The sequence below is a fragment of the Conger conger genome, chromosome 1 (assembly GCF_963514075.1).
Source record: "Conger conger chromosome 1, fConCon1.1, whole genome shotgun sequence".
NCBI classification, from domain to species: Eukaryota; Metazoa; Chordata; class Actinopteri; order Anguilliformes; family Congridae; genus Conger; species Conger conger.
The window spans coordinates 70,763,029-70,835,117 of record NC_083760.1 but is presented as its reverse complement, the minus strand read 5'-3'; the positions used below and the strand labels follow the sequence as shown (position 1 = coordinate 70,835,117).

Here is a 72,089-nt window from a genome sequence, read left to right as displayed (position 1 = left end):
AGATGACATGAGTGGAACATTTCTTTTATATGATATTTTATATTTCAAGTTGGAAGCAGTGAAGCAGAACTGAATCTTCACAGTGCATTCAGTGTCAACATTGCAAAAGTATTGCTTTTGTATGGCCATGTTTATTTAGCTTGTGAAGCTTTATAACCTCACATGCTAGATAGGTAGATAGCCTTCTTAGCTACCTTCATAGCAAGAAAAAGCTAGCTACACGGCTACTAACGTATCTGTAACTTGTACGTACACGCAAAACAGTGTGCCGACATACAGTCATGTGATACGGCCAGATCATTGATAAAGTTGCACACCTTTACAGAAGGTTATTGTTAAAATGTTACAGTATATGGGATCCTTTCTGAATCTAAGATTGTATCTTCAATCTGCCATGTTTGGTTTAGTTTAAAACATCTGTTTGAACCATGTGCAAATATGCATTTTGTTTGAGCAATGTTACGTAATATATTACGTCCACGGTCAGGTCATTTTTTCTTTCGTCTCGCCACCACCTTGACATGTAAGCTAAAATGTTCATTTTGGTTTGGTGGACCATAGACTGTAGAAAGAATGTGGACCAAAGACAGTAGGTGACATCCCAGGAACATCCATGGGTGAAAAGTGTTTTTGAAACCGCAGAAGTCAAGTTTATGGACGCGGCCATGTTGTACATGTACTTGTACTTACTGAGTACAAAACCAAGCAGGTTTGGTAGAAAAAGAAGAATGCATATAAGGAAAAGCATCTCATACCTACTGTTAAATATGGAGGAGGGACATTAATGTTTTTGGATATGTTTTGCTACCAGTGGTCAAGGGGGCACGATACTATTCATCAATGGCACAATTAATTCAACAAAGTACCAGGACATTTTGGCAGAAAATCTGGTTGTCATTGCTAGGAAGCTGAGACTTGGTCATAGGTAAAATTGTCCAGCAGGACAATGTCTCCAAACACATAACAAAATCCAATAATTTATTAATAATCACATTCTATGCATCTACAGCATGTGAATGTGAGAGGTAGTGACCAGAGCCAGGTTGGTGAGCAAAAAATACATGAAAATAGATGGTGTGCAGAAAATGTCACAAACTGTCATTTCCTTATTGAGTCAAATGTTTTTAATTTTAAAAATGCTGTTGTTGTAAGCCCATACAAGAAAAGTTGTGGAAGGAGGAGTGCATTGCATTCACAGTGTTAATTTACTTTTTTAGTACAAATTTAAAAAAGTACAAATGCCAGATAGCATCAGCTCTGGCCTTTCTAGTGTTATTTTACAAAACCAGCACTTAAAGGTTTTTTTAATTACAAAATCTACACATTGTAGATCTTTGGCATGAATATGTGTGGGTGCATAGAACAAGGAGTAGGCTGCCTGCAATTTTAAATAATATCAACAAAATGTGAACAATACTGTGATGCAACTTCTGCGACAAATGAGGAGAATTGGTAATATTTGTTACTGAGTATTGTGAATTAATCATTGTAGGGTTGTTAAAATGTCTTTTTCATAAAGAAAAACATATTTAACCAGCAGGGTGCATATTTGTATGGCTATTGGTATACAATATCAGTCTGTAGACTGACAGAATTCGTCTTCATAAAAATAAAAAAACACACCATGCCGGACAGTCTCAAAATGTTTTATCTCTTCAAGACATTACCTAATCTTACGAGTGTTTACCGAAACATGTCGCAACTCAAGTAGTAATGTAAATAAATGAATGTGTTCCGAACACCTAGTCAGCTCACTATATTCCGAACAGTGCAACTTTCATGACAAATAAATAAAAAATGACTTCCAGACAAGCTTTTGCTTTTGTGTGTTTGTAAAGTCTAATTCCGTTCATTTTCATAAATACTTGGTACAAGTCACATACGCAATCCATTTCAGGATACAGTGACATGGTAATGGTGATCCACTGTGATATTGTGGTGGGGAAGCCGTTGCTAACGAGAGATATCGAACTGGGCAGGCTTATACAGCTCAGCCTGCATAGCATCGTGAGCTAACACGGTCTTCCAAATACAAGGCGTGGTGCAGCCATTTTCTCTATAGCTATTGGTCCAATTGACATCAATCAAAGTGTTTTAGTGTCTGGGATAGTCAATAAGCAACCGTCATCGTAATCATAAAAAACCGCATTCCTCAGGAGAAAACCTACCATTGAACGGACGCTAACTTCTGGTGGCGTTTATGTTACGTGAACGAGTTATTTTAGAAATTGCCTTGACATTGTGCCCGAAGTATGTTGTGCATTTTTAAGATACGTCACTATTACGAAACTCACCCCAGCTCAGCTCTATTTGAAACACTTCCAATCAACATGACAATATTAGGCTACATTACAGAATAATCATCGTAAACCAGGGGTGTCCAATCATATTCGAAAAGGGCCAGTGTGAGCGCTCATTTTTGTTTTAGACCAACGCTGACACCAGACACCTGATTCTCATTATAAAGGTCTTGATTGAAGAGCGTGATTAGTTAATAAGTTGAATCAGCTGGTTTGGCCCTTTTCAGCTAAGATTGGACGCTCCAAGAGTAAACCCAGCAAAATTAAGTGTGACAAAAACAAAAAATATTACAGCACATATTAAATGCACAGACACATGCAATGCACAGACAAAGACTGGCACTTGCTGGGGAATGATATTCAATGACTGCCAGCAACACGTAACACATGTAGATAGGGCTCCTTACAAAGAACATAGATTTAGTTGTCACAGAACCACTTCTGTGTGGATTTTGAGGGGTTGTTTTGGTCATTTCTTGCTGGAAAGTCTACCTACAACCTAGTCCCTGCCTTGTGGTAGAGGCAACTGACTGTCAGCCAAAATTGCCTGATACTTGGTGGAATCCATTATACCATTCATCTTGAATTAAAACAGCCCCGGAACAGCCCTCACTGACCCACCACAAACATATTGTATCTGCAAAACAATAAAGGTTCTAGTCAGCTAAAGATATAGCCCACAGCTTATCTTGTGACCCATGCCTGATCTCATGGCAAATACTTGTGGCCCCATATTTAAGATGTTGATTGATTTAAGTTCAACTCTATGGTATTCTAATGTGAGAAAATAATTGGTTTGAATACCATCTATTATTGTTTATTGTTTTAAAATGCAGCAAGTACCCCAGATGAATGTTTGTAAGTGGACATACTGTATGTGACACAATCTCTCTGTGTTACCATCTGTTTTTTTGTGTAATATTTATCTGTACAATCTTGGTATATGAAGCAGAAAGCAGAAGCCCAGTGAAGCAACTTTGTCTTCATTATCACATGCAAATTAGCTGCCTGATAAATTGCAGAAGTATTTCAGGTGATTTTTATTTTTTGTTCTGTTTGTTATGGAGCAGATGTAAATGTAGTCCCAGTTCCACTATAAAAAAGTTAATTGGGTATCACTTCTGCCAAGCGAATGCACAAATACAGAATTTATATTTAGAAACTGCTGATGTTTAATGATACTGATTCTTCTTTAGAATAGCTTTTGATCTAGCTAATATCATATATGTTAGCCCAATGAATTACTGCTGTTAAGAAGCAGCATATTATTACAGAACGTTCTGTTTTCCATACACTTAATTCCCCCCATTATTGTCATCTCACCAATTTAATTGGTGTGGATATTTCTTAAAAAAACATCATCTCTCCAATATTTGAAAAGAGCTTGGATGACCTTTCCAGCTTGGTCTATTATGACAGAATCATTTTCCTTTTTAAGACTCGGAGAATTAATTCCCCTCCAATGTAACATCCCTCGATTTTGATCTCAGGATCTTGACACTTAAACGTTAATTTCAGCACAAAGACAAACTCATTAGGATTTTAGGCCTTTGACACAATTGTATCTCCATCTTCAATCAAGGCTATCAAATTAATTATTGGAATATTTAATGCAAATTTGAAGAAGAAAATATGAATAAAAAATACGTACAATATTTTTTCTGTCACAAAATAGTTTCTTGATTTCAGCATGTTTTCCAAGAGATTATACTTCTCTGTGTAAGTAAAATACTTTTATTAATAAATGCAAGGATTTAATTCCACACCTATAACATTGTGAGGTCATCATCGTTAGCCTATTATAGCCCATTGATATTTTTCTGTGGACACAAAACTGTAAAGCAGTTATGTTATTCAGACAGATTGTGAAGTAGAAGTTGAAGTGATTGGCATTTTTATTTTGTTCTGTTGAAAAAAATCTATAATTTATACTATACTAATTTTGCTTCACTCAAATTCACTTCACTTTGAAGCCTGTCACTTTTCTTGATAGTACCACACTCCAGAGTCTATAAGAAAGGGTTTGATTTCAATATCCTTGGTAGCTTTCAAATTTACAATCATATGAAATGGTAAATATTTAACAAGGCCTCAAATGCACTCACTGAGCACTTTATTATGTATTTATTTCTTCTTTTTTAGACTTATTAGAGACTTCTGCTGCTGTGTGTTCAGAGATACTCTTCTGCATATCACTGTTGTAATGTGTGGTTATTTGCATTGCTGTCACCTTCCTGTCAGCTTTGACCAGTCTAGCTCTTCTTCTCTGACCTCTCTCATTACCAAGGCATTTTTGCCTGCAGAACTGCCGCTTACTGGATGTTTGGTTGTTTTTCGCACCATTCTAAATCAACTCTAGAGACTATTGTGCATGAAAATCCCAATAATCATTCCATGGTCAAAATCACTTAGATAACATTTTTCCCCATTCTGATGGTTGACGTGAACATTAACTGAAGCTCCTGACCCATAGCTGCATGACTGTATGCATTGCACTGCTGCCACACGATTGGCTGATTAGATAATCACATGAATAAGTAGGTGTACAGGTGTTCCTAATAAAGTGCTCAGTGAGTGTGTATGTGACTGTCTCACCATTACTGCTCTATATTTTGTTTAATCCAAGCAGGCAGTGCTTTATGAGGTGTTCTTGTAGCTGGAGTTTACTCTTTAACACAAGTCGTTGAGAAAGAGGGCTTCAAAGCTTCATCTTCCAAGGCATGCACCTTTGGAGATGTACCTTTACTTGTTTTGTTTGTTGTGCATCATTAACAAGTGTGTTTCTTCAAATTAGGCTCCCCCATTAGCAGCTGATTCTGTGTTACCCAATTGCATCTAATTTGGGAGGTCTGGCTTTGCAACCCAGACAGAATCAGTTTAGCTGAAGCCAGAGATGATTTTCAGCAAAACAAACTCTGATCTCTTTGTTATAATCAACATGATTGTGGGACCTATTTTATAACAGTAGCACAAATGTGTCTGAGTGCTAATGGAATTGTAAATTGTATCCCGCAAAGTTTCTGGTTTGCAATAAACCCACTTCAACAGTACAAATATTGCTGTTGCTGTAAACATGTCTGTAAAATATTTTAGCCATTTTGACAATTCATACATATGAACTGACGAGAAATCAAATAAGGCTGTTTGATGGCTGTTGAAAGAGAGACTCTCTGTACATGTGTCAAAGATATACAAGTTTTAATCAAATCAAAGGTACTGTATATACCTCAAAAATATAAAAGCATAGGCACTTATTTTAATCATTTAAATAATTGTATCATTATTACTACCATTGCTTTTACTAATAAATAGGCAAATCTTATTATGTAGCTATTGACCTGAATTGTACTAACCATCAAACCAGCTATAACGCATGTTCAGAAAACAAATATTGCTTTGACAGCACCTGCCTTCTGAACATAACTTATATCTGTTTTCAAGCAATGCACTTCTTTTGTTAAATATGCAAATGGTTTGTCTTAAATTATTCTTAATCTACACTGTAGGATAACAGGCAACAGTGATGTGTTCATATGCGATCAATAGAAAAAAACAAAAGATACCTCAAAACAATTTTGGCAATGTTTGACTGTTACTGTTTGTTGGGCAAATTGTAGCTCATTGACATGCACTGCACAAATACGTGAATTTCACTGATTATTTGAACATCACTAAGTTAACTGCATATCTTTCTGACATCTTAGTACTTATTAGAACATATTATACAGAATTGTAATGTCAGTAAGTAACAAATGTGTTCTCTCTGTGGAATTGTACTGACTGACATATGATCAATGAAGCTGGAAATGAGCTGTTATTATTTGCTTATGTCTTGCTGCTGTTCATTTAAATACTTAAGACAATGAAAAATAATTGCTGAGGCAAGTCAATACATTTCAATGTTTGTTTTGCGTAAAGGTGTAATTGCTCATTTTGTTAGTAGACATGCTTATTCAGAGTAATGAACAAAGCTCATATTTTCATGACCTATTTGAACAACTCTGTGTTCTAAAGAAATTTAGGGTTAAAGTGACCAAGGATGAAATTGCAATGCCCACTGGGAATTGAAGCATTTAGGAGCAACCCCAGCCCCTTGACCTAAATATCATACCACTGCCATCTGCATATACTGATGTAGCTGTGGTTTCTCCAGTATTTTTGTCGTGCTTCTCATACTGGTGCTAACAGAATGATGGATATGTGGTATCATCCACGTTTTCATTTCAGGATATAGGAAAATAATCAATATGAAACTGAAAGGTTTGACTTTTCACAAAGTTTATATCTAAGGTGATATCTTAAGTGATGCTTTAAATATAAAGTAATGAAATAAAGCTGAATAAAAGGGACAAAAATGATATAAAAACTTCATTTGATATGTTGCTTTGGTGAGGAAATGTATCATGCAGTGTCTGTCTAAAGCAACAGCAGCCATTTTGCCATGGAGCCCATTTTCTGAATTGTGAACAAAGCTGAAAATCAATGTAACTAAGCAACATAGGACTCTCTCTAGTCGAGTTATATATTGCAACGCTTTGCTGATACTGGGTGTCATTCTCTCGTGTTATCTTAGGGGTGGGGGGGATGCCCTTGCCTCAAAGCCAAGAGGCACTTACTTTGTGAAAAGATGCTATCACACTTGGTTCAGGCTGAATTGCCAATTCTGATGTTTATGCATTCCGCATTCATGACGCTTACAACAAAAGAAAAATATAATGATTCCCAATACAGATTAAAACCCTGTTTGTTCTGTTCTCTCTTTCCCTCCATTTCTCAATTTTTTTGTTTCACTCTACGTGGGTAGAATTTCAATCCCTATGGCAACGCTTAAACTTTAAACATTAAAAGCCCAGGCGGAATGAGGCGTTAATATATTTCTGTGATGATGTCGCGGCTCTCAGCCCGACTGTGGCGCAGTCTACCCAGCGTGAGCCATCCTGTGGAGAAAAAAAAGCACTGCCTCGGAAGGATTACTAAAAGAGAGAAGCCTGGGTTAGAGCAACCAAGCGGACAATCTTCCTGAGCTGCCAAGCCCAGATCAAGGACAACCCTGACACATTTTCACAGTGGTAGGAAAGTTCCTGAGGGCAAAAAGGGCACTCGCTCAACAGACCAGCAGCTCCAGGAGACGGAATCAGTAGCAGATATCAACTTGCATCCTGCAGTAACATAGACACTTACCCGCTTGGCTTGAGGGCAGCCATTCTGGCTCTGAGAAGTTCACTATAATTGAAATGTGATGCATTCTTCCCAGTAAAGAAGTAACGAGAGAGAAACTGCCCAATCAGAAGGAATTCTACTTGTTGAGAGACTCAGAGAACCAGTTTTGCTGAACTTAGTTTACTGTTCAAAATGGAAGTCAGAGGATATTGGATACTGTATTTTGAATTACATTTTGTTCCATGAGCTAAATGTTAAATGTCCATGTTTTAACAATACTGTACTGTATGTTTCACAGATACGGATTTAGATGAACCTTTATTTATAGCAACCACACAATGTTGAAAATCTTGCACCTTATTTTTCTCGTTTATTGCAGTGTGCATATAAATTGTGATGAGTGAGTGATCATAAATAATATGATCATTTTGACATGACCGCGTCCCTTGCTTTGTTAATATTAATGTGCCACATTGTTTTATAGACTGATATCTTCGCTCCCTGCAAGGACGGCAGAATTTTTCACAACTATTACTGCCTCCTTGCGTCAGTCTTTTCATGAATGCCCCTTATTAAATCACCGAACATTTTACCGCTCCCCACGACCTGCCAAGGATAAAGAATTTGTTTACTGTAAATTGCACCCCACTCTCCCTCAAACACCATCTGCCATCCTGAACTGTGCTGTGCTTGCCTTCACTAAAAATAGACCACCTGATTGGCTCCCGCAGAGATTTGGGTTCCAGATTTTGAACACCCAGCCATTGACTGTAAGTGCTTTGGCATTGGCCATTTACACTGCCAAATTTTCCATTCATTTGAGTGAATGTTGCGAAATACATTTATTTGGCAGCGTGCAAAACAGCACAATACAATACAAAGCAATATCAGCATAACTTGATTGTGCTTGTATTTTTCACTATTAAAATGTACCAGTAGGCTATGGCATTACATGCTAGCCAAGACAATAGATTTCTTTCTTGGATTGCAAGCGACACAGTTTGATTCCAGTGAGTTGTTGATGTGCTTTGAAATAAAAATGTATAATTAGCACAAATTACAGATTTGGGCAAGCTTTGAATAAAGACAATAGCTTATATTAGCGGGATCTAGGTGGGCCTGGAGACTCAGATATTTAGCTTGGATGGTTTGCTAGGTAAATTATAATTTCCAAATAAAAGCTTCTGCTCCAAGAGTGGGGAAAATTAGCGAGCTAGCTAGAAATATAAATTCTAGTCTAGTTGTAAATTATTTCATGTTGCAATATTACCGAATAAACCTTGACAAAACCCACTCATTTTCATCAGTTTCTTTAAAAAGTAATCCAGACTTTTTCCAGGCTTCTTCAAATCTTTTTCAAAAGCTTTTCTGACAGCAACTTGGATCTCAACTGAACAAAACTTGTTATGATAATTTTTTGTTTGCTATGGTAAACACTGCCACCATTAATCAACAGCAATAATTATAACTAGGACTGTAACACTTTACTAGCCCTGTTGAATTAAGAAGAATGCAGTAGGCATGCTTTAATGACTAGCTTGATCATTTTCAAAATGAGAAATATGTAATGAAAATAAGTTCCTAAGCTCAATTCTAAAATGTTGTACAGTAATAGCTGACTTGGAGCTTGGAGGCTTTGAGTAGAATTCTGGAGATGTCAAAGTTGCACAGAGCCAGTTGTGGCACCTTAAATTATTGGCCAGTTATTGTACACTGTCATCAATCCTATAATCTTTATTTGGTTGTATCATGTTTGTTTTTATTTAATCATTGTCATGATTGCCGTTCTTCTAAATGACTGTAGCCATACAAATGTGGTCAATCTTTCAATAGACAACACCTTTGACCTCAACCAAGGCAGACCCAAACCTTCTGGAGTTTTGTAAGTGCCTCTGCAGTACTTTTCTCAGGAGTTATGACTGGAGATGAAGTGCAGCTTTGATTTAAGAGAAAACCCTGAAGAATGGTCCGAGATCGTCGAAAAGCATATATTTAAAGGTTGTCTGCGATTTTACAAGTGAAGGTAATTGCATTCCAACGTTTCCCCGAATTGGCCTATCTGTCACTGAGGGCTTGTTTATGAGCGGTTTATTCCCCCAGCCGGAGTGGAGTGCTCCTTCCATCGGCCATAAAACCCAGAATTGCTCCGATTCATCACCCAATTAGTGGGCGCGTGACAGCCCTCCCTGTGGGCCTGAGCAGCTGCGGCTCTGGCACCGGCCGAGGTGCCGCCGTCTGAACCCGTGGCAGGTCAGAACCCGTCCAGGTACTGCCTCCGTGGCCCACTCAGCTGGGCATGGTGGAACAACCAAGTGAAAGGAAACCGCTTTGCAAGAAACATTATCAGCCGTCACAAAACTGTACATAAAACCTTCTCGTGCTGTGGAGGAGACTGTGCTTTCATGTTCTTAAAATGCCGCTGTGACATTGGAGAAACGGTCTCTCAGAGGAATAGAAGGGACTGGTCCCGCTGAAGTGACTGAAGTCCCCCCCCCCCTCCTTCAGAGAGGAACGTGAGTGAGGAAAAATCCATAAGGGTCACAGGAATCCAGTGGTGGACGAAAACATGGAGCTGGTTAAATAGAGCCTTCTGAGCACATTAACTGCTCCAACAAGCATTTCATCATCCCTTGAACGGAGCCCCCTCCTTAGCTGGAGGAGAGTTTGCTCTTTATCCTCCCTTGCATCGTTTGGATGGCAGAAGGTTCTGACTCACTGTGTTCATTAAAGATCCCATGGCTCTCTTTGCAAAGTGGATTCATCCTGCTGTCCTGTTAAAATGACAAAACCTGGCTCACTCTGTCTGCCCTCTTAATCATCCCCTACTGTTCACTGGCAATCAAATAGCTAGCATCTCTCCTTGGTCCTCCGTGTAAATTACATATTGGTCCTCTGTTGACCTTCCTGATTCACTCATGATTAAACAAGTAAATATGTAAGTTTGTTTAAAATATCCCACAGCCTAGGGATGCTGGTGTTTTTGCAGATCCAATCTGGGCAAGTAACTGATTTAGTAAAAATAGTGGCGGGCAGCTACCTTATCAGGTCAAAGTTCAATGTGGGATTTCCAATTTACCTAATTTCAGTTGTAGTTAATGATGCCATAGCTGAGCATCATGAAATGAAATACATAATTCATAAAATGGAGAGGATGGCGAAGACCATTAACGGAAGCACATGGGCTACAATAAATAGATTTTCCAGGGATTTGTCCAAGCAAAGCTTGCATGACTGAATAGAGCAGTCAACCTCTAATGAATGAAGTGAGGAGCCAAGATCAACCGTCTGAGCATGCAAATCTCTCTGAATGATGTTTGCCTAATACATGCCAATCAGTGGATGTGCTGACACCATTGGCTGAGCTAAGCTGATGACTGGAACATATAGGACATAGAGGAGTATTTCTGTACAAAGTGAAGTAACTCAAGCAGATACCAAAAAAGTTTCCACTCTGTCATTATATTTATCATTATTTCTTTTTTTATTATACATATTTTTATAGTTTATATACAGTGGTGTGAAAAAGTGTTTGCCCCCTTCCTGATTTCTTATTTTTTTGCATTGTCACACTTAAATGTTTCAGATCATCAAACAAATTTAAATATTAGTCAAAGACAACACAAGTAAACACAAAATGCAGTTTTTAAATGAAGGTTTTTATTATTAAGGGAGAAAAAAAATCCAAACCTACATGGCCCTGTGTGAAAAAGTGATTGCCCCCCCCCCCCCGTTAAAACATAACTTAACTGTGGTTTATCAAACCTGAGTTCAATTTCTCTAGCCACACCCAGGCCTGATTACTGCCACACCTGTTCTCAATCAAGAAATCACTTAAATAGGACCTGCCTGACAAAGTGACGTAGACCAAATTATCCTCAAAAGCTAGACATCATGCTGAGATCTAAAGAAATTCAGGAACAAATGAGAAAGAAAGTAATTGAGATCTATCAGTCTGGAAAAGGTTATAAAGCCATTTCTAAAGCTTTGGGACTCCAGCGAACCACAGTGAGAGCCATTATCCACAAATGGCGAAAACATGGAACAGTGGTGAACCTTCCCAGGAGTGGCCGGCCGACCAAAATTACCCCAAGAGCGCAGCGACGACTTATTCAAGAGGTCACAAAAGACCCCACAACAACATCCAAAGAACTGCAAGCCTCACTTGCCTCAGTTAAGGTCAGTGTTCATGACTCCACCATAAGAAAGAGACTGGGCAAAAATGGCCTGCATGGCAGAGTTCCAAGACGAAAACCACTGCTGAGCAAAAAGAACATGAAGGCTCTTCTCAATTTTGCCAGAAAACATCTTGATGTTCCCCAAGACTTATGGGAATGGGAAAATACTCTGTGGTCTGACGAGACAAAAGTTGAACTTTTTGGAAGGTGTGTGTCCCTTTACATCTGGCGTAAAAGTAACACTGCATTTCAGAAAAAGAACATCATACCAACAGTAAAATATGGTGGTGGTAGTGTGATGGTCTGGGGCTGTTTTGCTGCTTCAGGACCTGGAAGACTTGCTGTGATAAATGGAACCATGAATTCTGCTGTCTACCAAAAAATCCTGAAGGAGAATGTCCGGCCATCTGTTCGTGACCTCAAGCTGAAACGAACTTGGGTTCTGCAGCATTACAATGATCCAAAACACACCAGCAAGTCCACCTCTGAATGGCTGAAGAAAAACAAAATGAAGACTAGTCAAAGTCCTGACCTGAATCCTATTGAGATGCCGACCTTAAAAAGGCGGTTCATGCTTGAAAACCCTCCAATGTGGCTGAATTACAACAATTCTGCAAAGATGAGTGGACCAAAATTCCTCCACAGCGCTGTAAGAGACTCATTGCAAGTTATCGCAAACGCTTGATTGCAGTTGTTGCTGCTAAGGGTGGCCTAACCAGTTATTAGGTTTAGGGGGCAATCACTTTTTCACACAGGGCCATGTAGGTTTGGATACATGCACACACCATTCACTCACACACTCACACACTCATACCTACGGGCAATTTAGACTCTCCAATCAGCCTAACATGCATGTCTTTGGACTGTGGGAGGAAACCGGAGTACCTGGAGGAAACCCACGCAAACATGGGGAGAATATGCAAGCTCCACACAGAGAGGCCCCGGCCGACGGGGATTTGAACCCAGGACCTCCTTGCTGTGAGGCGGCAGCGCTACCCACTGCACCATCCGTGCCACCCTGTCTCAATACTGAGTAGGCTTTTTCAAAACTCTTTACCAACACATTACCAACACACAGCATGGCACAACAGTTAATCTTGCACACGAAATGCACTAAGATTACCAAAACACAATTAATTCTACCATGACATTGGCTAAAGGTATCACCCAAGAAAATCACTGTGTCACTCATTACAGAATGACCTAAAAAGAGGTGGCCTTTCAAGATGCAGAATTTGATCACTCCCTACTCCTCCTTGATCACTCCCTACTCCTCCTTGATCACTCCCTACTCCCCAGCTAGACCACTCCGGTCTGCCAGCTCTGGTCGCCTTATGGTTCCTTCTCTACGTGCACCTGGCGGTCGAGCTGCACGTTCACGCCTGTTTTCCGTTCTGGTTCCTCAGTGGTGGAATGACTTGCCTACCACTGTCAGAACAGCAGAATCCCTCCCCCTATTTCGACGCAGACTCAAAACCCACCTTTTCAAACTCTACCTTAGTCCTCCCTCCTGATTTCCCCTGCCCCTCCTTTCTGATATCCCTATCCTTGTCTAACCCCCCCCCCAAAAAATAAAAAAATAAAATAAATTGCACTTATGATGACAACTGTTTAGAACAGCATTTCATGTGTATTTTGCTAGTTCTGGATGTGATGCTTTGACTTATGGTAGAACCTATGCACTTGTAAATCGCTTTGGATTAAAAGCGTCTGCCAAATGATAAAAATGTAATATAATGTAAATGTAAATTTTTCTTTCAAGCATCTTTTGTTCATAAACCCAAGATTCCAATACAAATTAAGAATGGTACTTTGAATGCAATGTAATACAGTATATTTTAAAGGAATGAATCAATAATCCAGCAATATTACTCAAAATGCTGTATTCTTTGCATATGCAGTAGCACTCTAATTCCAAAATGCCAACACAAAAGGGAAACACAAAATTCACTAATTAAAAAAGCAATTCCACTACTGTATTATGAAAGAAAACACACACATGCTGTATATATATATAGAATATTTACTCATTTATAAATATGTACGTCAATGCTAGTCAACCAGGTCGCCTGTATTGGGGCACAAGTCATCTATAGCGCACCTTGCGTCCTGGCTTGAAAAAACCTTTTTGAATGCCTGATCCATCCCTGGCAATCTTCCTCAGATATGTCCTGGCATGCAGCATTCATTGCATTCAGGAGTGGCATCTGATCATGTGGATGGTGATCATACTATATGTGCCTTCCACCTCCATGAAGAAAATAGTTCCTCTATGGGGTTAAGGAATGGTGTAAGCTGAGAGGAAAAGTGACATCCTTGGACGGGCTTCAAACCACTCTGTGAGGGCACGGGCGTGGTGAAATTGTCCCAAATGATTATGAATGTTCACTCATTTCACCTCATATGCCCCTTTCCTTGGACAAGCCTCCCATAGAAGTCATCCAGAAATGAAATGAGGTGCTTCGTATTGTATGGGCCAATTACTGGTATGTGTAACAGCAGTCCATCAAAGGATATTGCTGCACACATTGTTACAATATGTTGGTTCCCCTCTGACCAAGAACATTTACTGTTGCTCTTTTTCCAATGAGAAGATGTATCGACATCTTTGCGTGGGTTTCCTCCGGGTACTCCAGTTTCCTCCCACAGTCCAAAGGCATGCAGGTTAGGCTGATTGGAGAGTCTAAATTGCCCGTAGGTATGAGTCTGTGAGTGAATGGTGTGTGTGCCCTGTGATGGATTGGCGACCTGTCCAGGGTGTATTCCTGCCTTTCACCCAATGTATGCTGGGATAGGCTCCAGCCCCCCTGCGACCCTGTTCAGGATAAGCGGGTTAAGATAATGGATGGATGTTTTACTTTAAAAGACTGTGAAATGCAGTCATTTCACCTACCTTGAGCAGATTTACTGCAAGCTGCTCCGAGATTTTCTGATTGACAGCGGTTAAATTGTATTTGTTATTGTATGTTTGGACAATGGCTAACATAAAACTTTTATATTAATTTAAATGCATTCAAATTGTGGTTTGCTGGGAATGGGATGTACTGTATAGATTATTACCCAGAACAGGGTTGCAGGTTCAGATTCTGTGCAGGACACTACTCTGACATGACCTTGTTGCTTACCTGAATCACCTGGGTAAATTGAATGTGTGTGTGTGTCTGTGTGTGTGTGTGTTTGTGAGTGTGTGTGTGTGCATGCGTGCATGTGTATGGGTGTTTGTATATGATATTTGGGATGTGGCTCTTAAAGGTACCATAGGTCATTTCGGACTTCTAACGGCCAACAGAGGAATAGCAGCAACACCTTCAAACCAAGACACTGATTATCCCTCCCTCTTCTCTGTAAACGCACTGACATTGACACGCCATTGACTGTGGCAATTAGAACCAATTCAACCAATGAGCTTGAATTATTGTACAGTTATACAATATTTTGGTACAGAGTGTTGGGCCGTCAACTATATATCTTGAAACGCGAATTTACTATAAACACAGGCAGAGGGTGAGTCAACATGTCAGTGAGCCTCTTTCAATGATATGAAGGCATTTACAATGGTCTTGTAACAATATTTAAACACACAAATCTACCTATTGTACCTTTAAGAAAAGTAAATAATGCTCTTATTGTAACATTTAATTGGCATGAAAGCCAAATAGGAATCAAGGAACCTACTGCTTGGATGGAGCATTCTGGTTATAGAGAAAACCCTTGACAGAAAAAGCAGTGATAAATTGGTGTTATTTATGAAATTTTCCACTCATTATCTAGTTATATTGTTTCACTGCAGGCTCTCTGCAAGTGTACATGTTTCACCTGCTTGCTTTCTGAAATATCATGAAAAGTTATTTCGTACCTTGTGCTTGTACAGAACGCTATATCTCTCACCTCCAGGTCTGGCTTTCTGATGATAGTGCTAAGTTGTATAATAATTTCCCAGCATTTTCCCCCCTCATCTTTATCTTTTTCTCATTTCCTTTATCCGGGCAAAATATGTCCAGTATATACTCTACAGTGTAATCTCTGGCTGAACCGTTTCATTTAAATGGGGCCATTTTCAAGTTCAGCACCCCTTCCATATTCACACTTCAACTCAAGGTCAGGCCTGGCGGCTTGTGCTGCTTCCATCCTAACTTTTCAGTTTCAATTGATTAAACACGCACTTCAGATGACAGGAATCCAACCTGCAGCTTCTAAAGTAGCTTTGAAGTGCACCTCCTTAAGAGTTCAAATGCACCTTGGAATAGATCTAGCTGTGCACTACAGTATATGACATGTATTCCGGGGAAATGCAACAGGAAACTCATTTTAATGTTATTGACAGGTCCAGAAATCCAGGTGATCATTCTCATTAAAAGTATGCCACACATAATGATCCAACATAACGCAAAGTTTATAGTCTCTACATGATTCATGTGCAATATTTTAGGACAGCTGATATTTTGGCTGTCTACAGACAAAACCAGCAGTATTAAGCAGGTTTATTGCGTCTTTAGTGTACATAGCTGATATGTCTTCCATTAGTAGTTCTGTGTGTACATGTACATGGAAGGGTATAAGCCACAAAAATGGATGATCTACTTGTGGCCATGTTCCTGTATGAAGTCCTATTGCTTGCAGCCTCTGATGTTGCTCCAGATTGTTCTGGGTTTAAAATATATGACACGCTTGACATTGATGTTCTCCCCATCAATATGCCACCCCAGGCAGTGCTGATTTTTGGTTTCTGGATTCAAAACATTCCCTCGGACATAACCATGGCAACGTGCAAGTACAGCATAAATGTAAGGACTTTCATCAGTGATCATGTGACGAAGGGCACAGGTCAGCATGTTCAGAGACCTAGCGTGGCTCACATGCATAGTTATATTGTGGCAAATGGGTGAGTGAACCAGGACATGGATGATACCTTGGATTGAAGGGTTGCCACAGTATTTTCAGATTCTTTGAAAATTCACTATGAAGTAGAACTTGTTAACTCTTTGTGAAATTCCATCGGACATCTGCAGTCCCTTGTAAGGCTGAAAAGCAGCAGATTAGTGAGCAGGTTGGCTCGGCACGGTTAGACCTCTTCCAGTCCGTATATAATGAAGTCTCTCCTTGGCAGTCCTCTTGACAGCGTAGTGCAGAACTGACCTTTACTGCTTATTACGCGATCGGGGTTTGTGTTGAAGAGTACAAACAGCTCAGTGCTCTGGTTTTAAATACCTCTGAGGTACTACAGGTGCCACCCCACAGAAAAACGCTGAGGAGATATAATGTCACAGCTATGTCTGGATCACATGCGATAAGGCTAAATTACCATAAAGCAATTATCAGAGATGAAAAGATGGTAAAACAAATGGCAATTTATTATTTTGTTTGATGATTGTCTTTCACAATGCACTTGATTCATGGTGTGGCAGAGGGGGGAATTATATATCACCCACAGGAGAAGGTGGTGGAGGGTTCTGTGTACAAGACGCCTGGTCTTCACAAAAGCTTTGTGAGACATTGAGACACAGGAAGCTAGATATGTCTGTCCCATTTCGTTTTTTTGAAACAGCAGCCTAAAGCTGCCTTTGTGTTTCAGTCAAATACTTGGCATGCTTTTCTGAATGTAGCCTACTGGTTTTCCACAGCACGAGGCAGTACGGATATGAGCCAGCCAGAGGCTTGTTGGAAGCGGTAGAGAACAAGCTGAAGTCTTTTTTTTTATGAAAATCAGAGGCTTCAGGTATGCCTCAAGAAATAAACAGGCTGCGTTGCGCACGGTGAAATTAATCCAATGCTGGAAATAATACTGTTGAACTGAATATTGAGCATGACATTAACTGAGCAGATTTCTTTAACAGATGTAGTCTATCATTTAATTACAATGTTGTCATTTAATTGTAATTTGGTATGATGGAGCCCTCCCAAAAACTACATTTTTGCCATTAAATGACTAAATACACAATTATTTTAGTTTTAATTCTAATATAGTTTTATATATTATCATGAGTTTGATACATTGCAGAGAAAACCAAGGACAAAATGCTAAAATGTAATTTTCCTCCTGGAATCAAACATTGAGGTGGAGAATGCTTATACAACATAAAACACTGAATTTGAAAGATTTTAGAAAGCTTGTCATTGCATAATGTGATTCCAACAATAATTAATCTTACTTATGTTACAGCTGGCATGCTTCTGCTCAGGAATGAGTGAGAATAAGATTAGGAAAAGAATGGATTTTGGCACAAATCCTTTTCAGCCTTGAGTTGAAATGCAGCCAAATTACAAGCAGGCTATTGGTGTTTCCTTTATTTCTTCTCACCTCAGTAAAGTCCATGCTAAAAATCTAATATTTTACTGTTTTGCTAAGTCTTACACTGCCCTCTGGTGGTAAAAAGTCATCTTCACTTCCTATGAGTTTTAATAATTCAGAGGTGAGTTCATTAAAGTTTACATTCCGGTGTCACAAAATATCTTCTAGAAGTTTTTATTATTATTATTATTATTATTATTATTATTATTATTATTATTATTATTATGAGTGTTTTTCATTTTACATTGTGTCATTGGTAAATGTTCATATCATGACATGCACTTTGTTGTACGTCGTTGTACGTCGCTCTGGATAAGAGCATCTGCTAAATGCTTTGTAATATAATATAATGTAATGTAATGCAAAGAAAGACACAATTATATATTAGAACAAATAATATGCTGAAAAAAGCTAGATTCTTTTTCTGAAAAACACAAATTATTGGCACCCTAAACAATTATTGTAGATTTTGTGAATCTCAGTTTAAATGAACTCTATTGTGTCATTTCATCACTACCTGGATAAAAATCAGGTAACAAGCACGCAAAATCTATTCAAACCATCAGCATGGGAAAAGCCAAATACAGTCAATTCAGAAGACACAGATGGTAATTAACTATCACAAGTTGGATAATGGGTACAAAAAATACATAAACGGTTGCACATACCACTTAGCACGGTAATAAAAAGCCGTAAAACATATGGAACGTCTGCAGGATGCAAGTGCTAATTATCCCCATGGATTGTAAGGAGGATGGTGAGGCGGGCCATAAGTAACCCAGTTTAAGAATTGCAGAGAATTGACTAAGTCTAAAAAAAACATAAACAAATGGCTGAAGCTAAGCAGGTGTGGGCTTGGTCAATACTTGGATGGGAGACCTAGGAAAACTAAGTTGCTACTGGAAGTGGTGTTCATGGGCCAGTAGGTGGCCATCATCTCTCTGGTCAAATAAATCCCTTTGCCCCAGTGCTGTGGTGGGGATACTGTGCTGTAGGAGTTGCCATCCTTTGGCTTAGACGTTATACCAAGGTCCTGACTAGTTATGGTCATTAATGATCCCATAACACTCTTTGCAAAGAGTAGGGGGTTCCCCAGTGACCTGGCTCACTCAGTGTGCCACCAAATCAACCCCTGATTTAATTGGCCAAAAAACAATGTTCTCTCCCTCATTCTAGTGCAAAATGGCTGCCGTTGCATCACCCAGGTGGATGCAACACATTGGCGGTGGTTGAGACAAATGTCCCCCTCATCACTGTAAAGTGCTTTGTGCCGCCAGCTAACGAGAAAAATGCTATATAAATGCTAAATAATTACTCTGGTTGATTCCATTGAATCATTAATAAAGCACATGTTGTAAAATAAAGCTTATGTCAATAATTGTATTCTTTTTTTAGTTTACAGCGCCTTTTCTGTATATTTATAAAGGGTGCCAATAATTCTGGAGCTCACTGTAATATGCAGTATGAATGTAATACCACCTAAATATAAGTTATGAGACATAGGTAATTAGCAAAGCAATACATAATACTGTAATAGTATGTACACAACTTACTAACTATACTAATAGTGTAAATATAATGTACAATATCCCAAATCTCATGCAGAAGTAAAATTGCATTCCTATAACATTTGGAAGTGGTCAGAATTAGTTTTTTTATGCACACCTTGTGTAAGTTTTCATAATAGATTTGCAGCCTAATCCATCACATACCTACTTACTGTACAATGGGTTTTACCTGTGTTATTAGGAGAAATGATTAGGATATAAAAATGATAGTATACCATAAGAGATTGAACCTAACAAATCTCATTGATATTTAATACATGGTAAACAAAATTTTGCCTGAACTTAGCATTGTTTGTCATTTATTTTCCTCTTATATCTAACACTGTGGTCATAAGCTCCCCCAGCCCCATGCCTAGAATTGGTGTGGAATAAGAACATGTAAATCACTCTTCCTTCCAAGTAGTAGATACCATGTATGCAAGCGTGTGTGTGTGTGTGTGTGTGTGTGTGTGTGATCTGCAGAAAACAGCAGACACATCCAATGCGAAATCCTGTGCTTTATAAGATAGTGTTCCTAAAAGTGAATATAGTTGGGAAGAACCCCACTCCTCAATAAACCAAAAACGTATGTATAAAACTTTCATTTACGTTAACAGTGACAGTTCATTATCTTCTTATCTACGTTTTCAAAATCGTTCATATAAACATGTGGATTCTATTTCTTGAATGTGGATTCATAATGTTGATTCATATTCAACATTATGATTCTATCTCTTACATTATATCTTGAGATAGTGTGCACAGTCATTTCCATGTTTCACTTGTCTCCAGCGTCCAGAGTTCATTTCAAAGTCTGTCTGATATGGCTATGAGATGTTGACAAAACACTTTATGAGAGTTGCATTATTTTGCCAAATCAGAAAGCCAACTTACCTCTCCAGCAAAATAAAAATTTATGACACTAAGCTTCAACAGTAATGGAAGTTCTAGTTCTATATTTAAAACATAAGCCTCGTTAAGCTTATAGGAGCCTCTTGTTAAGAATACAAATAGTAAGCAGAAATAATGCTTACAAGTCATAAAAACCTCTCCTCACACTGTCCCCTCCCACAAACCTGTGTCACCCCAAACTAAGTTGTTGTTGTTGTTGTTGTTCTAAATACTATATTCTAAGCAATTTACCGGTCTGTCAGAACTTTGTTTTCCCATCTCTGACGCTCACCCTGCTGCCTCGGTAAGAGCTGCAGAAAGAGAGCTGCTCAGTGTAGAACAAGGGAGGCAGCTGAGGGGGATGAGCCAATAGCACAGAAACCAAGCATGTTCCCACAAACAAACTACTGTTTATGGCATGGCTGACTCTTGTGATGCATAACTCTATTACCTCACTAATGTCTTCCAGTCATGGCCCACCATACAAGCCAAACCTTTTCCTACATTCATTCCTGTAGTAATTTGGCCCCATATTTCTTCATTTTTGCATCTCAAAACAATGTGGTCTTCATGTAAGTGATCAATATGAGCAATCTTCTCAAGTGTCAGTAGAGAGTCCCTGTGATAAAGGTCAGATTGAGGGCTTGTAGCAATGTACTGTACAGATATTGCAGTTCAGAACTTGGAAGAATGCATTCATGTGTTGCAGTATCCTACTTCTATCTTACTGAATAATTGTATGGATGTAATGTCAAGAATCAAATAATCATGGTTTATCGAGTGTGTTTTTCAAAGCACACTTAGACTTCTGTGAAAAATATTGGGGGAATTTGGGCTGTGGCGTGTCAAGGTTTCATTGCCAATAATTTAGTATATATGGTATATATTTGGTATTTTTTCTTTTTTATATTCTTTTTTTACATACTCATTTGTACAATTGTATAGTGTATGGTTTGTGTATCCAAGTAACTTGGCTCACATGTTACATGTATTGCAGAGGGTGTCAGAACCACATTGTGAGGGGTGGCCTGTAGCGTAGTGGTTAAGGTAAATGACTGGGACACACAAGGTTGGTGGTTCAAATCCCGGTGTAGCCACAATAAGATCCGCGAAGCCGTTGGGCCCTTGAGCAAGGCCCTTAACCCTGCATTGCTCCAGGGGAGGATTGTCACCTGCTTAGTCTAATCAACTGCACGTCACTCTGGATAAGAGAACCTGCCTAATGCCAATAATGTAATGTGAGGGACTGCCTGGCACCTTAACAATATGCCCATCCCAAGAAAAGGATGGGAAATGATCCCTTATCGTATAATGGGGCCTGATTGTTATGATTGTAAGTAATATTTGTTTTAGTGATCTTGCCAACCGTGCAGAAATAGGTTATTGTGGACCATCAAAAATGTTTTTACACATTATTCATGGCTGTAATCCAATTAAATAATCAAGTGGGTGAATTCATGCTTTCCCACAACATTTCTCAAATAAGATTTACAAGACAGTAGAGGGGACTACATGCTTCTATATACTGTACCTCAATGTATGTTAATTGCCCTCAATTAAAAGCATCAGTCAAAGGTTAGGACACACCCTGCCTCTTTCTGCTTTTTCCTATTAATGTTTTATTTCCTCTGGAAATATGATATCCAGACTCTGGTGATGTTGATAGGTCACAGACATCAGAAAGTCATGGTATGCAATGGATATACAACAAAATACAAAACATGACGATTTTATTTGACATTATGTTAAATTGTCTCAAACATTGAAATGGGGGGGGGGAATCTGCACTTTGACCACATATGAATTGCTTGATTACAAACATTGGAAATAAAACATTAATCAAAAAAGCTAGACAAATTGGAAGGTGTAAAATTTACTGGTACTGTGTACTGAATTGATGAAAATATACTGTATTATATTTTTATTATATTTTTTTATATTATGTAAATCAAATATACTGTGCTTTCTAAATATAAAAATTTAAAGAAGGTAGCACATTTGTAAATCAAGTCATAAATATAATAGTGTTCTATCAACAATTTACTTTGTTGATGCTCATCGACTGGAAATCTACATTAGGAAGGTATGCTCCTAAAAAGTTGCAGTATTTGCTCGGTGCAGCGCTCACACCCAGGCTGCTGCGTTACTCATACATGACGTCAGCACTCATTCAGCGCAGGGACATTATAGTAATGGAGCTGCTGAAATCAGGTTTAAGTGCAATGATGTAGGACCTAACATAGCATATACAGACGTGCCCAGCGACGGAAACGTCACAAAGTAAGTAGCATACATTTTGTTCATAAAAACAGCAATTGTTTTCATGTTTTAGGAGTGTGCATTGAGCATATGTGTTCTGTCCACAATGTAGGCTAATTCGATGCTGGTGATAGTTCGCCCTGTAACCAGGAAAATAGGCTCTGTTTATTTTGGTGCGGTTTGACAAAGAAAAGAAACGTCACGCTGTGGGACAAACACTGTCAATGTATTGCGATCATTTTTAATAGTCTGTTCACCGTATTACTTGTGAATCGTGATAAAGCAAGGTTGGCAGAATAAACGTTTGCACAAGGCATCTATTTCTGGAAGATGCTACAGTACGATGGCATCTTCTGAATGGCAGAAGGCCTGACGCAAGATAGCATGTATCCGCCAGCACAAATGGGTAACAGCCTGACATTTCACCTGTGAGAATTGCTTTTTTGGGCGTGAGTACTGTGCATTTGTAATGGTGACATTACAATTTTTGTGCACTAGGCGAATATGAGTAGCTATTGTAAGCTTTCGATAACAATTTGGCTAAACGAAGCAGACCGTTTGCAGCAATGCAGATCAGCGATGTTCTACAGTGAATAACGCGGAGCAGACTCATGATTGTCTCATTGCGTAGGCTATTCTCTGTAGTCTATTATGTTTTTATTCTGGGAACTTAAGCTTGCTAAATTATTATCTTGCACGGAGTCAAATAGGCTTGTGTAGCCTGCATTCTATCTAGAAATCAAGACTTATACGTATGCAGACTTGAACTGTATAATTCAGAAGCATTTAAAATACATTTAAAGATCCTCCTAGTGACCTCACAGCGTATTGTGTTTTACGATGTTTGAGTGCCTGGGTGCGGTAACACAGATTGGTTACATAATTATTTCAAGTTCAGGGATAACAGCACACCTGTCTCCTGCCCAGTCATGTGCTATAGTAGCTCCGTTAAGGTAGATACGACTCAGCCTGGTATTAGTAAAGTTTGTTTTATTCGTGATGAAATGGCAGACTTGCATTTTACCTGATGCAGCCGAAACTGAATGTTTTAGCTACTGTAAAATATTAAGTGCCAGACATTTTGCACAATGCACATTGTTTATATCATCACGTTGTTATTTCAAGTTGTGTAGGTGATCCAGTACTACCAGTGTGCTAAAGCTGATATGATAATACTGTAGTCCTGTCTGTTGATGATGAGTAGACTAGTGATTGGGATGTTCCTTAAGTAGTAATTTCACATATATACTCAATAATATCAATTGTAATAATAATACTCAGTAATAATACTCAGTGCAGGTAATAATACTCAACTGTTATAGTATAGTAGTTAGAATCTGAGTACTTAGGTCAATTAAATTTGCTTATGGTCAAATAGATTGGGGGTATGGTGAATAGACTTTTATTCCTCAAAGAGCAAACCCTTGTCATCACATTGTGTCAATAGGTATTCATAATTTATTTCAGTCTATACTACACTTGTTTTCCAGGTTTAACAAAAATGGAGGGCAGAAATTTGTAAGTATATTTGCGTTATTCCAGAAATTGACTGGTGATTGATAGCATTGATATTTTATTAAATGTATTATCTAATGACTTGTGACCGCAACTTTTCATTTCTGTATCTCTTCAGTGGGTACTCTCGAGAATATTACGACCGCTTTGTCCAAAGTCAAGATTCATCTGTTGTAAACAAATTCCAGCAGAAGTACTGGAAAACCAAACAGACTCTTATTAAAGTCACGGGAAAGAAAGAAGACGAACATGTCGTGGCCTCTGATGCTGACCTTGACGCCAAACTTGAGGCGAGTCTTTCAGAAGTCTTTCAATAATCGGCCACATGTTGCTTTTTCTTATATTATTCATATATAGCCTATGGAATCATTTTGCAATGGGCTTAATTAGTAAACTAGCAGTCAATATCTGTCACATTACTCTGAAATGCCTCATTTCTATCACAGCTGTCCTAAACCACTTTACCCTAACATTCATTTTTACTGTTACAAGACTAATTTCGGAAAATAAATTTTGCATGATTTAACTTCTTACCATTCTTATAATTAGTTTTTGTGAGTACTCTATAGCTTATTTTGTATATATTTACTAGGTTTTTATTAGACTCATATTTTAGATGTATTAAGTCTTCTGCTGCTGTAGCCTTCTACCAAGTTTTAGCTAATTTTATGTTTTCTTTCCATGTTTATTATTCTTGAAATCCCATTTAATGGAAAAACCACTTTAAATTAACATACTCCAGTTCCCATATTCCAAAACATTATAACAATCACTGCAGGGGCTATCTACATATGCTTAAAATGATTGTAAATAGGAGGCTTCACTGGTTGTTGTTATGATAAAGAAGATTCCAGTGGAGCTGGAACGTATCAGACTAATGTGCACCATCAGTAAGAATACAGAACTTATATAATATTCTGTATGATATGTGCTGTTCTGTGGTACCTCAGGTGTTTCACTCAGTCCAGAGAACATGCATGGAGCTACTGAAGGTCATTGAGCAGTACCAGAGAAGAATCTGCTGTGAGTATACTATTCTCACAAAAAGCCAAGCATGGTCGTAGCATGTGTGCTCCTTTCTATAGCTGTCTACTCAACAGAACCAGCTGTTGAGGTGGGTATGTGGAGCTACTGTGTATTGTGTCACAGCTCATCATTTGCATGTAAATTACTTGGAAGTATTTTGATGTGCTAAGTGAGAGCAGCACAAGCTGATATTGATATTCTTGACCAATCCTGTAACCTTGTCCAGCAGTGAAGCACACCGCACACCATCTGTTACTATGCACTATTCAGCCTGTTTGTGTTATATTTTATTGATTGTTTGATATTTATTGACAGATAGTTACACAACCTTATATATTAGGCCTGATTCAGTTGAAAACTCTTTTACAATTACATTTAGGATTGTAGCAGATGCTCATATGCAGAGTGACGTATGCTGGTTATGTATGCTAGATATTTATGCTCGACACAATGCATTGAACCCAGTGGGAAGTTGAGTGTTTTAACCCTAGTGTTTACCCTACTGCCACCCATTGTTTTCCACTGGCTTCCTCTTCTGAGAGAAAGAGGGTGGTGATAGACACAGAAAGGCAGGGAGTGATATTGTGTACAGAAAGCTGATTGGGTAAATAGAAAAGAAGGTACAAGACAAACCAGTATGTTACATAGAGTTAGGTTATAAATGTTAAAGAAAAATACAATTCAGGAAGTGGATATCAGTGAGAAATTAGGAGTATTATGTTTCTTAAATGTACTTACAGGAATGCAAATGAATTCATTGTGTAGTGCAGCACTATGTTTAATACTGTCTCGTCCCTCTCCCAGTGCTGTCACAAGAGGAGAATGAGCTGGGCCGTTTCCTAAGGTCACAGGGTTCCCAGGACAAGACCAGAGCCGGAAAGATCATGCAGGCCACTGGGAAGGCCCTGTGCTTCTCCTCACAGCAAAGGTCAGTCCTAGGCCAGTGGACAGAATGTAGCACACCTCTGTACTGTACCTGCACTGTGAGCACAGAGTGTAGCGCTCACACCTCTGTACCTGCACTGTGAGCACAGAGTGTAGCGCTCACACCTCTGTACTGTACCTGCACTGTGAGCACAGAGTGTAGCGCTCACACCTCTGTACTGTACCTGCACTGTGAGCACAGAGTGTAGCGATCACACCTCTGTACTGTACCTGCACTGTGAGCACAGAGTGTAGCGCTCACACCTCTGTACCTGCACTGTGAGCACAGAGTGTAGCGCTCACACCTCTGTACCTGTACTGTGAGCACAGAGTGTAGCGCTCACACCTCTGTACCTGCACTGTGAGCACAGAGTGTAGTGCTCACACCTCTGTACTGTACCTGCACTATGAGCACAGAGTGTAGCGCTCACACCTCTGTACTGTACCTGCACTGTGAGCACAGAGTGTAGCGCTCACACCTCTGTACTGTACCTGCACTGTGAGCACAGAGTGTAGCGATCACACCTCTGTACTGTACCTGCACTGTGAGCACAGTGTAGCGCTCACACCTCTGTACTGTACCTGCACTGTGAGCACAGAGTGTAGCGCTCACACCTCTGTACTGTACCTGCACTGTGAGCACAGAGTGTAGCGCTCACACCTCTGTACCTGCACTGTGAGCACAGAGTGTAGCGCTCACACCTCTGTACCTGCACTGTGAGCACAGAGTGTAGCGCTCACACCTCTGTACTGTACCTGCACTGTGAGCACAGAGTGTAGCGCTCACACCTCTGTACCTGCACTGTGAGCACAGAGTGTAGCGCTCACACCTCTGTACCTGCACTGTGAGCACAGAGTGTAGCGCTCACACCTCTGTACTGTACCTGCACTGTGAGCACAGAGTGTAGCGCTCACACCTCTGTACCTGCACTGTGAGCACAGAGTGTAGCGCTCACACCTCTGTACCTGCACTGTGAGCACAGAGTGTAGCGCTCACACCTCTGTACTGTACCTGCACTGTGAGCACAGAGTGTAGCGCTCACACCTCTGTACCTGCACTGTGAGCACAGAGTGTAGCGCTCACACCTCTGTACCTGCACTGTGAGCACAGAGTGTAGCGCTCACACCTCTGTACTGTACCTGCACTGTGAGCACAGAGTGTAGCGATCACACCTCTGTACTGTACCTGCACTGTGAGCACAGATTAATTGTACCCCTGTAGTTATACCCTCCCTTTGCTTTCAGCAGAGAGCATGCACTCAAGGTTATCCACTGACTGTGCAGTGATACAGTTTGTGCAGTCAGGGGCATTGTTCAGTGTAAATAGGCTTATTAATATTTAATGTGTAGTGAATACTTCATGTGACTACATTTGATGATTTCAGTTCCAATTGTGTTAGCAGAGATACTCAGTAAGGTCAGATTATGCAGTAATACGGTTTTATTAATTATTTGGCAATTATTTACCCAGCATTACTACTTAATCATATGTATTAAGAGGCTTCCTCATGACTAGTTCTACAATAATGCAGTAGGGTTTTCCACATTGGGGTAAAATTGTCAGGGTGGCCCTCATATATAGTAGTAAAACGGTACAGTAGGATGTTTGGGGACTATGGCCAACATCAGAGAGGGTACCCCTGAAATTATGTAATTTTTAAGTTCCATGGTAGAAAAATGACACAGCTCAGTCAAATAAAGTTTCAAAGCACAGAGGTTTCCCCCAAGTCCTGTATCAAAGTGGACCCTTGCATAGAGCTGTACGAATACCTTTCCTGACGTGGCCTGAAGTGAGATGTTGTTAAACATGTTCCCTCAGGCTGGCTCTCCGCAGCCCTCTCTGCAGGCTTTACCAGGAGGTGGAGACGTTCCGGTACCGGGCCATCTCCGACACCTGGCTCACCGTCAACCGAATGGAGCAGTCCAGGACGGAGTACCGCGGGGCACTGCTCTGGATGAAAGACGTGTCCCAGGAGCTGGACCCTGACACCTCCAAGCAGATGGAGAAGTTTCGCAAGGTCAGAACCAGGGGTGTGCTCACATGTTGTGTCGATTAGCCTCGGTTCCTGTTCCAAAGTACTGTGTGCTCATGGATCATCAAAGGGCACTGGCTGGGGAAAAAAGGCACGCCTCTTCCTGGTTTTGAAGTGAGCGAAATGCATTCCCATGGTCTTTAACAATCATTGAGAACCGAGTTTAAGCGTATGGTTTTGTTGAGCAGTTTGCTCTACTGGGTTTCCTCTTTCATTATTTGAGCAGAAAGCAGGTTAAAGGTCTCCTCCATTGCTGCTGTTGCTGCTTGCGGATTTTTTGAGAGTGCAGTGCATTCTAGTTCATTTTGTAGATAGATATAAAAACACCCAACAGGAAATACAGTTCATTTGGCACAAATATGAGCAGGCTACCTCTGAAAACGAGCAATGACAAATGAGAAACTTTGCTTGGAAACATTGGTAATAATTTAAAAAGTTAAATCGACTTTGCTTTTCGTTTTTGTGTTTTGTGCACTTTGTTCACTATTCTTATTATGATTCCAGTGTTCTACCATTTGAATAATTTGCTCATTGCCATATTTATTTAGATATACTGCTGGCTTTTGCTCAAGAGCTGTTCAAAGCAGCTCCATTCATGTGGAAAAGTTTTAGAAAAGGGTTCCATACTGCAGTACTGTCTCATCACCACAAGAGGGTGTAAATATCTCACTTATATGGCAGTTGTTACAAATTCTCAGAACTATGGGAAAGCAGTGCCGATAGTCTCTCGTGGTTTTACTCTCCTAGGTCATCTGTCGAGATTCAGGTTGCTTTGTGAATTTTGTATTGCAGATATTTTGTCATAATGTTGTAAACAGAAAAAGCTTTAGTTTTAATTCCAGTACTTTATAAAGTACAGCAATTCAACATTAATACACAAACATTACCAAGATTTGTTCTGTATATTATAAAAATATGTAAATGTATATAATTTAACCACTTCTAATACCAAGCATTGTGAAGACTGGAGTAGGAGAAGCATTAATGTGAATTTCTTCAATGTTCAAAATGTCACAATTGTGCCCTAGAAAGCTATCTAGTATTAATTAATAGATATCTTATTTATTTCTTGTGATATGATTTAGGTACAAGCTCAGGTGCGTCTAACCAAAACAAGCTTTGACAAACTAAAGAACGACGTCTGCCAAAAGGTAGACTTGCTGGGGGCCAGTCGTTGCAATCTCCTCTCCCATGTCCTAACCACCTACCAGGTATAAAATACAATCTATTTATCATAATTACTTTTCGTTTATTAATAGCAAAGGACTGTGAGTGTTTCTAAAACTACCCACTTCTGTGTCTCTCTCTTGACTTTAGACAACACTCCTGCATTTCTGGGAGAAGACATCCCACACTATGGCTGCCATACATGAGAGTTTTAAGGGATACCAGCCATATGAATTTACATCACTTAAGGTACACTGAGAGGGATACAAATCTACTTCATTATGTCTGTGCTATGTTTGTACATTTGAAAGCAATTCAGTCTGGCCTGTTTTCCAGCAGTGGAGTTTGATTACCTTTACTGCACCTGATATACCTGTTTATATGTAATATAAGCTACAAAATATGTCACTACCTGTTCAGTACCGTGATTACACTTTCACGTTCATACAGTTCCTGTCCTCAATATGCTAGACCTTACACAGATTTGTCACAGAGTATCATTTTCTATTAACTGAAAAAAATATTCTTTATTAAAATATGTATATTAGTTACATTACCTCAGAGTCTGCAGCATCTCTCACTGTTTTATATTGTCGACACCAGCATAATTTATTTGTACACTGCACTACAGTTTTGTAATCTTTAAAAATATAGTGTCAATAAAATGTATGTGCTATGTGCACATTGATCAGTGTCTCACTTTGTCAAGTCACCAGACATTTTAAAGTTGTGCAGGGTTAACACAAGGATTTCAGTAAGTTTATATCCTGTTTAGTGGCTGTACACCAGCAATATGGACAGCGTTGCATACTTTAGACTGACATCTTTACTTCAGTTTCTTTGTGTAACTCCTGTCCAAATTGATTCATCATTTTGTTCTATGTGTACAGTGATTCTCTAAGCCCAGCTATCATGAAGGCTCCAATTGCTGATTGTTTACATTATCAAGACCCTGAATCTACTTTTAATATGACTACTAATACCAAACTGAAAGTATTGTTGTTGTTGTTGCTGTTGCTGTTGCTGTTGCTGTTGCTGTTGCTGTTGCTGTTGCTGTTGCTGTTGCTGCTGTTGCTGTTGCTGTTGCTGTTGTCGGTGTTGGTGTTGCATTGTCCTTTAAGGGAGAAGCACGTTGCACAGACAGATCTGTCAGATCTGTGTTTCGAATGGAGTCATGCTGCACTATGTGCTGTTGGTTTCCTCCCCCACAGCACTGAGATTAAGATGAGCATTACTGTATCTGCCCTCTCTCTCTCTCTCTCTCAGGAAGGTCATATCAATACTGTTACTCACAAACTGGCTCCTCATCCTTTGACTCATTCCCAGCTACAGGTTCCCGGGCATAATTCATGTAAATGTGTTCTGCTTTATTATTTCATTTTATTCATTTTGCCTGTTACTCCAGGGCATTCCTCATTGTGCTGTTCAGCAGTGCCTGCTCACACTGTAGCTCAGCCTCACCCATGTGTGGCTTATGAAATGATGTTTTTACTGATCTAAAAAGCATTTCAGTAGTGTGCCTTCACCAGAATGATGCCCAGGGCATTTCACAAGTATGTTTTTACATTAGTTTATGCAGTGTAGTAGCACCAGCTGCATCACACAATAAGGGAAGATTCAGGTCGTAACTCAATGTACAGTTATGCTGAAGCAAAGCAAACGGGGGAAGGTCCTTTCATTATTTTATATTCATGTTGTTGTCCTATCACGCCAGCAGTGAATGTGTATGTTAATGGGGTTACCCTGGAGACGGGGGCCAGGTGTAACTTTATTGTTTTCACCCTCTCAGCCACACTCACAGTACTGTAAAAGGATTGTGCTGAAAAGAGACTAAGTGGGAGAACTCTTGATCCCATAACTCTTCAACGCACTGAATCCAGATCCAAGTTTTTTTTCCCAATTTTAAAAAGTGTCTTGTACAAAGTTCCTTCATGGGTTTTCTAATCCACTTTTACCAACTTGCCAAACAGACAAACTGAAGTTTCTTGGCTTATTCATCAATCGTGATGAATTGGTACATGTGAATTGTGAACTTTATATCTTTAATTTGTAAAGTGACTGTCATATTGATTTATTTGTTTTTCTTGGAGACCTTAAAAGACCCCAACAATAAACTGTTGGATCAGGGAACAAAGAAAAAGGGGAAGAAGAAGATGAAAGGAAAGAAAGAAGATGGGGAGAAAGCAGCAGAGATGGATGATCAGTAGGTCATTCTGCCCATCTTTGCTCACGCACAATGATTGTGTATTTCCTTTTGTGTCAGGCAAATACGGTACATGATTAAAATCTCAATCTCAATTGTACAAATATAATACCCAGACATGTGCACAACGACATATGCAACGTACTTATACACCCACTGAGCACTTTATTAGGTACACCTACTTATTAATGTGATTATCTAATCAGCCAATCATGTGGCAGCAGTGCAATGTATAAAATCATGCAGATATGGGTCAGGAGCTTCAGTTAATGTTCACATCAACCATCAGAATGGGGAAGAAATGTGATCTAAGTGACTTTGACCGTGGAATGATTGTTGGTGCCAGACTGGGTGGTTTGAGTACCTCAGAAACTGCTGATCTCATGGGATTTTCACACAAAACATTCTCTAGAGTTTGCTGAGAATGGTGCGTAAAACAAAAAACGTCTAGTAAGCAGCAGTTCTATGGGCAGTAACACCTTGTCCAGAGGAGAATGGCCAGACTGGTCAAAGCTGACAGGAAGGTGACAGTAACGCAAATAAATACACAGTGGTATGCAAAAGAGCATCTCTAAACACAAACCTGTCAAATTTCTTAAGAGGATAGGCTACAGCAGCAGAAGACCAATAAGTCTAAAAAATAAGTAATAAATACCTAATAAAGTGCCCACTCAGTTTATGTTTGTCACCTAATCTTGAATACGAAAATGTTCCAGATACACTGTCAATTCCATACTTTGGGGAAGTGTAGAGGGAAATGGCAACAAAGTGTGAGATTCTGATGATTGTGTATACTGTATGTATCCACCTGAAGCTATTGACAGGCAATATTGACGTGTTTCATATACTGTTTTTTATGTGCAGGCTTATTTCAATAGATGAGGTAAATCACAATAAGGAGTCCAGTCAAGCAGGTAAAAATCAGTATTTCGTCATAAAATATGTACAGTATATATTCAAGCATAATTCTACTACAGTATATTGAGCATGGTACAATTTGTAATCCACATTACAATATTCAGTAACACATGTTGTGAATATGCAAGAATATTTGCAAATGCTTCTGAATTCATTACAGTTATAGCCAATGTAGTGTTGATTTGAGCATGGGAATTGTCTTGGCTTGATCTCTAGGTGCTGTGACTGATCCAGACAGCTCAGGACATCAGCTTTGCAGAGATGTGGGTTTGGGTCAAATGCAAAAAACAGGTACTTTATAGTACATGTAACCGCTCTAACAATTTTTAACAAAAGGCAACATTCGACATTCTTTACAACTGAGAACAGGCCAGCCAGATAAATATAATTATAAAATTATTATTAAAGAAGAAATCCTTTATTTTTATTTTGGCTTGTACAACAAGTAGCGTAAGGATGTAAAATTCAAGAGCCAATAATCAGTGCTCTTCATAGCAAATGGTTTTCTCACATACACAGCTATGAGTTACAGCTTCATATTTTAGGCTCTCTCTCTCTCTCTCTCTCTCTCTCTCTCTCTCTCTCACTCTCACTGCCCCCCCCCCCCCCCTTTCTCCACACTGGGAATGTTTTTGATTTGCAAATGAGTCTGCTTTTCGTTAGTCCATCAGTCATCCTTGCCTACAAACACACCATCTGTCCTGAAAACAATCTGGTCCTTTTTGTTTACTTTAAATCCACTGGACTTGGCTTAATACTGCTGCATCGCAGCATCAGGGTTTGATTTGAGCCACATATGATGCTGGCATTGTTTTCATTAGATTTCTTCTCTAATTAATATAGATAGAGGATCATATCCAATGACACAGTCCTTCAGAAGTATAGTACACGGCATATGGTTATTTTAATCGCAAAAGCAAAATTAGCAGATTATATGATAATTACTGCAGTCCTCCAAATTAATATGCTGATGAGGTAATGCTCTAATATTGTTAATTTGTTGATAGTTTGTCATAATTTGCATATAGTTTTTGGAGTATCAAGTGATAAACTAAACATTTATGTTTATACATCATCATAAATGCCATTGTAGGCATAATTCCACAAATTTGTACTGCAACAGAGCTGTCCCTAGACTTTTAGGAACCCTATGCAAACAATAATTTGGGGGCCCCTCCAAACATTGTCACTTTCTGATTCTTCTGCGAGAAGGCAGGGCCCCAGGTGCACTGGCAGGAGGGACAGCTCTGTACAGCTGTACATTGTAGAGCTTAAAGTAGTGACCTGACCAGTGGCAGGGCCATGGATAACTTGTTTCACTGTAAACTTGTGTCTCTGGCCTGTTCTAGGGCTTGAGGACCTGCTGTCCGACGGCCAGGAGCAGGAGGCTGGGGAACGGGATGAGATGGCCCTGCTGAACGAGATCCTCAACAGCTCCTCCCTGGAGGAGGGGGACTTCTCCCAGCAGTGGAGCGCGGTGTTTGGGGAGGATGACCTGGCGGGCAGCGCCAGCAGGGCGGGCCAGGTGGACACTCCCCCCGAGGAGTCCTCCTGCTTTCTTCCCTCCCAGCTCCTGGACCAGAACATGAACAGCCTCCATTCTCCTTTCTCCAGTGAGCTGCCTCCTACTGTCCGTCCAATGATGAACGGATCTTCAATTATGTCCCATTTCCGTTAAATTCATTTTCACCAGGATCCCTCTTGCCATGAGGGATTTAGTTACATTAACTGAAGGAGCACTGAACACAGTTCTTGTCAAAAGATTTCATAAACATGATTTTAGTGCCAGGCCTTATTTTCGGTTATCCAGTTTTGCAATCTAAATAAACAAGTTCACCATCTACACTCAAAAGGTTAAATTCCTTTTCCGGCAGATGAAGCAATGGTCTGAGTGATTATTCCCTCTAGATGAGTCTGAGTCTGGCTTCCTTCCAGATTGGGCCATGAGCATTCCACAGCCTGTTTCCCAGGCAACCGAGCCATCATCTGGAGCCAATCAAGACTCCACAAAGCCAGCAGCTAGAGGTAAGTCTCAGCCAGAACATGTCAAATATTTAGTAATATTCTTAAGAATGGTGTTAAACTCTGAATAAAATTATTTTCACCTGACAAGTCTCAGTTTTTGTAATGGTGGTCAAAGCAATTTGTTGTGTAGTCTGATAAATTCTGTTGATTTGAACTTGCCATTATGAAATATGGTACAATATTGTAAAGTCAATGTATATGAAGCGCTAATTATATTATTATTTTTGGGATATTAATATTTCCCATATCACTTCCTGTATACTGATGAAATAACAGAAGGCAAACCGAGCCTTCTGATCCTCTTGGTTGGCTCAGTTGCACCAGACAAGATCAATCGAGCACAGAGAAGTATTTGAATCCAAAACAATTACGTATATTTGACACAGGTCTGATTGTAGCAAATGTCACCTTTGTTTTTCGTGGTCCATTTATTGCTTGCTTTTGTTCCTGATACAGAAACCTTGGAGGCATCTAAAGATCTCTCAGCATGGTTCAACCTTTTTGCTGATTTGGACCCCTTGTCCAATCCAGACGCAGTGGGGAAGACAGACAAGGAGCATGAGCTGCTGAATGCCTGAGTTTACCTCCGATCCAGGTTTCAAACGTTTTATTTTTCAGAGAAAAGGAAAACGGTTTCCTAATCACATGCATAACCACTAAAACTGCTGTGTCATCGCTTCCTCCATGGTGAGGCATTGCCCCGTCAGAGCTGACTGTAAATGCTGCCAGAAAGACTGAACATGATTGAACAACCAAAGGATGCTTGAAAGCCTTCCACATAAGGTCTCTGTTGCCTTTTTAACCATCATCTCACAAAAAAATTATTTTCAATCACAAACACTGGTGTTTTATCAACAGGTTAAGATTTGAGGCTTTTTGATTTAAACATGATGTGAAATACACTTACTGTAATATGCCCTGCCACTAATCAACCTGTTATCAACATTAAGATATAGGTCCAAATCTACATTTTATGTTTTTCTTAAAAAGATAAAACAGTGCATAAATATTGCCTTTGATGTACATGCCCTGAAATGTTTATATCACTAATAACAGTGAAATATAGTAAAGTAGAAATGTAGATAGTCAAACAATATTGTTGAGAGGCTTAATTTAGAAATGGAGAGCCACTATCAGACTGCTAATCCCTCATCCCCCCCCATCCCATTTGAACTGTACCCACAAGGACTACCTATATATTTGAATAAAGTTCTTGATGCAACTTGAAATGATAATTTACCAATGTGGTGCTTTTAGTAGCAAATTAAAGGCTGTTATTCAGCCCAAATCACAAGGTGGCACCTAATGTAATATACACTCAGTGATTACTTTATTAGGTAGACCTGTACACCAGCTTGTTAATGCAAATATTTAATCAGCCGATCATGTGGCAGCAACAAAATGAATAAAAACATGGTCAAGAGGTTTAGCTGCTTTTCAGACCAAATGTGGGGGGGAAATGTGATCTAAGTGACTTTGACCATAGAATGATTATTGTGACCAGACAGGGTGGTTTGAGTGTCTCAGAAACTGCTGATCCCCTGCTGACGTGACAGTAACACAAAAAACCACACATTACAACAGTGGTATGCAGAAGAGCATCTCTGAACACACAAAATGTCAAACCTCTAAGTGGATAGGCTATAGCAGCAGAAGACCAGTAAGTCTAATAAATGCATAATGAAGTACTCAGTGAGTGTATATGCATTACTTGTAGTGATGACCTGTTTGATCAGTGAGTGGGACAGTTTGGATGTGAATTTGCCTTTGTCAGTGGTGTAAAATGGCAAGTCAATGCCTAGGATGGTAGGATTTAAAATATAACTATCATGTTAAAATATATACGCCTTCACTTAAAGAGAAAATATAACTGTAAAAAGGTTCTTAATGGAATGAATGTATTCTACACAGTTAAAAGAAATATGCTCAAAATTTGCTGTTTTTCTGTTAAAATCAAACGTTTTATTTTGTACACAATATGTCTTGGGAAAAATATAATGCTGATACAAATATATCATATCTGAGTTATTGCAGTGATGCACAAATTAACATTTTGTTTTGTTGACATGTTTTGTACTTGCATGCTGGATTTTTTCTTCAAGGTTTTTTTGTTAGATTCTGAAGTACTTGCATAAGCAGTCAGAAAAAAACAAACTTTGCTTTATGATGTCTGTCATGAGTAAAGCCAACATGAAGTCAGAGAGGATTAGTCATATCTCCCAGGGAATATTTTGATCCTGGACTGCTGACTTATAGTATATATTTGTGTGTGCAGATAGTGTTTGTCAGTGTTTTTAAATATTGTTAAAATTTGATTAGGGGATACATTTAATATAAATACAAAGAAAATGCTAAAGTGCTTCCTCAAAATACATGTATGTTTTACTTTTTTGGTCAAAACCCATACCCTTTTCAAAATAAAATGTTTCTTAAGTTATGATAAAAAGCAATTCTCCCCTAAGTATGGTCTGGAATATGGTAATTTTACATTATTTATTAATTATTTATTGCAAGGGTGAATTTAGCTATCAGAGACTTTATTAATTGAAAAACTGGGCTTTTATTTTGTTGTTCACTGCTTGTTACTTGCATCAGAATGTGGCAGTATCAGACATTACAGCAAAGTACTGTTACCTTGCAGACATTTTGATATGGGAGCTTTACAGCCTTTATTTTTATTTATTTACAGTAAACATTTGTCAATTAGAAATATCACATGGGCTTTAAATGTGTTGTTAATATAGGCTGAAAGCCAGATTTGTACAGATAGTTTAAGAGCGTGTTTTATTCTGTCATCACAGTTTATCTGAAGGCGAACACTTGGCCTCATTACTTTCTCTTTGCCAAATGGATAGGAATCATGAACTAATAATAAGTTAATAAAAAGTGACTGCACCTTGTCTTTACTGTGGTCTTTTTCCATCTAAATCCCAACTCCAGTATGTCATTAAGGGAACGCATCACCCTGTCATCTTTGCTCTCAGTAACATGCACAAAATCTACTAAATTAAAATCATTTTCTTTTCCATTATTACAGCTCAGTGAAAGAGTGTAATTCATGTGAACAAACTTCTTATTCTGACTATGCCCTTTCTTTATACAGGAATAATAACAAAACTGGTTTAGATGATAAGTCATTTGTAATAATTAGTATGTATCATTCTTGGAGTATTCTCATATTTGAGTATTCCATAAGGACTAACCTGTGAGAACATGGAGTTCAGCTGTCCACATGCAGCTGTGAGAAAGTACATTTACAATGATAAAAAGGTCGCAAAATGGTGGTTGGTTCAGCTATTAACTTTATTCAAATGACACAAGAGCTCTATATTGGAAAAATACAAAACGAAAAAAGCCACACACAGCCAAAATTAAATATATATGTTTGTGTGGCAACTGTTAAACACTGCTGAACACAGTGGCCGGACATTACAGTGGAGCTATGCACAAACTTTAAACAAGCTTAACAACGTTCTTGAAATTTCTGCAAAGGGAGGAAATGCAAAAAAAGAAAAATAACGTCAGTATAACAAACTATTTGGGTTTATTTCCCCCCCCGTTACCAATGTACTAATTCTGCAGTAGTGGTCTGTACACTACAATAACTACTCTGAAGGACACCTAGTACTTCTTGAGCTCAGGTGGATGTTGATGTAAAATTGTGCTGTTTGTTTGATGCTTTAAAACGCAGGGATATTGTACTGGTCTCTTTGGAAATATGCGTCTCATTCCGGAGGGAGTGGGGGTGGTGGTGGTGGTTCATTACTTCCTCCATTACCGTGTACAGTACTGTACATGCACAAGATAAGTACATCCTCCTTTCATCTTGCAGAACCTGATAGCTTATTGCCATAGTGTGTGACCATTGGCACACAGTTTTCCCTATATGATAAGAGAGATATAGGAATACATTCAAAGAATGTTTCCTCCAGCAATGAGTCTCAAGCACATTTCGAGTGCTTTGATTAAAAGTAATTTATATTTGTCAATGCGTTAAATTTCGACTTGGTTTCATCCTCATAAACATGGAAAGGAATTGACTTAAATTTCATATTTAGAGTAACTTTAAAAGGTTACTTTCAAGTGGAGACCAACTTGGTCATTGGATATACTATAATATAAAAAAAGGTGTTGGCTAACATTGCATCAACTTGATCAATTTTAAAGCCATATCTAACCTTGTAAAGGTGAAATGAGAAGGATTTATATCAACACTTCTGAAGGAGCATATAAATATATCAAAACTAATGTGTGGGCTTCCATACTCGTCGTGTAGGAGTCTGGCCATAGTTGCAAAGTGGAATTATCGCATTTGTTACCATTTTGTCATTTAAGCAGCATGTCCTCTTTGTATCAGAAATACAATTCAGAGGACTTGGGTTTCTATTCCTTACAATAAAGCTACCATGAATAACAATATCAAAATATATTTTATGGAAATTTAAGAGCAGAAAGCTTGGGGTGAAATTGTTCAAAATGATTGAAGACCTAACAGCCTTTGCAGGTTGGGGAAGTGTGTGCTTACATTTATACCCCTGAAAATCTGAATGGTCGTTTTTCCTGGGCATCTTCCGTATATCACCAACCTACTAAGAACACGTGGAATGTTTCTTCTGCACAGCTCCATACTGAGGACATTCATTTGCAAACATCTTTAACAGTCATTGAATGAGTAACACCTGAATATCTCTTATAAATGCTGCTTTGAAAATGTTTCCTTTTTTTTTTCTCAACATGGAATGATGATGTGGTGCATCATCGCTGCTGGTGGAGAGGTTTGTCTGTTCTGGGAAGTACACCTCAGAGCAGAAAGCACTTATTCCAACAACACGGAATGTCATGAGCAAAGGTCAATGTACAAAAGGGAAAGGCAATAGAGTGATGCTTATTGTATAACTTTCGTCCGCCCCAAAATTAAACTTAAAAAAGCTGCAGACTGGGATCTGTCCATGCATGGATACATTCCAAATTACCTGAGTTTAGACTTGGGGTGAAATACCTGAAGCAAGACCGTGATGCGGACACTGTACAACAGATGTGGCCATTTTGTTATTTTTCCTTTTTCTTTTTCTTTTTTTTTTTGCATCATGTTTTAAGTTTCCAAACAGAACCTGGATTGAGTGTAAACGTAATCCTGAAAAGTACAGCATTTTTTTTTCTTTTTTTTTTCCTATAACATACATTACAGAGCAATACACAGATTTCCATTCAGACAGGCATATTTTCTTTTCTGGTGATATGGAGCTTATTCATATTGCGAATGCTGGAACACAGGTCACAGAACGTATTTGATTAAACAATCTACCAGTTTTACCTACCCCCTGACCCCCCACCCCCACTCCTGCAACCCCCAACACCTAATGAAGCGTGTTGCTTTTTTCTTCTCCTTCGAACTGCCTTTTTTCCCCATATACAAGCAGAACTGCTTATTACACAGTACATTTAAAAGAGATGTCTATCCCTGCCAAGAACAGTCTTTAAGAATGCTAAGAAATACTACGGACTTTATTTCTGTGGCGGGGAATCCTTGCTATGCCATGCAGAAGGGGGTTTGACAGAAAGGTGGGGGTCTTCGGTGAGACACGGGGAGGGGGGCTACGGTGTCGGTTGGTCGGGGGTTGCTGGAGAGGACAGAAACCTGCTCTGCCAGAGACTAGCTGATGCCAAAGTTGTGAGGCTTGGCGTGCGGGTCGGAGGGCGCCTCCTGGTGGAGGGGGGCAGGTAGCGCCAGTGCGTCAGGGGACTGGTCGGTGCTGGTGCTGGTGGAGACCTGAATCGGGGGGGTGGAGCTGGGCTCCTGGCTGTCCTCGCCGTCTTCACGGACGGGACCGGGGTCGGAGTGGGAGGTGTACAGGGAGGCACCGGGAAGTTTCACAGGGCAGAAGGCAGACCCGGTGGGGATGAAGTTCACCTTGTTTTTGTCAGGGCATGAGAAGAGAGGGATGCCACTCAGCTGCCGAGACCTGTGAGGAAAACAGAAATTCTGTTTCAGTTCAGCCTCCACAGCCAGTCTTACCATGTCAACCAACACCTGAAACATTTACCTTCACTCATATTCCACATTCTTTGGATTGCATAAATCTGGTTTACTATAATATGAGAAACACACCAAACTTGCATGCATATGCATGTTAAAATATTCTTATAATGTGCATAAGGCTATGAATATCAGCCAAATATTTCAGTTGAAAAGCACCCACTACACTGAAACAATAGAGCTATTTTCACTGTGAACAGCCTTTGTGTACGATTCTTGAGTACAGAGATCTTCTAAAAAGAGTCCAGAGGGTTTTTGTTTAATAAGTATTCTTAGGTAAGTTAGGCGATAGAATAATTCCTATCAAGCGTTCACAAGGTCGAAACAGGATTTATCAACATGGCATTATCTGATTCTTGATGAATAAATCATCTATGAATCAGATTCATATTCATTTTGTAAAAAGAAATACATTTAAAAAATCCACATTGTCAGTCTTGTCCAAACTACACAAAGTTAATTGTAAGAAACTGAAGACAGGTATCTTTCATATACCTTAAAGTAACAAGCATGGACATGCACTTTTCCTGACCTAGATTTGTTGTCATTTCTTAAAAACAAATTATTCATTTACATATATTTTATATTGCATTACACATATTCACTCATGATATATATATATATCATTAAAAAATACATTTAACTTCAATTTAACAGATTTAATTTAAAATGGGATTCTTCATTAGAATTGGATTCCTTCACAGTGCTCCCATTTTGAACCAGGATGTTAATCTATTGTGAGAGCCCTCATAACTGACTATTTTCTTTATAATAAAAAAGATATAGTTACAAAAGGTACAGCACCAAAACAAAAAAAACTTGGAGGCTCATTCAGTACTCGTAGTCAAAGGGATGAAGGGATTGCCTTTGGGCACAGGGAGGGAGATTCTTTCATTTCATTTTCAGGAAAATGTTGAAGGCATAATTCACCAGTCAGAATTTCCAATGATTGACTATTGCTAGCAGCAAGGTGGAAAACATTGCACACATTTTGGCATAAAACGTATGCAATGTTACTTCACTGCTGTCTGTGTTTACGTATAAAATCATGGCTATCTGATCAAAAGTGGTGGAGGTCAATCTTAGCGTTTTGTGAAGGTGACCATGCCAATCTTAGCGGTTTGTGAAGGTGACCATGCCAATCTTAGCGGTTTGTGAAGGTGAACATGCCAATCTAAGCGGTTTGTGACTGTGACCATGCCAATCTTAGCGGTTTGTGACTGTGACCATGCCAATCTTAGCGGTTTGTGAAGGTGACCATGCCAATCTTAGCGGTTTGTGAAGGTGACCATGCCAATCTTAGCGGTTTGTGAAGGTGACCATGCCAATCTTAGCGGTTTGTGAAGGTGACCATGCCAATCTTAGCGGTTTGTGACTGTGACCATGCCAATCTTAGCGGTTTGTGAAGGTGACCATGCCAATCTTAGCGGTTTGTGAAGGTGACCATGCCAATCTTAGTGGTTTGTGACTGTGACCATGCCAATCTTAGCGGTTTGTGAAGGTGACCATGCCAATCTTAGCGGTTTGTGAAGGTGACCATGCCAATCTTAGCGGTTTGTGACTGTGACCATGCCAATCTTAGCGGTTTGTGAAGGTGACCATGCCAATCTTAGCGGTTTGTGAAGGTGACCATGCCAATCTTAGCGGTTTGTGAAGGTGAACATGCCAATCTTAGCGGTTTGTGAAGGTGAACATGCCAATCTTAGCGGTTTGTGACTGTGACCATGCCAATCTTAGCGGTTTGTGAAGGTGACCATGCCAATCTTAGCGGTTTGTGACTGTGACCATGCCAATCTTAGCGGTTTGTGAAGGTGACCATGCCAATCTTAGCGGTTTGTGAAGGTGACCATGCCAATCTTAGCGGTTTGTGAAGGTGAACATGCCAATCTTAGCGGTTTGTGAAGGTGAACATGCCAATCTTAGCGGTTTGTGTAGGTGACCATGCCAATCTTAGCGGTTTGTGAAGGTGAACATGCCAATCTTAGCGGTTTGTGAAGGTGAACATGCGAAACTTAGCGGTTTGTGAAGGTGACCATCCCACAGTAAGCAGGATACACGGGACACACACTTGGCTGTGCCTGTCTGTAATGAGAGGCCACAGGTACGCAGGCGAGCGGTACTTACGCCATCTCCTCAAACACCTTGACCCGCTCGCAGCCCTCAGGGGGCTCCCTCTTGAACATGTAGCTGTTGTTGGGTTTGGGAGAGGAGGCAAACTTGGGCAGAGGGGAGCTGCTCCCGCTGTCTGTGAGGAGAGGAGACAGGGTCAGGGGCGAGACATTACATTACATTTACATTACATTATTGGCATTTGGCAGACGCTCTTATCCAGAGCGACGTACAACAAAGTGCATACCCATAACCAGGGATAAGTTCGCTGAAAGACCCTAGAGGGAAGTACAATTTCAACTGAGACAGGGTCCACCGCACGACAGGAGAGAACTTCTGTTTATCATACAGGTTCAGTTTCTTTCATAACACAGTTTCTCCTTTAGGACTTGCCTATCATTGTACGAATGCCATGCTTTTGCAGGATAAGAACCTTTTGCAAAAGGTCTGATGTTTTACACCTATGCAACATGTACAGTGCCTCCCACAATCATTCACACTCAGGATAAAGAAGATAAACAAGATAAACAACACAACTAATGAGCTGTATTGTACACGCAAAATAATATTGATTACACTACAACCACTCTGACAAAAGTCTAACAATATTAATATTGGCACAGTCAATCTGCAGTCATAAGATTTTTTAAGTGCATCGGAAACTTTGGGAGCAGTATTGTGGCCTTCCTTGGCTTCCTGTTTCAATGGGGTATATAAATGATGTAACACACACGCACATGTGAATGCACAACAGGAAGAACAAGGACAAAGGACTCTTGAACTTCACAAGTAGGTAGGAAAGAATACTGAATTTCCAAGGAACTAAGAAAATACCTACATTTGGTGGGGTACTTCTCAGTAATTGGTGCATTAGGAGTGCAGGCATCTGCATCCATGAACATGAACACTGTTTCATGAAATAAGTGTATTAGGTTAACACAGTAAGGTAGTGCTTCAGCAACTGGGCCTGTAACTCAAGAGGGTTTCAGGCTCACTTTACTGGTTCATATCCCAGGCGGGGCTCTGCCGTTGTGCCCTTGAGCAAGGCACTTAACCTTAACTGCTTCAGTAAAATACCCAGCTGTATAAATATATAGTATGTAAAAAGTGTAAGCTATAAGTTACTCTAGATAGGGGAATCTGCTAGTCAAATAATATTATGTAGTGCATTTGAATGGAAGTTACTGGAGCTGGCTTTGCGTGATCCTCTTTCAGCTGTCCAAACAGTCACTGCATGGGAGGAGAATGCAGGTAGACAAGATCACAGTGGAATGTTGCAGCGTGGTGTGGGCCTGTTTGTGCTTCAGGAAACAGGCTTCCAGTTCCCCCATGAGTGCATTTCTGCCTTCGCGTAGGCCATCACTATCTTTTATTCCATCACTTAATTGTGCCTCAGATGTGTTGAGGCCTGCTGAAATGAGAATTTGCACTTGCACTGGCACATCTCATGTTAAAGTGCAGCCTCATAATGGCTTCCTTGAGTAGTAGTGGTACAACTCTGGTCCTCATTTTGATAAACGCAATAATAGGCTCCAAAGGCAATCAAAAGCGTAGACTCAAGACTAGATACTGAAAGCTTTCTTAACCTGCACTAAGGAAGCAACTGAATACACTAGAGTAATCAGAAAGAGCTGAGAATCCAACTGTCCAATTACTTTTGGTCCCCTAGAATGGAGGAACTGTGTATAAAAAGGCATGCAATTCCTACATGGATGACCTGATATGAATGTGACACAGGGCGTGTTAGGCCTATGGTGTTTGGTGCAGGGCATGTGATACAGGGCGTGTTAGGCCTATGGCATTCGGTGCAGGGCGTGTGACACAGGGCATGTTAGGTCTATGGCGTTCGGTGCAGGGTGTATGATACAGGGCGTGATAGGCCTATGGTGTTCGGTGCAGGGCGTACGATACAGGGCGTGAAAGGTCTATGGTGTTCGGTGCAGGGCGTATGATACAGGGCGTGATAGGCCTATGGTGTTTGGTCGGTGCAGGGCGTATGATACAGGGCGTGATAGGCCTATGGTGTTCGGTCGGGGCAGGGCGTATGATACAGGGCGTGATAGGCCTATGGTGTTCGGTGCAGGGCGTATGATACAGGGCGTGATAGGCCTATGGTGTTCGGTCGGTGCAGGGCGTATGATACAGGGCGTGATAGGCCTATGGTGTTCGGTCGGTGCAGGGCGTATAATACAGGGCGTGATAGGCCTATGGTGTTCGGTGCAGGGCGTGTTAGGCCTATGGTGTTTGGTGCAGGGCGTATGATACAGGGTGTGTGATACAGGGTGTGTTAAGGTGTGTTAAGTCTATGGCGTTCGGTGCAGGGCGTATGATACAGGGCGTGATAGGCCTATGGTGTTCGGTCGGTGCAGGGCGTATGATACAGGGCGTGATAGGCCTATGGTGTTCGGTCGGTGCAGGGCGTATAATACAGGGCGTGATAGGCCTATGGTGTTCGGTGCAGGGCGTGTTAGGCCTATGGTGTTTGGTGCAGGACATGTGATACAGGGCGTGTTAGGCCTATGGCGTTGGGTGCAGGGCGTGTTAGGCCTATGGTGTTTGGTGCAGGACATGTGATACAGGGCGTGTTAGGCCTATGGCGTTTGGTGCAGGGCGTATGATGCAGGGCGTTTGATACAGGGTGTGTGATACAGGGTGTGTTAGGCCTACGGCGTTGGGTGCAGGGCGTGTTAGGCCTATGGCGTTGGGTGCAGGGCGTGTTAGGCCTATGGCGTTTGGTGCGGGGCGTGCCCTCACCTTTGTCGCGGTCATACAGCGGGTCCTCGCCGGAGCAGGGGCTGCAGTCCTGAGAGCGGGGCGGGCAGGAGGGCGAGGGGCAGGGCGAGTGGCTGGAGCAGCTGCTGGAGCGGCCGTGGGCCGAGGGCGTCTGCGTGTCCACGCTCCGGGAGCTGCCGCTGCGCTGGGGCGGGAAGGGGGCTCGCCGCCCGTCTGGGACCTCCAGGGACTGAGGGAGAGGAGCACAGCACCTCAGAGGGTGCACACAAACACCTGCTGCCTTTCCTTACACAGATCGTCGAATAAACCATAGATTTCACTTGTGAGTGTTCACATGAAGCCACTGTGTGTGTGTGTTTGTGTGTGTGTGTGTGTGTGTGTGTGTGTGTGTGCGCACGTGTATGAGGATGATTAAATTACCAATCTTATTATAAAGCATGGGAGTGCTCAACCATTCATAATCAACAGGACAAAAGCATATTTAACTTCCTTCCCTTCTTAAATAACACCAATGTAAATGTGAAAGCGTTTAAACACAACAGCGATAGGAATCAGTGGCCGTACTGCACGTGAAGCGGTTAAACCGTAGCCAGACGCCATAACGTGAATTAAAATGGCCGTGGCCTATGGCGTGAGGCTGGCGATGACCTTGAGACGACCTCTGGCGCATGGCCGTGGCGCTCTCTGGGAGGGAGAGGGCCGTAAGTCACCGGGCAGAGCGTGCTGGAGTGCAGGGCGGGCTCGCTGCAGCCATGCAGGCCCGCTCCGCTTTAATGCGCCGCGTCACCCACAATTTACGGCCTTCCTGAAGCCTCCGCAATGCGCTTCAGCCTCCGAGCAGCACGCCATGTTCTTACTGCGCTGAGCTAACAAGAGGAGCCCAGCTCTACAGACACACATAAACACACACACACGTACACACAGACACACTCGCACACACACACATACATACACATACACACGCCATGTTCTTACTGCGCTGAGCTAACAAGAGGAGCCCAGCTCTACAGACACACAAACACACACACACGTACACACAGACACACTCGCACACACACACATACATACACATACACATACACACGCCATGTTCTTACTGCGCTGAGCTAACAAGAGGAGACCAGCTCTCATACAGACTCAGACTCACACTCACACTCACACTCACACTCACACTCACACTCACACTCACACTCACACTCACACTCACACTCACACTCACACTCACACACAGACACACACAGACACACATACACACTCACATACACACTCACATACACACGCCATGTTCTTACTGCGCTGAGCTAACAAGAGGAGCCCAGCTCTCATAAACACACACTCACACACACACACATACATACACACACATACGCTCTTGTGTGTGTGTGAGTGTGTGTTTATGAGAGCTGGGCTCCTCTTGTTAGCTCAGCGCAGTAAGAACATGGTGTGTGTGTGTGTGTGTGTGTGAGTGTATGTGTGTGTGAGCGTGTGTGTGTGTATAGGTGTGTGTGTGCGTGTGTATAAATGTGTGTGTTTGTGTGTGTGCGTGCGTGCGTGTGTGCGTGTGTGTATGCGAGTGTGTGAGTGTGTGTACCTTCAGTTCCTCTTTCTCTCCACTGTCTCTGATGAAGGCCTTCTCCAGCTCGTGGTTGATCCCCTCCATACTGCTGGGCACTCGTGAGATGGAGGATTTTGGCACGGTGATGTTGGACAGAAGCACTGGGACAGACTTCCACCCCGGCTGCTGAAGACAAAAGCAGCCCTGTCACCTGAGGGACAAATGCTGGCAGAAACAGTGCAGTGCTGCTGGTCAGGAGCACAGGTCTTTAGGTTACCCAGGCTGAAGCCCATTCCACCTGGAGACATGTTTATATATGTGCACATACAAGCAAGCTAAACAGATAAGAGCCTATAGCACTGAGTCAACCATGAAAATGTACAGTGCATTTTTACAATGTTCATATACAGCAACTTGTAATATGTATGCTTTTGAATGCCATGACTGTTCGACACAAAAAGATATTATTTTCCAGGGCAGTGATTTATTGTGACAACACTATGCCATGTTAATATTCTTTTACACAGTGTTGATACTCCTGAGAAAGCTCCCAAGCAGCAGGACGTGTATGGACATGTCTCTATCTCCCGCTCCCGTACGTGCTCACGGTTTCCCTCCCCCTTTCTCAGGATATGGGTTGGCAAACACACACACAACACTGTTGGCTCAAGATTTGTTTCCACCCGATTTAACGGTCAATGCAGTTGCACCGCTGTCAGCGCTCTGAAAATCATGCGACGTATTTTTGAAAAGGAAACGATTTGAGATCGAAGGCGCGAGACAACACTCGCAATTGACGGTTGCGCGCAATTAACAACAATTGTGCCTGTGTTGATAAAAACTTCACACAGAGGTCACACCCTTAAACCACATATGACTGTCGCGGCCAGGCATGGCACTGGAGACGTGAGGCATTTCACTTGGCGAGGGGCGAGGGATGATTGACAGCACAATGCAGGACGGGAGGGTGGGGTCTCCCTGGTGACGGAGGCGTGCCAGCTGCAGCAGACTGACCTGGGCTTGGGCGCAGTGCGCCCCCTGCTGGGGGGAGTGCCTCTCCTTCTCCTTGTTCTGGCGGCCGCCCTGCTTGCTGCGCTGCAGCTGCTGTCTAAGCTTGGCAATCTGGATGGAGAGAGAGAGAGAGAGAGAGAGAGAGAGAGAGAGAGAGAGAGAGAGAGAGTGAGAGAGTGAGAGAGAGAGAGAGGGAGAGAGAGAGAGAGAGAGAGAGAGAGAGAGAGAGAGAGAGTGAGAGAAAGAGAGAGAGAGAGGGAACAGAAAGAGATGAGCAAGGGAGAGACTCCATTTTGTTGGCTTCAGAGAACAGTGTTCATTAAGTATTAGTGTGCAGTCTTAGTCTTACCGATGCATTAAGAGTGTAAGTAAAATGAGCACAGTTCAGCATAAGTGTTCACAGGCCCTCGCACAGGAAACACTTATACGAAACCTCTGTGCAAGGCTGCTTGGATGACAAGCCTACTGCTTGTCAGTAACCATTTTTGGTTCTGAAAGTAACACCAACGTGCAGCCCCAAGCCCTTCTCCTCATGCTCATTTCCTGAACTGGATCCAGGCTGGCTGGCCAGGCAGGCCCAAGCTGCTCTCTTATATGGTAAGAATAACCACAGAGATAATTCAAGAGTGAAAACTATTTCATATTTAGAGGAAACCGCCATTAGGGCCGGAGAAGGACACACAAAAACACACAAGTCCCGCAGGAGTAAATAAATCTGGTGAGGTCTATGGCCTGAGGTAACCTAGATCAGCAGGCACTGCATGTTTCCCTCAGACAAAAACACAGGGATGTTCAGCAGGCCCTGCTTTTAGCAGCGTCATAATGGGAATTTGGGAAATCTTTCTGCAAATAAAAAGCAACTGACTCAATGCAGAGTTGCTGTAGCTGCAGATCATGTGGGAAGCGTGCAAACGGAGAGGTGTGTTTCGACAGCAGGGGAGAAGTCTTCCAGTAAACAATATAGAAGGGCAGAGAAGTACAAATTATTCATGAAGGAAATTCCGATCAATGTACCAATACATGTAGGAATAAATATTCCAAGCACTTACTGTACAAATTACAATGAATATCTTGGAGGTCACTGTCATAATGCAGACTAATAGTTTCTCCCAGCTTCAAAGTCAAAGGGTTATGTTTATAGACTAGGCGACTAGCTTTTTCTTCATTGTTGCTTTTCACAGAGACAACTAAACCACCGCCATTCTGGCTCAGTGCACATTTCTGAACTCCTGAATCTGCATACATCTGCTGGATAAGAACACGTCGCAGGGCATGCCTGGGAAAGCTTGTCTGGCTGCTCTTGCGTGTCATACACAGAGCTCGGTTAGGGAAATGGTTGCTGTGGAGGCACAGAGTGCATATAAGGATCAGCACTGACAAGTTCAGACATGGTCTGTTTATGTTATTTTAGAGGGGGAAAAGGAGTTCTGTAAAGCAAAAAAAAAAACATAAAATATATTATAATTACAGCAATTATGAGCTTGCACTAAGTAGGTATCATGTTGCAATACCATTTGCCACTTTCTGTAAAAATATCTCCCTGTACTGTGCTTTTATTACTGGACATTGATAGCTGTAGCACACAAGAGGAGTACACAGATTCGTACCACTACATTTCTGTAGTCTACTTTTGTTTTCTTCAGGAATTTATTCAGTCAGATAAAGAACTAATTCAAGTATGGTTTCATCAAAATAAAGCACAATTTATAACATAAAAATAAAGGCCTTGAATTGATATAAAGACTGGAGGTCTTAGAGGAAGATCGTCCATGCCATTCTCCATCAGTGCTAATGCGCTGGGTATGTGTGATCTCTGTCTACAGATGTCCTGTGTCTTGCCCGAAGGTCTCATGTTAATCACGCTGAGAATATATGCAAAGCCAAGTCTAAAAGTTGGCTCCAGATGGCCGAACATGAGCTAGTCTGATCTTTCGAAGATCTTTCATTCATTTTAAAATGACACACTGATTCTCCGAATAAACGTCCAAGCTAGCGTATGCACAACACCTTGTGCTGAGAAGCTGGCTGTGGTCCACCTCGGTCTGTATGAATCACTGCAGTAAATGCTCAGGAACCTTTGTTACTGAATGGGTTGACAGCAGACATTCTTTTTTTCCTCCTTTATTGTTCTGGAGCAAACTAGCGAGGGTCCATAAATCGCAGCCGGTTTCAGCTGTTGCAAGGGGAAGTGGGCAGGTATGCAGGAGATAGTGCAATGTCACTCCCCTTGTTGGCGTATCAGCAGTGCGGAACTGAGAAAGGCTGATAAGGCCATAGCTCCCAGCACTCACGGCCCTTTTCACGCGTTTCCCCAATGAAATTTGAGGAAGAGTAATAATTTATATATAGAATGTGGGGCAGAATGCTAAAAGGAGAATAGCTTGGTGCGTTTTTACAGCTTGCCGTAACTTTAGATGGAAAAAAAAAACAGCAGCAGTGTTTGTAATAACCAAAGGAGATTGTGGCGTTTGCTTGACAGTCACTAGAGGAGTTACTACTGCCTCCCTGAGGTTCTGTTCTTTGGATTTAATGTTTAAATTTAGGTTTTTCATTGTATTAAGTAGTTGTATCTTCATATTCCTGACACTTGGTAATCTTTAGGGATTGTTTTAACAAGTTTTAAATAATATTGTCATCTGACAGAGGTCCTCAGAACCGTCGGAAATCAACAGTCATGATTACACTCATTTAAACAGGGGTGTGCTGTCAAAAGCAGAAGAAATTCCCAGCAATTGAATTACACTGAGACGAAAAATATTCTCGCTCACACACACATGCACACATGTGCACACCCTGGATACATACAGAGCTGAGAGGATCAGATCCTGATGAAGTCCGGAGGAATGGCGTTATTCTGGCTCACTTCAGCAGTGTACACAGACCTGATGATGCAGCTCTGACATACATAAGTTACACTCCCACCCAAATTTTCACTATCACAATTTGCATACCTTTCCAGGAGAACCAGAACAGCCGCACTACAGAGACAAGCAACACGCACCCTGAAATGCACGTGTACCCACGCACACACGCACACGCACGCACGCACGCACGCACGCACGCACGCATGCAGACACACGCACGACACACGCACAGACGCACGCACACACGCACACACACACAAACACACAAACACACAAACACACATACACTCTGTCGTTACCTCTTTGAGCTGGTCGGCACTGCCCCATGACGCAGAGCGCTGGTGCATGCCTCTCTTCTCCCCTCCTTCCTCACTCCAGCACCCGGGAGTCTGGGAACAGGAAAAGCAGCCGGTAATAAAAGCACCCACATCCCCTCTCCCAGGCTCTCATGCCGGGCAGGAAGAGTGGGCTCACAAGTTCCTGTTTCTGAAGAGATAAAGCGTGTGGGTGAGTCGCACTTCACTGCGGGCCCTTCACGTGGCCATCTCATATCAAAGAAATATTATCTGGGGTAGAAGGGAGACAAAGTGGCACTGCAGGATGTTCAGGTCACCCCGGATAACGTGATATCTTAGCGAGCTATGGAATCACATTGAATAAATAACTGATTGCGTGCGGCAGTTGCTATGAATGTGATAGAGCGCTAAAAATGAAACAAAGGCTGAATCTGCTAAGGCTCAGTACGCCTCCTTACTGGCAGGGCCTGTGCCATCTAGTAAAGCACATTCCAGCCTAAATATGGGCTGAATCCTTCCACTAACGGTTCGGATCACTGTACTCTTTTTTTTTTTTTTTTTTACAACAAAGCCTGACTTGTGCAGAGAAGGGGGCCGTCCACCTGAAAGACTCGATCCGATCAGTTTCACCACCGGCCCCCCATCTGAAGACAATGACCACGTCAGGTGAGGCCGAGAGGTGCTCGCATTTCTGAATTCAAATCCCCCGTTTAAAACACGCTTTTCTGAACCTTTACTACTGCGACATGAACAACTGATCCGGATGCAAATGGAAAAGTAATTCAAAGTCACCCTGTGCCGCCAGGGCCTGTGCGTAAACCAGGAGAGGAATGCTAACACGGCGGTGAGCAACAGGGCAATAAATGAAGCAATACAAGTGCAGAAGCAATACAAGCGCTGCTCTGTGGAAGTCAACGGAAAAACTCTCCAATGACCGTGGGCAGTGGAATGGAGGGAGGACTCTAAATGCCAATGTCCTTAGACTGACTCCTGGCAAAAAATGTGCCGTTTGACAAGGAGGGGAAAAAATCGCAAAGACCCAATCGTTTTCACTGGGCTCTGGGGCTAATTATCCGGGCACCGGGATTAAAGGCCCGTTTGTGCTCGAAGAAAGATTCCTCTGTCCCAGGGAACCGCATAGAACCCGGGTTGAGTGAAAAAACATTTCTAACAGGGCTGGTGGAATAACTGGGTGATGCTTTAACCAGAAGTCAAATGTAATGATCTTTTAACAGTCATATTAGCTGTACTGTAGAGCCGTAAGACCTGCACTGTAAAGGTTCTTCCAGGTTGCTCTTTAATATAGTCAGGACATAACACAACTGATAGGTTGTCAACTGCCGACCACAATTCAAGACAAAACAAACCAGTCAAAACTAAAACAAAACAAACAAATCGGTACCATCAGAAAGGGCATTTGTACTCATGAAAGTCTACCGTGTCTACAACTCTATGTTTTTCCTCTATGAGAAACTGTGTTTGTAACATAATCTCTTAGATATGCTTTGCTCTTACAGCTATGCTTTCAGCAGCAAATCACTCTCTCACACACACACACACACACACACACACACACCCATCAACACCTTCCCACACACACATACACAGTATATGTGCACGTACACACATGCCCACCACACAGAGATCCACGCACACATTATACGCATTTAACTATGTAGTTGGAGCAGTGCCAGAAACAGTAGAAAAAAGAAGATATTACCTTTATTTGGCAGGAAAAGAGGTTTAACAGTATAAACAACATAGTGATTTGGGTTCCTCCAGGGGAATAAAAACAGTACAGGGAGTCAAACACGTTCGGTGACGTTTCACCCGCTTGTTTAAAGCACACTGATCAGAGCTCATGAATCCATTTTACATACTCTATCTCCCACTCCAAAAGTCTACCAAACACACACAAACCAGATGTGATGGCAGCTCAAGGCTCAAATGACAACAGCAGGAGCGTGTTTTCTAATACGCAGAGGAGAACCCCCTCATCACCCCCAGAGAACACCCTCATCCCAAACAGCTAAAAATACTCAGCAGACACACCTTGGGCATCCGGCTGTTTTACTGAGCTTCATTCCGCGCACTGGGCCATACTTCTCTATTTCCACGGTACACGACTGCATAATGGAGGCCAGAAGAGAGGCTAGGCTACGCTCATGCTAAGTGCTCAGAGTGTAATGCGCTGCTCTGCGTTGGCAGGCGTAATGCACAGTAAAAACAGGATGCTTGTGGTCTGACTGACATTACTCGGCAGCAGACCACGCTTCTGTATGCGCTGAAGGAGAAATGGAAAAAAACATGCTGCATGTGTGACTCCTGTTGTGCTAACTCAGATTCACACCTTTTATTACGTAGTGTGCTCCGTTCCTCCTCACTGACAGAGACCTTTAATAAGCAGCGGGCCTTGTGTGCACTGTGCTTTACGGTGCTGTGATAAAGCATGCACAGAGACAGTACTGCAACAGACCTGAGAGAAGGCACATACACACAGTACATCTAGGCTTCTGGATTAACATGTCTTTATTTCCTTGTCTCTGTCACACACATATACGTGTAAACACACACACACACACACACAAAGACATGCTTACACACAGACACACAAACACATGCACACACACACACACACACACACACACACAGACAGACAGACAGACAGACAGACACACAAACACCTGCACAAACACACACACAGAGACAGACACACAAACACATGTACAAAAACGTGCATGCACACACAGACACACAAACACATGCACACAAATGGACGTGCGCACACACGCACACACACACACGCCTAATTAAACCCATTTTGCATGTGCGCGCACACTAAATCTTGGCTTCAGTGTGAACCAGGACCTTAAACTGCCACATCACGCATGTCTGTGCACATACGGACCTGCACAGTTCAGTATAAACCACACAATGGAAAGGGCCTTTACGTATTAAATGTGCCTACCATTCTCAGATGAATAGCTTGCATATTCTGGCTAGGTCTTGAAAGCTCTTTAATTCATACAGAAAGGATTTGTGTTCAGTGAAACAGGAGCAGTCTCCCACCTGTCTATAGAACATAAAGAATGCAGCCCTCCCTCCCAAACTGTTGCAACCCAATTTACTGTACAAATTTCCATCGCCTAAATATCATTTACATTTAGAAGTCAACACTCAACATAGTCAACACTCGTATCGACAGTGGCTTACAGACTACTTTATTTTACATACAGTCCATTTATACATATTTTTTAACTGAAGCAATTCAGACTAAATAGCAGTACAACAGTAATTTCCCACCAGTGAATGAAACCTGCAACCTGTAAGATACAAACAAAGTTCCCTAACCATAATTCTACACTGCTGTAGACATCATCGCCTTACAGCGAAGCAAAATACCGAAAACATTACAGATTTTTTTGTGTATTATTTAAAACCTTCCCCCAAATTTAGAATGGCCAATCATATACTGATCAGCGCTCATTGTAGAAACCTCCACTATCAATTTGTGAGAGAGTACGAAAGCCTGTTTTCTCCCAAAGCATGCGATGCCAGGACCTGCTCCTTATGGCACCAGTTTGCTAGTCGCCGCTTGTCATCCTGGCCGACTGAAATCGTCCCATCACGGGGAGACGCCCGAGCCAACCATGCATCACCCAGAGGGGCTCGCGACCACAGACCGTGTCTGTGAGCAACCACAGACCGTGTCTGTGAGCCTTCACTTAAACATAATCTTACAGCATTTCACTTCTGTACGAACATAATAATCTAACACCACCGTTCCATTCTCATACAAAAGCATTTAAACTGGCAGTAAGTTATCCAAAAAAACAAACATTCTTTTGATACATAGACAACAAAACTGCAGTAACGCTGGGGTGCGTATGGGTGCTTTGGTTACCGAACCAATATCGATATCAAATGACTTTAAACAACAAAGGAACGGATTTCTCTCTATCGTGCGTCCTCCATTTGCTGCTATCGGTGTTCGCAAACGACCTCGCCGCACATGTGCTACTGTTGTCCCCACGGGACAACCACACTTTCCCCTCGCAACTGGTCCACTCCTGCAAAACAACGCCCACAGCCTCGCTGGAATAAACAGAGCCTTGAAAGAAATAAACTCATCTGTTCGGTAGCTTTCTGCTGGAATGCCTTTGCTCTGAGGCATACTGTATCCAGACACCATTGGGCACTATGCTGATATAATGTACAGTATGATCATCTGTGACAACAGCTTCTGACATCTCAACCCCTCAGCTGCAGTCCTACTGTATGGCTGATCTGACCCTAGTGGTATCTTGTCTGTAGCAGTTTGGAATGAAGGAATATGCGGACCCCAGTGTCGTGGTTCGAGATAACAGGCTTCCCGTGCAGCGGTGCCGTCACCTTTGCCTGCCTTCGGAATCTGTTACCGGCAATTGTCAAAATAACGGACCAAAGATGTGCCAATGAATGTCAAGGAAGCCATTATGGGGCTGCAAAATCAATGAGGCTCAAGTCAATCTTGGTCCCATCTGTCCAAAATACCTTTTTCCAGAACTCTGCAGGCTCTTTTAGGTACTACTTAGCACACTGTGACCTGCCCATCCTGTTTTTAAAGCTAATTAGTGCTTTGCACCATGCAGTGTAGCCTCTGTAGATCTGTAGATTTGTGAAGTCTTCTGCAGAAAGTAGTCACTGACTCATTCCTGAAGAGTGCTTCTGATCTGTTCTAATCTGGAGAGGTGTTTGCAGGCTTTTCTTCATTATGGCGAGGACTCTCAGGTCATCAACCGTAGTCCTCCTTAGTCTACTAGGCTCTTTGCAATTACTGAGCTCACTAGTGCTCACTCTCTTCTTAATTATGTTCCAAACTGGTCATTTTGGTAAGCCTATTGTTTGGCCTATGTCTCTGACAGATTATTTCTCAGCCTTATAATGACTTCCTTGACTTTCATTAGTACAAACGGCAATAACAGACACCAAAGGCAAACACTCAAAGCTTTCTTATACCTGCACAAGCAATTGAATACACCTGACAAATCCGAAACAGCGGAGAAGCAAACTGTCCGATTACTTCTGGTCCCCTAAAATGTGGGTACTATGCATAAAAATGGATGCAATTCCTACACGGATAACCTGATATGACTGTAAATACCTACAAATTAAAGGTGACATTCTGCACTTTAACTTCATATGCATTGCTTGATTTCTAATCCAATGTGCTGGAGTACAGAGCCAGAAGGAAAGAAATTGTACCACTGTCCAAATGCATACAGACTACACTGTAGGCCTGATACTGATGACAAAGTGTGTGGCAACTCATATAACTGACCATTCTGCCCTCATTATGAATAATGAATGATTATGTCTGTGAATAGTCCAGATTTCTCTGTGAATAGTCCAGACGAGTTCCACGCGAGTTTAAGAGTCATACATACAGTTTAACATGACTCTTAAACAGTTCAAGAATCAAATGAAATTGTTGCATTAAATAGGTATTCATTTATATCACTTGTTATTGTATAATTGTAGTATAACTGCTACTGTCATCATTATTACTCATACGGACAGGATTTAGTACTATACCCTTATTCAGTGTGAGCTTTAGAGAGTATTAAAAGATTTCACAAGCTGGCTTTTGAGTGGCTCCAGTTTGCGTTTGAGAAAGCAGCCCTTTTGTTAGCGCCTCGGCAGCTGGGACTCCGTCTGACCTGCATCTGTCTACCTGGGGCTTTCCGCGCAGTTCATTTCAGAGCAGGGCCGACCTGCGGCCGTTTACACCGCGGCTTTAAAGAGGCCACAACGGCCTGCGCCTACCTGAATGAGCGGGGTCTGGAGCCCTCCCGCCCCGCGTAGCGCGGCTCAGACGCTCTCTTCAGAGCAGGCGCTGGGCCATTAGCATATGTATGGGGTTTAGCCGCGGGGCGGCCCCGGCACAAAGGACAGCGGAGGAGGGACAGGTGGCGAGGCCGGGCCCGGCGCAGTGAGGTCCCCCCGCCGGAGGTGCCTGCCGCGGGACAGGTGCAAGCTGAGTGCTTCCCCTTCACAGATTCTTTTCATTTCGGTTTGTTCCTCCGCAACTTTTTTTTTTTCTTTTTTTTTTTTTTTCTTCTTTTACTCGCGCAGCCTGCATAAAAGCCCTGCTTTTGTCCCTGACCGGTTTTGTTATAGACGTGTTAAAAAGGAGGCTGGGTGCTGCAGGTTTCTCTGGTGAATGGACGTAGCTGCCAGCCACTGCGCGGTTAGCAGCTAGCCGTGACTTACAGAGGTGTGGCGGTGGGAGATGCTGTGCTTTTTATAGAAGGCGGCAGGATTGAGTCCTGTGTGTGACACTGCTGGGGTGCTTTTCAGTTGGGGGACTTCCTCAGTGAATATCGAACTGTTCAACATGAAAGATCTGTCCTGGATCTACCAACTCATGACTTGTAGGCCTACAAAACCTAAACCTAAACCAACTAAGCTAAACCTTAAGCTAAAACTCCCCAATGCAAAATGATACACTTTTAGGGTTAAAGAAACAAAGCACAGGGAATGTACATCTCACTGGCCTCCCACACAATTGATTTCTGAAATAACTTCAAACAGCAGCCAGAGGAGATCTTATCAAAAAGTAAATAAGCAGCTTCCTTCAAAAAAAAAAAATCAGATCCATCATTTAAACCAGATACTATGCTGTTGGTTTAAAATCCAAACAAAACCATCTCAAAAATGTTTATTGGGGAAGTAGCTAACAGTAGTAGTTAACAGTAAACATATAGTCCAGTGTTTGATTGGCAGTTAAACACCAGTACAAGCGCGTGGTAAGCAGGAAGGAGGAAAGCACCCTACCTGTGTGGCTTTGTCCTTCATGCAGGAGGGGTAGTGCATGTGAGGGTCGCGGGGCCACTGCCCGGTCAGGTAGGGGCCCATGATGGTGTCCAGGGAGGACGTCCTTCGGATGGTGTTGGAGCTCCGCACTTGCTGGGACTTGGACCTCTCCACTGCAAGACAGAGGGGGGAACACGCATGCCACATGGCGCTTTTGAAAATGTACCAAATTACTCACTAAAGAAGCCGGCTGTGACAAATTGCACCTCCAACCTCTATGAAGTGGCACCATTACAAGTGAATTACTCATCTCCTGGGAATCAACCAATACTATGCATAATACATACATACAGTAATATACACATAATATACATAATACAGGCCTACTCATACACCTACATACATACACACATTTGAAAATAATCACTGCCTTTAATGCCTTAAATCAACCAAAAGTATAGACGGACCTAAGAGTTGATTGACCTCTCACTGAGAGACAAAAATCAGACCCAGAGTGATAGTCCTCACAAACAAATCTTCAAAAAACATGTCGCCAGCCAACCCCTTCTTTTCCACTCAGCCAGCTATGGAGGGCTACTTAAGGAGCAGGGAGGGAACATTTCACAAATCAGTCAGTGGGGTCACTATTGAGTAAACGTTTGGGGATTACTAAGCTAGAGCTGAAGTGGTGTGTTCCCAAGGGACTGGAGGCCACAGTCAGTGCTGGTCACGGTGGCACAGGCAGTAGGAAGCACAGCGGTCCAATGAAAGAGCTCTGATAAAAGCACCACCAGGGAGCCCTGAACATTTCACACTCTGGCCACGTGACGCGTGAGAGGAGTTAAAGGATTTCCAGTGAGATGGAAGGGAGGCTGAAAGCCTGGGATGCTGTTTGGACTGGAACCATTAGCTATCAATACCGGCAGCGAGAGGATCGAACACAGAATAAGATGCATTTCTAAGACAATCACAGCCTATTACAAGTTCAACCTCCTCAGCGGGCAGTTATACAACATTAGGCTTAAGTGCTAAGTTTTAACAGCAAGCTTAAGTAAGCAGTAAGCAGATCACTCGTTTGATCACCAACAGTTTGAGGATATTGCCAAAAACATGTCAGCGTAGTCACACAAAATGTTTCATTCAGACGCATCACACAGTAGCTTCTATAGGATAAACGTACTGTATTTTACAGCCATATTCAGTGACTTCTGGATATGTCTGGATGTATCTTCTTGGATACGTCTTCCACACAGATTTTCCAGAGAAGGAAGACAGACAGGACTCACATTTCCCGCTAGTGCAAGTCCAATATCCAGCTCAGCTGCTGCAATGCAACCCTAAAGCAAAGCTATTCCATCGGACGCCCAATTAATTTCGCTGCTTGGGGCACGCTACTGGCACTACTGTATGGACAGAGAAGCCTGCCACAGTTTTTACTCAGGTGGTCAGCATTCAAAAGACTACACACTTTAATTTGTTAACTTGATTTGAGTAAATTAAGTGTAAATTTGAGTGTATTAAGTTTTTATTTTTTTATTTTAGTGCAATAAGAATAATTGCCACCATGTGGCATATCACGTGATCATATTATGTGCTTTTTTCAATCACATGGCGAATGCAAGGCCTTGCTGCTGATTGGCTGTCTTATCAGCACCCAAGAGATAATCAGTGGTGATGTTTTTATGTCATGTGGCCTTCTAATTTAGGAGGAAAGATAGCTGATATGCTGCATGGGGGAGATTATTCTACACATTTTATAGCTGCCTGAATTACTTTAATAATTGACCTTGTTAGACTTGTGTACTGTAAAAAAAACATAACTAATAAACAGAGCTTTCAAGACATTTTAATTGCAGCTGGGAAGCAGGAAAGCTAGTGGTGGCTGTAGTTTTGTCCACCTTCCCTATGAAATCTGTGTCTTGCCTTCGATTAGTTTGCGGTACATTAGACGAGACTCCCGTGTGAATTTTCTGTGCAAAGCCATACATTTATATTCAATGGTGCTTGTGGCATCATATAGCTAGCCTATAAATTGTACTTTGAATGCTAGTTCCCCCACAGGTAAGTCAATGCAAATACCCTCTAAGGAACATATGCAAAATGCTGAAAACATGCATCATTACAGAAACCATGAGCTCCATTCTTCATGGTTAGATCTGGGCATTGGGAATTGGTGAGGTGACCCAGGTTCCACTGTTGGAAATCGAGTGTGAAATCTTGCAGTAATCAAATCTTCATACATTATCAACACTTTCTTAGAGAGAACATACGGGGCTGGGCTAGGATATATTTTAGGCAGACTTGGGGGAAGGAGGAATACTTCATTACACTAATAGGCCTACGCATTCGGTGGGATATATTTGGCATAAATTCTACCACATTTCCCATGATATTAAAGTTGTCCTGCTCCCTCCGGCTTGTTCCATTTCATCAACCACACACTTTTCAGAGGTTGAACACAGAGGTGTATCTGTGCAAACAGCGGAGTGTGAGAAGAGTGCGCTTTGGCCCAGTTTGCTCAACACCGGTAATACAAACACAAGCCTGCCCTTGAGCAAAGCTGACCAAACAGGATGAGCTTCTGCAGCCACGCTCTGAGGAGGAGCTCTTTCAGTCTGCAGACATCACCGTCTTCATTAGCACCGCTGCTCTGCATCGCTCCTCTCACGCTCATACAGCTGCATCTCAATGGGACTAATTGAGGTTACCAAGAGTTTGTGCCCTCGTGTCCTCTGTAGGATACGGATGAGTGCACCGGTAAGAGATTTCATCTGCTCAAAATACTCCAAAGGGAGACGGCAGGTGAGCCTAGCCAAATCTGAAACTCTACACCATGACATAGGCAGTTGGTTTCTCTCTTTGTCTAGCTCTCCCTTTCTATGTATATGTAGGTGGCACGTATAATACACACACACACACACACGCATGCAAGCACGAACACACGCACACACGTAAAATCCTCCCTTATTTGACATTCTGCCTTATTTAGTATTTCTAAATATCATGAGGATATATAATAATGCATTGATATAGCCTACATAAGCATGCATGTGCAAGCACACGCGCACACACACAGCATCAGCACATGGATTAACAGAGAACCCTGAGCACATAAGGAGACTGTGTTAATGAAAGCATTAGCCTAGGTAGGGGAGTCACAGAAACCTGTAAGCCTACTACACAGAGCGTGTCACTAGAGCGCTCATTAAAGCATTAGCCTACACTGAGACCAACACACGCCTTTGATTCCGTTAGCCTGGGTGTCTCTAACAAACACCGACTTGATCCTCAGTGGAATTAGAAGTTTCCTGGAAACACAGATCCATGTGAAATGAGGTTCAGTCCAATACTAACTCTTTTCAGGAAATAGCCAACAAAATAGCCATTGTACTTCTTAAAATACTGCACAAGCTAAGCTCAGACATCCAAAAAAATAAAATATTTTTTGTTAAAATTGTGCTTTGATGAGAAAAACATATTTTCTCATCACAGCAAGTCTTTTCTTCTCTGCCAAAGGACAGTACGGCCGGGGGGCCTTGGCTGGCTAAAACCCATTATCCGACGGCATATAAAATAAATTATTCTAAACATGTCCAGTTCTTCATGAAGTCACCTGACCAATTAATACACTGCATGCCTCAGCTTCAGCTCTGGCAAAGGTGACAGAGGTGATGTCATCGGGTGCCAATCCAGGGGATTACAGGTGAATTTAAAGGGAAAGGGTGTTGATCTGCCCATCATCCCATCACTGAGCCCAGTTTTCCATATCCAGTGACAACAGTTCAAAGCATGCCAAGACATAAGATCAACAAACTCCATTTTTAAATAGCTTAATTCTGTTTTTGGAGCCAGGAGCAACTAAAAAAAACTATGTAAAATATTTGAAGGTGGGAAATGGAAAATTTGGCCACATCAGGAGTTATGCGGTAAAGGTTATGAATATAATGGATCACTGCTAATCACTGCTAGTTGGTCTATGTGCTTAACAGCTGCTGGTTTTGCTTGAATGCTGTTCTTATTTCATGGCCTAAACATTTGTTTAATTTATAATGGCAATGTACACTCACCGAGCACTTTTAGGAATTTATTAGGCCTATTTTTTTAGCTAATCCACTTAGAGTTATGATGCGTTGTGTGTTCAGAGATGCGCTTCTGCATACCACTGTTGCAATGTGTGAATTGCATTACTGTCACCTTCCTGTCTGCTTTCCTGTCTGGCCATTCTCCTCTGATGTCTCTTATTAACAAGGCATTTCTGTCTGCAGGACTGCTGCTCACTGGATTTTTTTGTTTGTTTTTTGGACCATTCTTTGCAAACTCTAGAGACTAGTGTACGTGAAAATCCCAGGAGATCAGCAGTTTCTGAGATGCTCAAACCACCCTGTCTGCTACCAACAATCATTCCATGGTCAAAGTCACTTAGATCACATTTTATGGTTTATGTGAACATTAACTGAAGTTCCTGACCCGTATTTACATGACTGTATGCATTGCACTGCTGCCATACAAGCAGCTGATTAGATAATCGCATAAGTAGGTGTAATAAAGTAAACTTGTTCCTAATAAAGTGCTCGGTGAGTGTACAGGTGAACAGTATTTAATTAAAAACAAGTTCTTACAGTAAAAACATTATTTTGTTGTAAAAGTCCTTTTCCTATAAATATGCACATGTCACATACATGTTAAAAGTCAAGAAGTAAAAAATAATTTAATTAATCACTGAATAAAATAAATAATAAATGAAACTCTATTAAAAGTCGAAATAATGACTAAATATTTGTCTAACTTGAGGACATGCTGGGAAGCACCTTACCCAAACATTGTCCAATAAATGAATGGAAGCAAATGTGAACTATTTGAATGCATTTGCATGTCATATACACAGACACTGCACATTAGCTGTAGGTTTTAAATTATTTTGTTATGTAAAAAAAAGAAACTGTGTTTAAAAATGACATCAGCTAAATGCAACAGGCAGAAGCAGCACTTGCAGTTGCACGAGTTGACATACTGACGTATAGTTTTTCTAAAGCTTTTCATTATTTCCAGCCAGATTGTGAAGATGCACCATAGCTCTCCTCCAGTCATAATTCCAATAAAGTTGGGCAAACTCAATATGCTTGGTTTTGTTTATTGTGCTCAGTAAGGGCGATCTTTGTGCCACCCTTTCAAAGAGTTGGCTGGGTATGGAGGGGCCATTTTATGTTTTTTTGTTTTTAGCCTCAGTGACCCCAAGATCACTGCAATTATTAAAATATGAGCCTTGGGTTACTTATGACCTGCCCCAGCATCCTCCTTACTCTCCATGGGAATAATATGTATTTGCATCCTCTTCCTCGCAAGTTTGCAGACATTCAATATGTTTTACACCTTTTTAGTATTGCCCTTATAGTGCTGAGAGGTCTGTCTAACCGTTTACGTGCCCATTACCTGACATGCGATTGTCAATTACCATCTATGTCTTCTGAGTTGACAGTTCTTTAGCTTTTCCCATGCGGATGGTTGAAAAATTGATTTTTCAAGCTTGTTACCATTTGTTTTATACTCTAGTGAAACAGGAAGTGATGGAATATAGTTCATTTAGACTGAGATTAATTACATTAAAGTAAAATTGTATTGCCAATTTAACTTTGTTTGACTTTATTTACAATAATTGTTAGGGGTGCCAAAAATCTTAGCACCTGTGGTTTTCAGAAAAACATAGATTACTAAACAAAAAACACTGAAACATGAGAGTAAGTGTATTGAAATAAAAGTATATTGTTTTTTTTGCATAAATGAGAGAGACCTTGTACTTGTTTAAGAATATAGTGTTATGTTGCTAATAAGAAGTAGACTGAATCTGGGCTCCGGGCTAAGAAGACCTGGTTTCATTCCAACAGGATGATGGTGTGTTCCCCTTGCTGCGGTCTTGTGATAAGTCAGTAATTATTCTTCATTTTGTGAGGGGGATGGCACAGAAAGAGATTCTCCACACCCTGAGAGGACAGCATTCAGTGTTTTCTCCTCCTTATTTTCCATCAGTTCAGCAGATGGATTGTGCTCCGATGCCAAAAGCAGCCAAGTGAAGCATACACACTGTCACCACAGTTTGCCAAATATTTTCCAGCATCTAATGTAAAAAAACCAAGACCAAAATCCCATCCATGAATAATTGCTTTGTCCAGAAAATAGTACAGCTAGCAGCTGACTATGAATGCACATACACACAGGGCCTGTTCTGGGAATGCAAACACAGTCAGCACACACTAGGAAAAGCTCTGGTAAAGATTGTAAACGGGCATGTCCAAATCAGTTTTGATATTTTATCAACTCTAACGCATGCAAGGCACTCGGGCCCATGACGTTTTAGATCAAAAATGAGATGACGGTCAGTGAAGATGTACACTGGCCAATCAGGAAGCTTTCCACATACTTATCAGTGTTTCCATTCTTAGTAGGCCAATTATGTAATGCATAGTCTCTGTCCATTATAATCTTAGTAAGATACAAAATACAAAAATCTACTTTCAAGTATTGCAAGTATTTCTGCTGAAGAATTACAGATATTCACTGTTATTTATGTTTTAAGGAGCTAGTTTTACTTTTAAAAAATCCTTGAAATAAACTATTTTAGTATACCAAACTCCAGATATTTGAAGCCATGTTAATCATTTCCATTGTTTGTTATGAAAACACAACAAAGCACTGACTGTGATCCATTCTTGTTGCTGTCACCTGTGAAATTCTGTGGTAAGGTTAGAGGTTTAGAGCTGCCAAGAATCAAGACACAATGCAGACTGGGAATTTGCACCATTGACAGAACGAACCCCTTCCGGGTTCACATACAGTGCAATCTGTAAGTATTTGGACAGTGGAACAATTCTTGTTTTTCTGGCTCTATACTCCAAGACACCGGATTTGAAATGAAACAATGATGATGAGGTTAAAGTCAAGGCATTTACATCAGATTCCATAGAGGAATTACATCCCTTTTTACACATAACCAAGTCCCCCCTCCCCCCTTTTAATAGGCAATCAATTCAAAACAAAACTGAAAACTGCCATCAAAGCAAAACAAATTCAAACTATAAAACACCTAACCGCTAAAAGGCAATAAAATATATATTTTATATTTCATAAAAATATAAATGCTACTATAAAAATATTTTAATTGTCTGGATTATATAAAGAATAAGAATTATATTCTTTATATATACATTCATTAAGTATACATTACATTAGAATCACTCACAATCATGGAGTGATAAACAGCAAAGAATATTTTTACTGGATATAGCAAAGCCCATTACCCAGCATTTGGATCATGCATCCAAAGAGAAGCACTGTTAAAGTATTCAAGTTTGTTCAGTGAACGATCATACGTTCTCATCTTAATGGTTAAGAATTTACCTCACAAACCAATATCTGGCCCAGTGTTCCTGTTTCGTTGGGCCAGGGGTTGGGTTAAATCTGTCACAAGAAAAAGGAAACTCAGACTTGTGAAACATCCTTTCTTCTGCAACCCTGCATGTGGTGTAAGTGATGAACCATCATCCAAGTTCACCCCTATATTGAATTTAATAAGGTCACATCGAGCAAAAGATGCAAGGAAAATGTTTTAAGAGAGTCGATTATTTATTTTTCTTATCAAAATAATGGTTTAATAAAACGGCTTCCAAAATTAGTTGGCGCAAAAGATGATTTACTGCACGCAGTTCCTCTTTTCACAATGGTAGGCCAATAAATAACATGGTGCATACGGTTAAACCTATCTTTAGGGTGTGCACACACCATGTGAGCCATGGCAGCCACTTGTAGGAGTGTATGGCTTGGCTCTACTGTACAGTCTGGTACTGAATGAGCCACAGACAGCTGAATTCACGAGCTGATTGTCATCAGGGAGCCTGCAGACCTCCATTGTGCAGGAAGGGGATTGTTTCAAATGCAAATAACCGCCGGCATCTGATGTTCAGCTGCGTAACAGAGGGAGAAAGATGGCCAGAAGATGCACCCCAGGTGAAGCAAGATTACCCCTCTGTTCTCAGAATGAACGGGCTGTCTGTTCTACTTCAGAGCTCGGCAATAAGCATATCCGCCTCTTCGCCTGCATGTAGCCTATTCACGCTCTTTGGCTGCTTACCAGCAAATCGCCTTTGCCATATTCTAGAAACCACAGCCTAAAAATAAAGATTCCATAAAGCAGAACGGTCAACATTAATATTAACAATTAACAATGAAACCAACTAGGGCTGTCACAGTTCAGTGTTTTGACCCTTCCATGGTAACGGTCTTCTGGGAGGGTTAGACTGTTTTAGAGAAGTGGGTGATTGCTTGGCTTTTTGTTCAAAAGCCTACAAAGGCAAAAGCCAAACTCTCAGCACATCAGGTGTATTGTTATGGAATACCTTCTACAATGTTACTTTGCCAAGAGCTCTCCTAACTCTAAGAGTATACTGAAAGAGGGTGGCCTCTTCTCTTGGAAAAAAATGAGCATTGAGTTAGCTAGCCATCTTAAACACTTAATTAAGATAGCTAGCATATCCTTAGCCAATTATGCGGAAAATAACTACCATAACAGTACATTGCTTGAGCTTCTTTTGATCTGGACTATAAAAATGCATGCTGCCATTGTGACAAGTTTTTGGTATTGTTAACGTTTTAAATATTTAATTTGTAAAAATGTTACCAGAGAGCTATTGGGTAATGGACAGTATTGGTGGCATTGCTAGCATGAAGTACATTCCAGAGGTCAATATATCTGCATATTTGTCCTTTTGAAAAAGATATTGGTACTTGGTGTCAGCCAATTATATTAGGCAATGTTTAGCATTAGCATTGACCAAGGAAAAAAGGTATTACTAATAGTAACTAAGGAGTGCCTAGCTTACAATGAGCAGCACAAACAGACTAATAGATTGAATTACAGTGGAGTTAAAATAGTTAAGAACTGTTCTGGAACAATTGGAAGCAAGCTAAATCTTAAATCTTTCATAAGTGCAAAATTGTAGTCAAATAAAATGACAAATAGATTGAAAAAAAAAAAAGCTCTGTAAATAAATCATTTTATCACAAAACATTTCATTTTGGTTGTCAAACAACTGATATTAAGACTAAAATAACAAACTGTCTTCAAAGGCTGTCTTAAAAAGTCAATAAGGCCCACAGTCCATGACCGAATGTCTTCCATGCCTGTTGCTGACATGACAAATGACACTGAAAGACTAAATTTGGTATCACATTTAAAGCAATACTACATGCTGAAATCAACAGATTCTCCCCCTGTTCTCTTCTCTTCTCTGCAGCCCTTGTCCCTACCTGTTTGGGTTCTTTACAGATATGTGCTAATTGAACAGGGCTAGAATTACTGCCATGGCAACCTGACATGAAGGGTTCATGATCAGGGCATAATTGTGAGGACAGATTGTGAGGGGTCGTTAGCCTGCAGAAAGATTTGCAGAGAGTTTGAAAAATTTAAACAAAAGACAAAAACTTTGGAGGAAAGAGGCCCAGAGTGAGGAAGTAGCTATGCCATAAAGTGAGGAATTATGCCATTCACCACCGGATGCTTATTTTACAAAAAAACGTTTTTAGGTCTAGCTATTTAAAGCAGATGCATGTGCATGGTTTCTGTAAATATTTAACAAATCAACATGAAAAAGCACAAAAAGACCATGAAACTGACTGAACTTTCTGTCTTGAATGAAGCCACAAATAGGTCTTACAATATTTTAATATAACTTTTGTAGGTAGTTGTATTTTTGAACAAATTCAAAAATAGCGGCATGACAGTTAACTTCATTAATATTATTGCCCTGGTGCTGTACACGTTTATGAAATGCGATGACCCTTTAAGCAGAAGCAATATTCTTCCCCGATTCCTCTTCCTCTTGTTTCTCGTGGGCTTTCTTTCTTAAAAATGTTCTTATCAGCCACTCACATGCTCATAAAACCCTCCAGAGTCCCCATTTCTCTCATTATCTGCCCCTACACTCAATCAGTAATTGCTGCCTACTTTTTTCTACTGTGCCACCATGGCTGTGCTGCATCTTGCCAGACCCAACAGCAGCTAGTTATTGATAAATGACATCCATTTTTGGACAGCAATAAAAAAAAGCCTTATAATCGTCATCTTGTTTTGTGCAGTAAAGCACACATTTCAGATAAGCCTATATTGTACTGTACTGGCCCCTCATTGCAATTGCCAACTTGTGCCACTTAAAAATGCCTACAGAACCAATAGCAATGAGCCAGCATGGAATCACATACTCCTTGAGTACATATGACAGTGCAGAATCTCATTGACACTTGCGCAACCCCAGACATTCATTTTACAAGGACAGCATAAATATTCATTCCAGGTTAGATGGTAGGATTGACATGGAAAATGTATATTCTATCTGGCAAAAATTCAGATAAAAAGACTATCAGTATATCAACACAACAGTACATAGCCAAACTAGACAGTCACCTTTTGCAGGCCTATTGTTGATGGTGTGGCTACCGCATAATTAAACAGGAACTATGAATGGCTATCATGGTGAAATCTTATCAGGTCAATTAAGTTTCCCCACTGAACAAAAGTATATTTGAGCATTAGGCTGCGTTTTAGATTTTATGGAAGATGAAGGAGAGTGAATGGGCCACATTCTCAGTTGGAGTGTTATGTTATAATTAGGCTTTCTAATCTCTGCTGTAATCCCACTCTCAGCGCTAACCTTAGGAGGTTGTAAAGGGTGTTGCTGGAGGTTAGGATGGGGAATTGTGTCAATTGCATGAGAACCAGTTGATAAATTCTTAATATTTTGCTAAATAAAGGTTAATACCTCAGTTTACTCAAGATAGGCTACAGGAATATCATCAATTAATTGAACATAATTTCATTCTATATTCACTGAAAATGAAATACAAACTAAATGAAAGGCCTTGCGAGTCCTAAATAAAGCTTTGACCGTGTGGGTTTGACCGCGTGGGGGCCTTTCTTTGTGCGGAGTATCAGGCATAGGGATGATGTCATCGTTTCAGAACCTCAGGTCATGTGTTGGAATGTCACCCTTGTCTTCACGCCTTCACGCCTGCCCTGTTGTCCTGGGAACTCTTTCAGGACCGTCAAGTGTGATGAGCAAAAAGATGATAGTCTAGAGGACGGTTTCAGATGAAAACAATCACACTTCCGTTTCTTCCACATAATTTAGGCTTATAAAGTTCAACTCTAGGTACACAATTGAGGGGGATTATGAAACCAGATATTCGTTGCAATTATCATTACTAGCACCTGTAACATACAGTAGGGGTCACCCGCTTCGGGTGATCTTTAATCCATTGCAAAAATCCACTAAAATCCCTGTCTAGAAGACTGTGTTCATTTATCCAAATTTGCAAGAAATTCCATAAAATCATCACAAGCTCAAAGAACAATAGCAATTCGTGTAAAAACGAGAAAGCATTAAGACAATAAAATACATCGAGATGGGATTTCTTTTTCCCCACTTGCTGCATTGCGGTCTCCGTCTGTCCAGTTCTGGTGGACCGACTACGCTTATAAAATGCATCGCCTGTTTCGATTCGGAGGTCGCTCCGATCAAACTCTTGGTCAAGTTGTCATCACGTCATTTGGGGTTGGACTAGGTTGAAGGTCACAGCTTTCAGGGTGACAAAGAATGCGAAGCATGCTATTGTCGCAAGCTCAAGCCACAAAAGCATAGGACCCGCAATGCAGCACACAAAGATGGAGGCTGCCATTTTGAAAAAGGTAAGAACGGACGCCATTATGCTCTGGCGATGCAAGAGCTGCTTCGGCAGTGGGAATGTCCGAATATGAATCGAGATTCACGGCCTGTGCAGGCAACAATACCCTGAAGGTCAGGCTGGTGGAACTCCCCTTTTGCCACTTGAAAAACAGCCTTAAATTACGCCGGCCCATCAAGCAGGTACACCACCAGACTCGGGATGTCAGAAGTAAAAAAGCGCTCTGCTTTACTGTACAGCAAATTCCCCTTACCAAAACATGTGTTTGTAACTGAATACATAGTAGCAAATTCATATCAATATATGACATATTTGGCTAATACAGGAGTGATCTGTAGAACACACAAATCTATCTGAAGAACAGAAGACCTGAGAGAACAGTACTTTCAGGGTCTATAACAACGCAGGGAGCACACCCACACAATAGCCAGGATTTCAGGGGGCCTGTAGAGCTCCAGTGGTCGGACTGGCCTTCCATCTTCCCTTTCAGTGAATCTCTTCATGAGAGACCGTGCACCCACAGAAACACAAAATGTCAAAGCTCTCATCTCTCATGCACTGTTAATATGTAAAACAGACCTTAAAATACCCTTGTCTGTTTCATGTCGGACACGCTCGTACATGTATATACGCACGCACGCACGCACGCACACGCGCACACACACACTCACACACACACACACACACACACAAACAAACAAACAAACACACACACCACTATTTGCAATTATGTACCAGACTACAATTTTGTAATTAGGTTACCTAATTCTACCTTTCAGTTCAGGCCTTTAGATGGCCAAGCTTCCCCATCCACTGTGCTTGTAAACAACATTGTATTGGCAGTACCCGGGATTTCCAGGGGATTTAAGTGGCTTCATCATCATAAACACTTATCTGAAAGGTTTACTAACTTTCCCCTATCTAGTCTCTTTGTTTTCTTACCATCATTAGATTATTTTACCCTAAAGAGGAGGCATCCGTCTCGTCAAAATACTATTGAAATGTCACAATCTGTGCCATTGATTCACGACTGACCATCTAGTTAATCTGATAGTGTTGAAATAAACTGCCTCTTTCAAATGAGCATTCCACAACCGGATTGCTTCTACAGTCGGAAAGTCCTGAGAAGAGGAAAAAGGAGACTTCTACTGTCGCTGGTTTGTCAGTTTGTTAGCAACAGCGGCTACCTCACCAGATCAACGGTAGTATGGTGTTAGTTATATAATTTAAGCGAAATCTATAATCAAGTATTGTACAGTGTATCAAATAGTAATAGTTGTATTTGTAGCACTGGATATAGCTTTATCCGCATATTTGACACACTAAATTAAATGACAATACATTAGCAAGCTAGCCATCATAATAACGGCGGAGGGGAATAAATGGAGGGTCAGCCGTCTTACCTCTACAGACGGGTGAGTTTGGAGTCCGCTCAGGTGAGCCCTTGTTGTCTGGCGACAGTCTCTGTCTTGCACCCAGTTTTGCGTCCACTGAGCCGTTTGCCCCGGGATTCGACAACAGCTGTGTCGGACTTGGGGGGCTGGAGCAACGTGTCGTGGTCGATCCCGTGTTGCTCCCAACTGAGAAGGAGGAGAGGGACCGGGTAGGACTATGCTGACTTCCACGCAAGAGCTGGTAGGGTACAGTGGCGCGGATGGGTTGCAGCCGGCTAATGCTGCTGCTGTTGCTGGTGGAGGTGGGGGAACCTGCATTGCTGCGTCTGACTCGCGACTGCTGCTGGTGAGCTGAGTTTGTAGCGGATGCGGACATGATCGCTTAACAGTCCAACAACTCTTTCAGCTAGAAAACAGAACGATTAGCCAGAGCTCACCCGGTCCTCGAAAAAAATGAATGACGGTTTCCGATAAACATTTAACTTCCCTTGATAGCCGTGTAGTTTTGTAAATAACAGTTTATGTGGCAGCTTAGTTCCAGCTAGCTACCTATTAAAGCCTGTTAGTTAGCTAAAAGTGTATCACACTCGTGAAAACAAGTATATTAATCCAGCATTTCCATGTTAACTGTACTTTTAAAATATAGTTAAGACTGATATGGTTAAAATTGGAAGTTTGAAGCAGAACAGGACACAATAGTCCTGTGCTGTCGGTAGCTACGTTTCCTATACTATGCCAACCTTACTCGAAATGACGAGCGTAGCGACAGGCTGACACAGGAAGGCGGGATACACGATTAACCGTAATCATCCGGTTGGTGGTTGTACGATAGTATTCTTATGTTATTGGTCCGACAGGGTGTATTGACTGTATTGACTGCCATTTTAGCAAATGAGTTCATTGAGGTTTTGTACGGGAAGGACGTATTCCGTTTTTTCCCCAAAACCCCATTGGTTTTAGAATTGAATTGTCAGGACGCAACGCGATTCATATGCTTCGTAGTGTGCGTACGTGGATTGTAGTGCAGCGTGACCACGGATATTAATGTCAATGCAATATGCGAATTGTGGAGAGCTGAGATTGTTTCTGTAGATAAAACAATGAATATGCTACATTAATCACTGTTCTCAACATAA

The 72,089-nt window shown here is 41.2% G+C and overlaps 2 protein-coding genes across 5 annotated transcripts; one reads left to right on the top strand and one right to left on the bottom strand.

Moving 5' to 3' along the window:
* The first annotated feature begins 24,122 nt into the window (after positions 1-24,122).
* Positions 24,123-37,332, top strand: ica1 (islet cell autoantigen 1). The gene is made up of 13 exons (XM_061245520.1): positions 24,123-24,139; positions 24,255-24,426; positions 25,087-25,159; positions 25,967-26,090; positions 27,906-28,104; positions 29,205-29,330; positions 29,437-29,535; positions 31,377-31,489; positions 32,354-32,403; positions 32,624-32,698; positions 33,757-34,020; positions 34,343-34,432; positions 34,889-37,332. The coding sequence occupies exons 1-13, from the start codon at positions 24,123-24,125 to the stop codon at positions 35,008-35,010; spliced, it is 1,524 nt and encodes a 507-aa protein (XP_061101504.1). The 3' UTR covers positions 35,011-37,332.
* Positions 37,333-37,716: 384 nt separating this feature from the next.
* Positions 37,717-71,688, bottom strand: LOC133130893 (glucocorticoid-induced transcript 1 protein). 4 transcript variants are annotated; one of them, XM_061245884.1, is made up of 8 exons: positions 70,963-71,688; positions 57,854-58,005; positions 51,041-51,130; positions 47,881-47,991; positions 46,903-47,052; positions 45,333-45,540; positions 42,594-42,714; positions 37,717-40,395 (listed from the first exon to the last, which is right to left on the bottom strand). In XM_061245884.1, exons 1-8 carry the CDS (start codon positions 71,327-71,329, stop codon positions 40,086-40,088), a joined length of 1,509 nt encoding a protein of 502 aa, XP_061101868.1. In that variant the 5' UTR covers positions 71,330-71,688; the 3' UTR covers positions 37,717-40,085. The 4 variants fall into 4 exon arrangements, with proteins under 4 accessions (XP_061101868.1, XP_061101850.1, XP_061101877.1 ...); XM_061245866.1 differs by having other exon boundaries at positions 46,903-47,049; XM_061245893.1 differs by having other exon boundaries at positions 47,881-47,988.
* Positions 71,689-72,089: the final 401 nt, after the last annotated feature.

Coding starts and splice junctions, on each gene's coding strand:
- ica1 (XM_061245520.1), top strand. Junction 32,699..33,756: donor GGGTCAAATGCAAAAAACAG/GTACTTTATAGT, acceptor GGCCTGTTCTAG/GGCTTGAGGACCTGCTGTCC. Junction 34,433..34,888: donor CACAAAGCCAGCAGCTAGAG/GTAAGTCTCAGC, acceptor TTCCTGATACAG/AAACCTTGGAGGCATCTAAA.
- LOC133130893 (XM_061245884.1), bottom strand. CDS start 71,329: ATGTCCGCATCCGCTACAAACTCAGCTCACCAGCAGCAGTCGCGAGTC. Junction 45,541..46,902: donor GAGAGAAAGAGGAACTGAAG/GTACACACACTC, acceptor CCTCTCCCTCAG/TCCCTGGAGGTCCCAGACGG. Junction 42,715..45,332: donor GCTGTATGACCGCGACAAAG/GTGAGGGCACGC, acceptor CTCTCCTCACAG/ACAGCGGGAGCAGCTCCCCT.